Here is a 70574-nt window from a genome sequence, read left to right as displayed (position 1 = left end):
CTGACCCTACCTGACCATACCTGACCCGATCTGACCATACCTGACCCAATCTGACCCTACCTGACCATACCTGACCCAATCTGACCCTACCTGACCATACCTGACCCGATCTGACCATATCTGACCCAATCTGACCATACCTGACCCAATCTGACCATACCTGACCCAATCTGACCTGACTCTTTTGACTGGTGTGTCTACTTTTGTGTCATGTCTCTTGCAGTGTCAACTGAACTGACAGATGCCTGGAGATGAGAGATGGAGAGAGGGGGAGTGCTCTATTTCTGGAGCCAAGATTCACAGTGTGTCCCTGGGGAGAACACCTCCATGGGCTTCCCTCCTTAGAAGGCAGTATTAGAAGAACCTCTTAGAAGCAGAGACAGCAGCAGCTACAGTTACCTGGATGTGTCTGGGACAATAAAGAGATATGTCTGTAATCTGTTTGTGTGTGTCCTTGTTTTATTATACTTGTGAGGACCAAAGATCATAATTCAGACTGTCTCCACAGAAAGACAATTCCTTCAACTAATTGTTGATTCTTAGAAAAATTCTTAGAAACAAAGACAAGACATAGCTAGATTTTAATTAGCTTCTACCAGAGTTTAGGACTAAAATGTTATTTTGCCAGATATTATGACACCTGTGATGTTATTCAGCAGATGTCTCTCGACATTCCCAAGACTTCTGGGGGAGTTGATGTGAGGTAAGGCCTTAAGCATGAAAAGTAAAATTTAGGGAAACATTTATAAGTAAATGTTCAGTCAATTATTTACGCAAATTGACATTAATTTATTTTTATCCAGAGCAACCTAGAGTGGTGAATGCATTTTTGTAATGGCCCACTGTAGAAATGGAACACACAGTGCTATGATCTGCCAACTGAGCTACAAGGGATCCGAAGACAACACATTCTCTGACGTGGATGCTGATGAAGATGAGGGAGGCCTGTAACCTGTTGCAGTTTAACCATGATGTTCACTTTCCACAGCTCACGGTGCACAGCTCTCTATTAAAAGTGACCTTCAATCTACAGGATTTCCAGTAGACACATGGGCAAAAGGCATTTTGAAAATGTGTCATTCGCTCTTAACTCCCATTGGTCAGAAACTATCCAGTCATGGATGACTCTATACAATATTATTTTGATGTCACCTATATGAGTACAATTAGTCAAAATGCTATTATTTAGATGACTATTTTTGGTTTGAGTGGTCAGGCACACATCATAAGTTCCACCTCCAGCAAATAAATAGTTGATTGGAACCTGTTTGGCTTCATGGAAAAATCAAGGCCAGCAACAAAAAATCTGTGAAGAGGAATACCTTTTCACTATATGCAGAATATTCCACTTACTTCTGGTCCTCTGGTAGATCTGGAGCACACTTTGTCTGTCTTGAAACATCATTAAGATATTTATACATTTCAATCCGTCTACTACCTAGAAAGTGTGAATACCTTGGGAACAACAGCATGGAGTGACTTGTGGAAAATGAAGAACAGGAAGGACGTCAGAAGAGTACTTTCCGTCATCATTCTCTCTTACAAATACATGACTCAGTTATTCTATTAGTCACAGTAACTTTGAGCTGTTGGGTGGAACAGCCTACCAGAGCCTTTACATCTCCCTGAAGTGTTAGCAGAACCACGTGCTTTCTGCACCGTTACCATGACAACGACAGGCAGCCAGGGACTTGGACAGGCAACCAGGAAGGCTTTGTACAATCAGAGAGGACACAAAGCCCACACGTACACTCTGTCAGCTTCACCCCCCACGCATGGCATAAACCTCTGCATTGCACAGAACTCGAGACATTCTCGTATTGACTACGCAGTGTGTTGCTGTGAGTTTTTTCCCCCCTTACCCAATGTCGTCTTATCCAACTGCTTATTTGGTTCTGTTTCCTCACAATAACTTCCAGTGGATTCGGAAGAGTTTAAAATGTTGCCAAGCCTTGGAATTTAAGGTGCCCGCTTCAAATGCTGTTCTTTCAAACTACTCTTCCAACTAAAAGGTCACGTGGGTAAATGCGTTTGAGGGCACAAGGTCACAAGAGTTTGACGAGACCAAGACATTCCTGGTGACTATACCAATCCCTCCCTGGGAGATGCTGACCAATGGAGCTTCCCGGCCACTCGTCAACTTTGGGCTTGAACCTAGACTGTGGGGTTCAGCTTGATGCTAGGAAAGATTACACCTGCTAGGTGGCACAGAGTTGCATTTTCAGATGTTAGAAAAGGCACTTTAGGCCTTTTTTAGGCCTTTTGAAAGGGCTACTTAATAGTTCCTTTATTATGACGGCATTTCCTAACCAGAGATGAGAAGGAACCCAAACAACAGTATATTTCTCCCATTGCTTTAAATACCCTGGACTGAACAAACAAGTCCAGCCTTCACAGAAGTTTTCATCAGGTTACCAGATATGACATGTGGATCCTACAATGCTCACTGGTTCTCCTGATATAGGTCTCCGATCTTCATACAACAGTCACCTGGGTTGAGTGTCCTATGTCTCCTGTAAGGATGAATGGCTGAGGGGGAAGATAGCATAGACCAATCGGGTCTATCTCAGCTTTAGCCAGGCATACCGGATGCTGTGGGGCTTAGAAACACTGGCACCCAAATCAGTAAACAAGCAGTCAATGGCTGTTTAAATACTCTCTAAAGGAATCCATCCCTTTTCCCTTCCGTGTAGGATTTTACTGATCCAATACATAAAGGGGGTGAAAGTGGGAGAGTTTTGAGCAAGAAAGATTATTATTAATGTCAAAACGATTACCTCAAAAGAGAGAGAGAGAGAGAGAGAGAGAGAGGACGGGAGAAGGGAGGAAGGACACATTGCAAATGTATTTGGAACCCAAGGTGCAAACTATCGTGTATTAGAAGAGAAATAGGATAAGACCGGTAGCAGAATGACTCATCCGGGTGCATCTCAATTGGCCTAAAGAGACTTTTCTCCGACATTTCCTTTTCTCCACCTGCATTGACATGTAAAGGGACAGTTCTTTCAAACAAGAAAATGATACATCTTCCCCTATAAGCAGTATTCATTTAATCATGGTGCATGATACAACAAAGACCATCTTTTGATTTAGTGATCATTGAAGATAACTGTTCAGAATGTTGTTGTCTAGGATAGAGGATCATTAATAAACTGACTTGGAAGGTGGTTAAACAACGTATTCACAAATTCTGGCCCTGTATGTAAGTCGGGAGAGATTAGTTTAGCCAATCTATAAATCAATGGTTCAGTGATTTCTGAGTGGAGAGTTGAAACAGGTAAGCCTGAGTAGGTTTAACCCACACTCAAACATTACCGCAGAACTAAGAAAGTTATTACGCAGTCAGGTTCAAGCCTGACCGGGATGCCAAAACATTGGGCCAGGTTTGCTTGTGTCAGCAGGGGGTTGCAGGCCACAATGTGCTCTAGTTTTGTGTGGCAATTACCCAGCCACCACAGGCACCGGCAATGCTAAGGTCATTAGGTGAGTGAGCTTTCCCTCTGACCCATTAACCTACATGACTTCCTGCTAGGAAAAGCAGTGTGTTAAAAAGCTTGGCGTGAATAATTGTGCAGGCTAGCTACAAACATCAACTGTTAGGAATCTGCTGTGAGTTGCTGCGATGAGACAGGGCCAAAGTGTTAGGGGTAAGATACAATTAAAATGAAAATATTGGGGAAGGGGTAAAAGGAAGTAAAAAGGGGGTAAAACTTAAAGTACGGTACTCAGAGTTCTAATAGAAGATTGTTTGTCAGAGAAATGTTCACTCACAAGAAATGCTCACAAGTTCGTGCCCAGTGATGATCATTATGAATTGTATGTTGTGACAGAGAGACTGTGTCTGACATCTAGTGGGAAAAACTGGAACAGATCTTTATTTTACATTATTGACTAATATAGCTTTTCTCCAAAGTGACTTACAGAATATAATATACCTTTTGATTTCATACATTTACTATAGTAATCGACACATTATTGATATTATTAAGTGTATAACTTTCTCCAGGAAGCTGGGGATGATTGGATAGCCATGAGCTTAACACGTTTATGTTCAGTTTGAGGAGGACACTAATTAGCTGTACAAGAAGGCTCTTGCTTCTCCGGATAAGCAGGTGCTCTTTCTCATGTGGCTGATGTGAGGGACATTCTCAATTATGTGGAGGCTCAGAAAGTTGGCCCAGATGGCATCCCTGGTCATGTCCTCGGAGCATATGCCAACCAGCCGGCAGATGACTTCAGGGACATCTTCAACACGTCTCTGAACCAGGGTTTAGCTCCCATTCGCTTCAAAGAGATCACCACCATCTCAGTAGCTAATTAAACCTTGGTGGCCCGTTACACACCTGCCTTGAGGAAGTCATTCAAGAAGCTTGACTGCACCAACTTCATCATCAAATTGCCGTTGACACTCCGGTTGTAAGCCTGATAAACAAGAACGATTAGTCGGTCTACTGGGATGAGGTTAGCACGCTGGTATTATGATACCAGGACAACAACATTTCCCTCAACTTCAGGAGTTTTAATATTTACATAGCAGGGGACTATTCATGGACTCTCAGCATCACAAAGAGCATCTCTACTCATTAAGGACACTAGAGAAGTTTGGCACGTCACCCTGGGTCCTCTCCAAATACTCCAATCACTGCACCATCAACAGCAAACCAGCCACAGGCTTTGTGTGTGTGCACGCATGCACACGCACAAACACACATGTATTTCATAATTACTCTTGGTCTCTGATATTCTGCACAGTTTTGGTTAGTTTACCAGATAACGCCTTTTGGAAAAATTTTGAGGCATGGTCAGAAAAACATTTGATAAAACACGAGATTACAGGTGCCAGATAATAGACTTTGAGTATGACATTCAGAAGCTCTAGCTACATTTGGACTTAATTCTTATTTCCAACACTCCTCATATCAGCTGTCTGTGTTTTAATGATCAGTCTGCAGTATACCATTAGTTCATCATTCAGTCTTGGTCAAAGACAAGAGAAAGTGAAAGACAGCTTGTTTGAGTGGATCATTTTGTCAGGCGACGCCTTTAAGTCTGTGATGCTTTGTGGTGATAAAACTGTCCTTTCTTCTGCCAGCAAGTGAACTGCATGTTAGTTAACTTCAGATTGCACTTTTCTGCACTTTGCTGCACACCAGCTGTTACTTTCAGACATCAGCAGGTTTTCTTCCAGTATTTCTCTGTACTTTGCTGTTTCTATTTTCCCCTTCATCTTCCCAAGCCATCCAGGCCCTGACACAGAGAAGCATCCTCATTGCATGATGCTGCTGCCACCTTTCACGGTAGGGATGATGCTCCTAAGATGATGTGCAATCATCATCCACTTTGTCTCAGTCTCTCACATATCTTCAAGCAATCTCTACCCCATATTTAATGTGAGTTTGTTTCAACCTTGGCTTTCTTTTGGCCACCTTTGTGAAGCCCCAGTTTATTGTTGCAGTTTGCACAGTTTCTCCCAGCTCAGCCCTGGAAGACTGGAACTCTTTTAGAGCTGCCATAAGCCCACTGGAGCCTCCCTGACTAGTGCTCTTCTAGCCTGGACACTGCGTTTTTGAGATTGATCTGTTCTAAACAGATTTACATTTGTGCCATATTTTCTTTACTTTAAAATAATGGACATTACTTTCTCCTGGGGGATATTCAACACCTTGGAAATGTTTTTCTATCCTACACTTGATTGGTGCTTTTGCAGAACCGTATTAAAGATTTGCTTTAAATGTTTCTTTGTCTTCATGACACAGTTTTTTTTATTGTACAAACCAACTGTGGGACCTCTGTGGGTGCATTTAACTTGAAATCATGTGAAACACCTATATTGCACAAAGGTAGACACCATCAAACTACTCACTAATACAATTGGTTGCACCACAGCGTATTCAGGTGTGTCTTTACAAAGGGGTTAAATATTTAGGTAATACATAATTTTTTGTTTTATAATTGTTATTAATTTGAAACAGTTTGCTGATCTTACCTTATTTTTCACTTCGGCAATGTTGAATTTTTTATTGATCAGTGGCCATAACATGTTGTAACACAATAAAATGTGGAAAAGTACAAATCGGGGTAAATACTTTTGAGAGGTACTGTTTAACTGTATAATCACAAAGGCTGTGTGACAGCCTTTGTGATGTAGGATGTAAAAACTGTCAGACTTAATCTTGCCTACATGTCAAATGCAAACAAAAGTATGGGGACTCATAAACAAAACTGAACATAAAAGGCTATATGAAATAAACAACTCATGAGATGTATTGTCATTTTGTAACATATGGAACATTATTAATGATTAAAGGAAATAACCAAAATAACAATAATTCACAAATTATACTGCAACCGTCAAAATAATTTGCTCCCATTTTTGGTGTGCACGCACACATGCACACGCACAAACACACGTGCATTTCATAATTTCATAATTACACTTGGTCTCATAGTATCTGCACAGTTTTGGTTAGTTTACCAGATAACGCCTTTTGGAAAAATGTTGTGGCATTTGATAAAACACAAGATTACAGGTGCCATATAATAGACTTTGAGTATGACATTCAGAAGCTCCAGCTACATTTGGACTTAATCTTATTTCCAACACTCCTCATATCAGCTGTCTGTGTTTTAATGATCAGTCTGCAGTATACCATTAGTTCATCATTCAGTGACAGCAGTCTTGGTCAAAGACAAGAGAAAGTGAAAGACAGCTTGTTTGAGTGGATCAGTTTTGTCAGGCGGCGCCTTTAAGTCTGTGATGCTTTGTGGTGATAAAACTGTCCTTTCTTCTGCTAGTAAGTGAACTGCATGTTAGTTAACTTTTATTGCAGTACATTGTGCACCCTGCCATGGCAAGGTTAACAGCACTGATTCTTCTCCTATAGTTTTCTCTGTAAGATTAAAGAACACAATGATAGGAATATTTGACCAATACTCCAGATTTTAATTGCACAATGTTGACTTTGTGGTCAATTTTCCAGTACTTTGTTTTTTTTTTTTTTTTTTTGGTAATGGTTAGGTTGAGGGTGCTGATATCTGTGTGATGCTTGTGACATTCCATGAACTTTGAGTTGCAGTTTTGTTTCATCACAAGTGACCTTGTTAAAATGTATGTTCAGGCAGGTGATGATGCATGTCACTCTTCATCGAATACATGCTGTCAACACCCCTAATTGAATAATCAAAAAAGTCCTCGCCTATGAAGACATCCACCAATCTGATCTGATAACCACCTTGTAGAACTATGTGAAGGTCTAGCGGTGTCCCGTCCGAGAGTCCAAAAACGTGTGCAAGTCACATAACGTGTTTGTAGATCAGTATTTGTAGATCAGTCATTTCCCATGTTCTTTTGCCGTTTTGTTCCTGCGTTCGAAGTCATTATAGAGACTCGAGATTGGACGGAGTGCGACCGATCTACAAATCACCTCTCATCATAAAGAGCTACATATTTGTTAATCGTTCACAACGCACCCACGATACATCACTGTTTCGATGATCTCGAACACAGTGTACACGCGATTAAGTCTGCTTCTACAGCCACAAAGTTGGAAACACACGTTTGCTTCGTGGTTGCCTAGGTTCGGGTTAGCGTAAGACGTGTGGTTAATGTTTGGATTAAGGTTAGTTCTGAAATAAAAATGTACTAGACACATTAATGAAAGAGGCGGAGGTTATGACTTTGTGGCAACAGAAACTAGTGACGACTCCCGAACACGGCCATTCGGTTTCCATGTCTTTGTGGTGGGTGACGTAATGGACAACAACTCCCAGCATTCTTTAAGGAGGAAATCGCCTTACTTTACAGTTAGTTTAGCTGTAAACCTATCTTGGTAATTGTAGTTCTAATACTCAGACAATTTCCTTGTATCCTTCATGAGGTGGATTCTGCTCAGCAGAGGGAAGTAGATATGAAAATAGTGGCCAGGTAACTACTCTGTTTGTGTAAATATGCGTTCTAATTTTATAATCGTGTTTCTACACTCGATTAGGATGTGATTCGTACTCAACAGAGCCTACATTTATTCGGTTTCGTGCGCTATTGAATGCAAATGTCACAGCTTTGGTCGTTTTACTGTGTAGACCACCAGTGGCCAGTTTTTACAGCAGAAAATTACCGCACTGTAGCCTAGACGATTAGCTATATGACGTTGAATGTTCTATTGGTTTGGCTTTGCGCAAATATCACGCGCCTCTTTGAAAATCGTTTGCAACATCTGAACGTAAAACGCTTATGAGAGACTACAGTAAACCTCTGCGTATAGGCATGCGACAACGTGATACTGTCGCCAGGAATATCTCTGGCTAGACTAGAAATATCAGATTGCCCCAGTCGTACGAAACGTGGTTGTATTCGCAGTGAAGTAACACTTGAGACACGACATGATATCACATGCGAGTGCACAAGGCAAGTAATAGCTAAATAGTTTATGCTAAGAGAATGAGGGCGACATGTTGTTTGTTGACATCCGGTCGGGCAAAATGTAACAACGGCAGTCTACTCGCGGGAAACTAAGCTACTGTACCTAGTCAAACCAGTACTATCATGTAGGCCTACTTTCGCATTGATGTAAGTTGGGATATATTGTTCGTGTGGTATAAGAATTTACGTAGCCATTGTTATGCGGTATGAAATCTGTAACTTAGTCTATATTATTATGTGGACTGACACATTCCCTGGTTAATGTGTGCCATTTTACTTATCAACTTGAAGGAGTATACAGCTCTTTTTTTCCCCACAAGACACTGGCCTTGAGTTATATCCATCATTAACTTGGGTGGCTTGAGCCCTGAATGTAGATTGGCTGCAAATTGCGGTATTTTTTTTAGCAACAAGGAAGAGGTTGTGAACTTCATGTATTATTTACCATATCAACTGCTGTTGTTGGGCACGACAAATCGCGGCCCATAGCCGCCATATGTCACAAACCCCATAACCGCCATACTTTATACAAACGGTAAGCAGTAAGGCACTTAATAAGGCGTGGTCTGGTATAACACGTCTAGTGGTTGTTCTTACGTACGAGTTGTTGCGGAGAGCCTGGGCACAGCGCTTAGCCTGGGTAGGTTGGCCATATACTGTATCGCAACTCCATGAGATGCCTTATTATTCTTATACACCGATTACCAACGCAATTAGAACAGTGGAAGGTCATGTGATGTCATAGCCGTAGTTTTCAAATGATATTGCCAATATACCAGAGCTTATCACTGTGTCCAGGCACTCTGTCATGCATCGTGCCTATGAACAACTCTTGGCCATATACCACGTCCCCTTCTGGCTTAACTACGTCATTAGTATGACCAAAAATTTTGTGCTTAAGAACTACCCTTACCTGTGATATGTTGGCTTTCTACCATACCCCAGCAGCATGTCTACAATTCTGATTGTATTTGTCACGTTAGCATGAAGTTTGATTAAAATATAAAGTTGATAACGTAAATTCTTAAATGTCATTGAACCAAACATCGTCCACCAACGTGGTAATTTAATAACCTGCATTTATCCGCTGGTTTTGTCTGACATAGGAACCAAGATGTAGGCCAGTTAGCCTCCATTAGTGCCTATGAAAAAGCCTCTTATGAAACAATAAGAAAAATAACAAGTGTAAGAAGTTCAACAAAATGGTGTGATTAAAAAATAATTGGTTTAATTTACCAAATGAGATGTCCCAGCAGAATGATTCTCAAGTTTTGCCTGTCCAACCCAAACCAAAGATTATCACCAGGGAGTTTGGGGTTACCACCATGCATATGGTAACAATTATTCAGGTTATGGGGCCCCTAATGTGAATGACCGGCACTGGTCAGCTCTAAATATTTTAGAGGCCTGACCAATTCCAAGTCAAGACAGCACTATCTCTGACACAATTTACACCTTGTTATCCCTATTCAGACAGCTGTTAGAATGGGAATAGAATGGGATTCAAAATGACCTTGCAGTTAAGCCTGGTAATAAAATGCCTGCGCTCTGGCCAATTTTGTCTGCGCTGCGGATCTTTCCTTTACTCCCCATTTGTGCCGAGTAGTTTGTTCACAATTCAAGTAGTCCATTAAATATGGCTTACACATATTAGTAATGTCGTGCAATTTTAAATAATGTTTTTAAATGGAAATTGGAAGGTATAGGACCAGTTCTAAAAATAAATCTGAATCCATTCTGTTTGCAATCAGTTGTATTCATTTATGAGCATTCTGGTGATACATTTTATTATTTCCCTGTGAGTGCCCCAAGCTTTTCTTCTTTAGCAATGAATCTAAAAATTGTTTAGGTGTTTCAAAAACATGCAATTAGTCAAATTGTAAAGGGATCTCCTTTGCACACCCTTCTTTTGATCAGCCCACGTATCTCCTATAGGCCTGGGCTCTGAATGGGCCATTCCAGGACATTGATCTTCCTTTATAGCATAATGCTGCCTCCACCATGCTTGACAGTAGTTACTGTGTATTTTGGCTGATAAGTAGAGTTGGCTTCATGTCAAATGTTATCTTTTTAAATTAAAGCCAAGAAGTTCTACCTTGATCTCCATCTGACCACCACACATTTTCCCACATGGTTCTGGGAAATGTATACATGCTTGGATGTTCTTTTATTTCTTTTTGTAATGGCTTTTGTATTTTCCACAGCTCAGACATGTGGAGAATACTTGCAGTGGTTGTAATATGCAGAGTGTCCAATTGTTGACAGAAAATACTGTAGCTCCTTTCCAAGTTGTGGTTGACCTGTTGCTAACCTTCCTGATTGGTTTTGTTCTTGCCCTGTCAGTCATTTCTGAAGGATGTCTTGATCTAGGAGAGTCCTGGTGGTGCCATCCTGACTCTACCTTCTAATGATGGTCTTAAGAGTTTTCCATGATATATGTCTTAACATGCTTTTATAACCCTCACCTGACCAGGACTTCTCAATAATAGATCCTACAGATTAGGGATGCGCCAGTGTATCGGCTTGTATTTGCCTGACAATAGTCTATTGGAACTATTCCTTATGATTTCTGACCTCAGTATGCAGCTATAGGGAATGATGGGAATGACATCACAATATCATAAAGGACAGTTTGATACATATTATGAAGCCTAATTGTTTACTACCCAAACTGCGTTTTAATAATACATTCTCTTTGGCTTCTACCAACAGGATTGTGTGAATTAATGGAAATATGTCCAAGAAAAGGGGCAGGTAGGTTGATAAACAGTTTTTGGTTATTTCAGTGTTTTTATGTGTGTTCCCTGGTTTTCTTAAACCTGCGCTTATTTTTACTTTATTCTTATTTTTTACATATTAGTCGGTATCTATTGCAACTTAATTTCTTAGTACATTAATCTTAAGATGGGTAACCTACAGTAAGTAAGAACAGCAGTCATACACAGTCATAGTAAGTTGTCTAAGCAAGCTGTTGTGTAATGTAGAAAATAAAGACCAATGGCATGGAAATAATTATAGATGACCCAAGGCAAGCTAGTATTCAGTTTCACAGCTGTCCAAGAACTGGATCTCCATTGAAAGGTGTAGGTCTCCAGCAAGATATCAACCCCACACATTAAAAAGCACACTGGAATGGTTCAAGTTGAAATGCAGGACTGTTCTGAAGTGGCCAGTGAAGAGTATAGATCTAAATCGCACCCAAAACCCTTGCCAAGGTCTAAAAACAGCAGTTGGTGAAGGGCATCCCTAAAGGATTATAGGGCCAAATTGTCAGTAGAACAGGGCAGTGAATTGATGGCTACAAGAATTATTTGTCTGCAGTGACCTTTGCCAAAGGCTTTGTAACTAAGCACTATCTCTGGGGTGTCAGTAATGTTGTCCATGTATTTTGTCTTTTTACTCTAAATTAAAATAATACAATTTATATTAGCAAATTGTAAGATCAGTTGAGCAATGTTGAAAATCTAATATCTTGTGGAGAGCAAACACTTTTTTTTTTAATTAACATTTATTTTAGTCCGGTGATTTCTTAAACTAGGCATGACTATATATTTTGCTTCACCTGTATTTCCTGCCCCTTAGAAAGCGTAGCAGCGGTGAGCTGAGTGAGAGTTCTGGTTCGTCTCTGTCACCAACTCCAGACCCTAACAACCTGCTGGGCCTGCGGATTGAGCACAACTGGAGGGAGAAAGGCAACCTGACCAAGTGGAAAGGCACTGTGCTGGAGCGCCTTACTGTCAACACCTCCCTTTACATGGTCAAATACGACGGCTTTGACTGTGTCTATGGCATTGAGCTGTTCAAAGACGAGCGAGTGTCCAATCTGCAGGTTTTGACTGAGAAAGTTGGTGGGTTTTCTTTCTATTTATGTGTTTTAGCGTTTATTCAGTCGGGTTTGACCAATAGAGAAGCAATTCCCAATCCTGTAACTACAACTGGGCCTAGAGGGACAGATCAGAGTTTTCATACAGTGGTAATGTTCTCCCAAATAGCAAAACACAGGTGTTGGATGACAACTTGTTTTATTAACCATATCACCTAGATCTAAATGTGTTGTACTGTACCTATACACCTATACAGTTGTGGTGAAAAGTTTGCTTATCCTTTGAGAATTGGGAATATATACTATCTCACAAAAGTGAGTACACCCGTCACATTTCTGCAAATATTTGTTTATATCTTTTCATGTGACAATACTGAAAAAATGACACTTTGCTACAATGTAAAGTAGTGAGCGTACAGCTTGTATAACAGTGTAAATTTGCTGTCCCCTCAAAATAACGCAACACAGCCATTAATGTCTAAACCGCTGGCAACAAAAGTGAGTACAGCCCTAGGTGAAAATGTCCAAATTGGGCCCAAAGTGTCAATATTTTGTGTGGCCACCATTATTTTCCAGCACTGCCTTAACCCTCTGGAGTTCACCAGAGCTTAACAGGTTGCCACTGGAGTCCTCTTCCACTCCTCCATGACGACATCACAGAGCTGGTGGATGTTAGAAACCTTGCACTCCTCCACCTTCCGTTTGAGGATGCCCCACAGATGCTCAATAGGGTGTAGGTCTGGAGACATGCTTGGCCAGTCCATCACCTTTACCCTCAGCTTCATTAGCAAGGCAGTGGTCATCTTTGTACTCCTCACCTGGTTGCCGCCACACACACTTGACACCATCTGAACCAAATAAGTTAATCTTGGTCTCATCAGACCACAGGACATGGTCCCAGTAATCCATGTCCTGTTGTCTGCTTGTCTTCAGCAAACTGTTTGCAGGCTTGTGCATCATCTTTAGAAGAGGCTTCCTTCTGGGACAACAGCCATGCAGATCAATTTGATGCAGTGTGCGGTGTATGGTCTGAGCACTGACAGGCTGACCCCCCACCCTTTCAACTTCTGCAACAATGCTGGCAGCACTCATACGTGTATTACCCAAAGACAACCTCTGGATGTGACGCTGAGCAGGTGCACTCAACTTCTTTGGTTGACCATAGCGAGGCCTGTTCTGAGTGGAACCTGTCCTGTTAAACCGCTGTATGGTCTTGGCCACCGTGCTGCAGCTCAGTTTCAGGGTCTTGGCAATCTTTGTATTGCCAAGGCCATCTTTATGTAGAGCAACAATTCTTTTTTTCCAGATCCTCAGAGAGTTCTTTGCCATGAGGTGCCATGTCGAACTTCCAGTGACCAGTATGAGGGAGTTAACACACCTGCTCCCCATTCACACCTGAGACCTTGTAACACTAACGAGTCACATGACACTGGGGAGGGAAAATGGCTAATTGGGCCCAATTTGGATATTTTCACTTAGGGGTGTACTCACTTTTGTTGCCAGCAGTTTAGACATAAATGGCTGAGTGTTTTGTTATTTTGAGGGGACAGCAAATTTACACTGTTATACAAGCTGTACACTCACTACTTTACATTGTAGCAAAGTGTAATTTCTTCAGTGTTGTCACATGAGAAGATATAATCAAATATTTGCAAAAATGGGAGGGGTGTACTCACCTTTGTGGTATGTATCATTTGTAAAGAAAACATGAGTGAGCAGGCAAAACACATCTTTCATTTCTTATGGGATTCACATTCAACTGTAGGTCATAACAGAATGGCACAATGATAAAACAACATGGCAACAAAGAAAAAAATTAACTGACCCCTGTTCAAAAGTCTGCATAACCTTAGTTCTTAATACTGTGTATTACCCCTTTAGCAAAAATGACAGCGTGCAGTCTTTTGTATGAGTTATCTATGAGGCCAGGTTGTAATGCCTCCAGGTCATGCAAAGTCTTTGGTCGTTTTGCATGAAGCGCATGTTTGAGATCTCCCCAGAGTGGCTTGATGATATTAAGGTCAGGAGACTGTGATGGCCACTCCAGAACATTCACCTTTTTCTGCTGTAACCATTGGAGGGTCAATTTGGCCTTGTGCTTAGGGTCATTGTCGTGCTGGAAAGTACAAGAAAGTCCCAAACACACGCTGAAGAATGCAAATTGTCTGCCAGTAGTTTCTGATAACATGCGCATTCATCTTGCCATCAATTTTGACAAGATTCCCCATGCCTTTAGAGCTCACACCCCCCCAAAACATCAGTGAGCCACCACCATGCTTCACAGTGGGGATGGTATTCTGTTCACTATAGGCCTTGTTGACCCCCCTCCAAACATAGCTCTTATGGTTGTGAGCATAAAGCTCTATTTTGGTCTCGTCACTCTAAATTACAGTGTGCTAGAAGCTGTGAGACATGTCAAGGTGTTGTCGGGCATATTCTAACCAGGATTTTTTGTGGCATTGGTGCAGTAAAGGCTTCTTTCTGACAACCCACCATGCCACACATTTTGTTCTAATATCTTTGTATTGTGCTCCTTGAAACAACCACACCGTCTTTTTCCAGAGTAGCCTGTATTTCTCCTGATGTTACCTGTGGGTTTTCCTTTGTATCCCGAACAATTCTTCTGGCGGGTTTGGCTGAAATCTTTCATGGTCTACCTGACCTTGGCTTGGTATCAAGAGATCCCACCTCTTAATAAGTTATTGAACAGTACTGATTGGCATTTGCAAGGCTTCAGATATCTTTTTATATCCTTTTCCATCTTTATAAAGTTCCTTTACCTTGTTACGCAGGTCTTTTTACAGTTCTTCTCTGCTCCCCATGGCTCAGTATCTAGCCTGCTCAGTGCATCCACGTGAGAGCTAACAAACTCATTGAATATTTATACACAGCCACAGGTGTGGGAAATTCACCTTTTAATTGCCATTTTCACCTGTGTGTGTCACTGTGTGTGTCTTTAACAAGGCCAAACATTCAAGGGTATGTAAAGTTTTGACCAGGGCCATTTGGTGATTTCTGTAATCATTATGATTTAAAAAGAAGCCAAACAACTATGTGATAATAAATAGCTTCATATGATCACTATCCCTACATTTGTATTTTTCTTTTTGCATGATCAGTCATATTTTCAAAATCTCACAATTTCTGCCAGGGTATGTAAACTTATGAGCACAACTCTATCCAAATAAATCAGATATTGTAGTTTTCACACTGAAACATGTTATTTCATTTGTTCTGGCATGTTATGGGAAAATCTGGGGTTGGGACATAGATTTCTTGCAGTTTATACACTCACCTAAAGGATTATTAGGAACACCTGTTCAATTTCCCATTAATGCAATTATCTAATGAACCAATCACATGGCAGTTGCTTCAATGCATTTAGGGGTGTGGTCCTGGTCAAGACAATCTCCTGAACTCCAAACTGAATGTCAGAATGGGAAAGAAAGGTGATTTAAGCAATTTTGAGCGTGGCATGGTTGTTGGTGCCAGACAGGCCGGTCTGAGTATTTCACAATCTGCTCAGTTACTGGGATTTTCACGCACAACCATTTCTAGGGTTTACAAAGAATGGTATGGAAAAGGGAAAAACATCCAGTATGCGGCAGTCCTGTGGGCGAAAATGCCTTGTTGATGATAGAGGTCAGAGGAGAATGGGCCGACTGATTTAAGCTGATAGAGGTATGCAGCAAAGCATTTGTGAAGCCACAACATGCACAACCTTGAGGCGGATGGGCTACAACAGCAGAAGACCCCACCGGGTACCACTCATCTCCACAACAAATAGGAAAAAGAGGCTACAATTTGCACAAGCTCACCAAAATTGGACAGTTGAAGACCGGAAAAATGTTGCCTGGTCTGATGAGTCTCGATTTCTGTTGAGACATTCAGATGGTAGAGTCAGAATTTGGCGTAAACAGAATGAGAACATGGATCCATCATGCCTTGTTACCACTGTGCAGGCTGGTGGTGGCGATGTAATGGTGTGGAGGATGTTTTCTTTGCTCACTTTAGGCCCCTTAGTGCCAATTGGGCATCGTTTAAATGCCACGGCCTACCTGAGCATTGTTTCTGACCATGTCCATCCCTTTATGACCACCATGTACCCATCCTCTGATGGCTACTTCCATCAGGATAATGCACCATGTCACAAAGCTCGAATCATTTCAAATTGGTTTCTTGAACATGACAATGAGTTCACTGTACTGAAATGGCCCCCACAGTCACCAGGTCTCAACCCAACAGAGCATCTTTGGGATGTGGTGGAACGGGAGCTTCGTGCCCTGGATGTGCATCCCACAAATCTCCATCAACTGCAAGATGCTATCCTATCAATATGGGCCAACATTTCTAAAGAATGCTTTCAGCACCTTGTTGAATCAATGCCACGTATAATTAAGGCAGTTCTGAAGGCAAAAGGGGGTCAAACACAGTATTAGTATGGTGTTCCTAATAATCCTTTAGGTGAGTGTAAATGTATTAGATATTGATATTGAAATACTCAATCCCCCTAAAAACCTAGTATCAAATCATGACTAGCTCTTTGTATTATTGCTCTATTCATTTCTTCCTTTTAAGGGTTTAACTTCCATTTCAAATAAGGTTTGTTTAGGCTCACCCAACCTTAGCATTTTGATACTTGTGTAAAACTCATCAAGATGCAATTAGGTCTGGAAATATTTGGACAGTGACACAATTTTAATAATTTTGGCTCTGTATGCCACCACAATGGATTTGAAATAAAAGAACCAAGATGCATTTGAAGTGCAGACTCTCAGCTTTAACTCAAGGGGCTGAACAATAATATATGAAACATTTATGAATTGCAACCATTTTCATACACAGTCCCCTTATTTCAGGGGTTGAAATGTAATTGGACAAATAACAGAATCATAAATAAAATGTTCACTGGGTTTCCTCCTTTGTGATGCTGTGCCAGGCCTTTACTGCAGATGTCTTCCATTGTTGTTTGTTCGTGGGTCTTTCTGCCTTACGTTTTGTCTTCAGCAAATGAAATGCTGCTCAATGGGGTTGAGATCAGGTGATTGATCGGCGATTGCAGAATATTCCACTTCTTTGCCTTAAACAACTCCTGGGTTGCTTTCGCAGTATGTTTTGGGTCATTGTCCATCTAGAAAGTGAAGAGCTGCCCAGTCAACTTCGCTAAACTTCCTTCAATCTCCTTTGCAGGAAGTTTATGATGAAAAGATGAAAAAAGCCACTCTAATGTTTTGCCACTAAGTTTTATGGGGATTATAATGCAACGACTATTTCAGTCTATATCCGTTGATTCTTGAAGAAAATTACATTTAATTGTCTCATCAGCATAGTTCACCTGTCATACCCCATCAAAAACAAAAGTTAGATTTTTCTCCATTCTTTGTCGAAAAGTCACGTTCTTATTTATTTTTGCATCCAAGTCCAGATTTGCCCCTTAAAGCAACCGTTGGAGCTGGTGGGACTAGCCTGGTCTTGGAGTAGCTCCCGTTGTTTCGTTTAAATCCGAACCCAACAGTGTGCTCGGCCAGTCGTATCTGTGCTTCTCTGAGATTCAAATTCCTCTGCTTTACCCCCCGTAGTAAACAACAAGATAAAGGTGCCTCACGATGCCCCAGAACTGGTGGGAAAGGCTGTGGAGCACCTGTTTGAGAAGGAGGATGGTGAGAAGAACGAGTGGAGGGGCATGGTCCTCTCTCGCGCCCCCGTCATGACCAACTGGTACTACATCACCTATGAGAAGGACCCCGTGCTGTACATGTACCAACTATGGGATGACTATAAGGACGGAGACCTCCGCATCCTCCCTGAAGCAGGTTAGGCCTTACATTTGCTTTGGGGTTTTGGTTTGTTTTGATTGGATTCGGTGCTAACTGAGAATTGTTTCACTGGTCTGTACAGAAACATTTTTAACTAGAACATTTTCAGACCAACAGATGCTCACGTACTACCTGTTATGATCTAATTTATTGTAGGAAGGTTTGCGGCAGTTGTTGTGATTGTTAAGGGTACAGTCAGAGCTATACTGTAGATACATACAGTATATTGTACATACTGTTTATTATCTTGTTAAGAACACTTAGAACTGTATACAGCGCTGACATTTGAATAAGGACATAGGGAGTGAAGACCAGAGTACTATGCCCACCAGGGGACATGTTTGCTCTACAAAAATGCTCGGAAATGTTGACATGGTTAAATAAAGGGAAGGAAGTAGGTTATCTGCTGTGGAGGCTTCCCTTTTGGGGATTTGGTCTGGCATGTAAAGAAAAATTATGTTAACATTATTACAGTATATGCAAATTGCCTTTCTCATCCTTCTCTTTTTTGGTCCTCTTTTCGTATTTCCCAGAGAACAAACACTTGTTGCCCGCAGACAGGAAGCCAGGCGAGGAGACCGAGAGCCTTGTGGGTAAGCAGGTGGAGTATGTCACAGACAAGGGCGTGAAGAGGACGGGTCTGGTTATCTACCAGGTTCCTGCCAAACCCTCTGTCTACTACATCAAATATGACGACGACTTCCACATTCACGTCTACGACCTGGTCAAAACCACCTAAACAGTGTTGGACCTGGTCAAAACCACCTAGAAATGACTCTCTAATCCCCTTGTCTCCAGCCCTCACACCTGTACACTCACCTTGAGGTCGACTCATTTCAACTCAGTCAATTCAGGAAGTGAGTTAGAATTCAATATTCACCAAAGAGTTGAATGTTGAGATACATTTAATTCCTTAGTGGAAGTTTCAATACATCTCCAGAGTTGACTGGATTGAAATTGAACTCTCTGCAACCCTGACACGTACCTGTCTTTATTGTGGATGTGTTCCCTGCCCTGTGTCTCGTCCAGTTGGAGAGGTTAGAAGTTCTCCCAAGCGTGAACTCAACTAGGCTTTTGTAAACAGTGCAAAGCTTGCATGTATTTTCTTTTGTTTTAAGAAACGAGATTAAGCAGCATTTTTTTATTTTGCTTATCTCTATTATACTTATTTTAAAATATATAATTAGCCCCTGTTTTTATTTATATTTTCTGATTTAAAACAAGGATGCAAACTTTGTACCGGGGAAAAAGCTAGTATCTCTTATCCAATGTATTCTCAACTGCTGGTTAATGTCTTGATTACTAGACAACAGAATCAGTGTTGGGTGGCTAAGGAGTACTAATTGTAAATCCGCTCTGGATCAAGAGTGTTTGGTAAATGACTAAAATGTAGCCTAATGTAAGGAAGTAGACAATATACATGAAAATGACCTATGTTGATGTTAAAATGTGTTGCTTGAATAAGTGCAATAAAGAATGTTTTAATAGAAACTAAACAATTGCCAAGATTTGACTGCTCATGTTTCGAAATCACCCACACCAGCTCAAGTCCCATTTTATTTGAGCTAACAGTGTCATGAAAAGTCCTGTGTATCTGAGACACATTTAACTGATTGGCTGTTGCTGTAGAACGTGTTGGATTATTAGCAGTGTGTAGTCATGGTTGAATACATTTTGTCTGTGACATTTTTCGACTACCATGACACTAACTCCTTACTGTTGTATATACTTGTCTTGTGCGAGTCATTCTGGAAAATGCTGCAAGTATGTTCTGGTAGGATTCCCTGTCAGTAGGTGAATAGTGCTTGATTTAGCAATTGCAGCAATTTCAGGCTTGTCGTTTGTTTTCTTAGTATGGGTAAAACTTGCCCCTCCCCTGTTAGTAAAACAGCATCATATATTCAAAATGTCAGTATAAATGGTTTCTCGATTACACCTGCCACGCCCAATATTTAAATAAACATTTACAGAAATGTTCTATAATATGATTCTAGCAGATTGATTGAAATAACCAAATCAAACCAAAAGCTTTCACACATTAAACACATCGAAGTACGTTTTGAACACTTAAAAATAAATAAGTTGTGCTTTGTCTTAGCACAAATGGCATCTAGTGGTTTTGGTCAATTACTGTACAGTTGGAGTGATTGACTAATTGTGTTGTCATTAGAAGAAATACAATCTCTAAAGAGATTTTCTGTTGAAGAAAAACATTTGCGCTGGGGTGGCCAGGTCCACTTAGCATCTGCACCTGCTTCTTTAAATAAGGAATTAAGTGTAAATGCTAATGTAACTTTCCTGTTTTTATCTTAGCTTTTGTTCTTTGTTCACATTGGAAAATAACAGGTGTAAAAATGGGACTAATGTGAAAGCTTTTGGATAGCTGTGGTCTTCTACCACACTCAGAAGGTTGCAGTTGGAATTGATTTTTAAAACTAGCATTGCTTAGAAAAATTGGAAAAAAGATGAAGACCTTGCATTCATGTTCTCTCAAAATGGCACTTAATTTAGCTCTGAAATTATCGATCCATTTGGAGACTAGTCGTTGTCCTCCCCTGTTGTGTTGAGCTCTGTCATTCTCAGTGTTTGCTAGCTATTAAAACCGCTATATCTGTCATTATGCCCGTCTGTCAGTCGTGGCATTCAAAAGCTCTCTGAGAAATCATTTGAATTTGTGACTTTATTGCCTCCCTCTCCATCATTGTTACAGTGCTTTATTGTGTCGTTTGCAAGCTTACAGGACTGTCAAGACCTTCAGAGGAAATATATTTACAATGTTACTTCACTGCTTCTACCAAAGTTGATGATTTAGGACGCTTATAAGTGTTGAATTCTCCATTTTGTCTTTTTGTGTAACAACACTATCATGCATAATAAAAGAGATATTTTTTGCACAGGCTGTGTATGTTTTTTTCTGGTAGGTCGCTCCCATATTCCTTCTCATACTGTAAATAGTCCAGTGGATAAGAACAGTTTTCAAACTTGGTAATTTATTACTAAAAATACTATAAGGAATATGCTGAAGGTTTGAAGAAGTCAGTCAAGCAGATAAACAATTGTTTTCAATTCCTTGCATTATATATCCTGTTTGAGGAAAATATAGCAGAATAATTCCAAACAACGTCTAATTTTACGTGTAATGGCATTGACATGTTCTGATCATAACATACACTTTAAGACCTACATCTAGGTAATATTGATGTAATATTGTTTAGATTAATGTTATACTTTCTTTTTACAGAAATGGTGAATGAATGGATGAAGGATGTGTATGAAAGGATGTTTAGCAAATAAGTCTCCATTTATCAGTTTGTGAAATGGTGGTATGATCATACTTATTTACAGTTGTAACATTTAATATTTTGTTACTACATATTAAAATTTATTCATATAATTTTTTTCTGCTTTTGTAGAAAAGCATTGTTTTATATTTAATATTTTGTAATATTCTTACTATGTACCTGAGCTTGTGCCCTTAAAATTGAGGACGCCTCAACAATTCATTACTATTTTTGCCAGAAAGGTGAGTTGCTGACCTTTCTAGAACTATGCAGCATTACTGTTATTTCAAGTGCATTTTATGAAAAAGAACATGGGTATTTCTATTCCTGCGATAAAAAAATGTATGAAAAAGAGGCAGTAAAAGTATATAATGTCTAATCTGTGTGAGTCCTCATGCACATGCCAGTCTGATTAAGACCTATGTATGTTCCAAATGTACTATCAAACCAACCTTGAGATAGATAAGGCAATCGTCCAGTTTCACTGCTCCGCCCTAATGATGCAAATTAAACCACAGACTACTATAGATTAGACCAGGGGAATGACTGGCAAGGACCACATGTTCTGGCAGAAGCTGAGTACCTACACCACCCTTTACTTGGTGCAATATATAGAATGAGTTTGACTGTTTAAATTAAAAATATATATATTCAAAAAATCAACAAGGATATTGACAGAGTCCTTAAAAAGCATGAAAATCTAAATCTGTGGAATTCATGCAGTGTCTAGATCATCAGGATGATAAGGAACATGATACTATTTTACTGATACATTCTGGATAGTCAGGTTGAGCATCACCCACATAGGACCATACAGGTATATGTAATCAGACAGAAGTTAAATGATCTGTTGCTAACTTGAATTAATCATTGACACTTCCAATATATAAAAGGGTAAAATATGGTCAGCATTGTTCCCATTCAGGGTTATCACCCACAATGCAATGCAAAAAGTAGTCACAAGTGAAATACCATTGGCTGTAATGTCTCGAAGATCAACAACATCTCATGACAATTAACAAAAACCAGATAATCACTTTCCCTTGTAAAATGTTCAAAGCTTGAAAGTGGAGGGTTGTCTGCTTTTTATTTGAAATGCATTTTGAAATGCATTTTTGGAAAGGTTAAGCAATTCCGAAGGTGTGATCATATGACCAAAGTGTCCTTTGTAAGTTGAACATTAATTGCATCAATTAAGTGACAATTATGTCCCGAAGTTGATAGGTTTAGTGTTTCCCTCGCCACTCTCTGGAATTTCCCTTTGGAATTGTGTCAACAACATGTGACAACAGAGTGCACTCCAAGCAAATGTGAAGGGGTCAAGGTTAGGGATTCTACGTCTGTTCTCTCCTGTGTCAATCCTGCCTTTGTCCTATAGGTGGCAGAGAAATACAAAAGCCTGGCTGCCCAGAGGGCTCTGAATGTGACAGGAGACATGTCCCTGACCTCAGACCCAGAGAGAGTGCTGAGGATGTGTGTCAAATACCTGGGTAGGGAGGACTAAATAACTTAGATACGTTTAGTTCTGTCTATATTTAGCATGTTTAAGATTGATCTAGATTCAGGGCTATCGTCTGCCTGTCTTTTGGTAGTGCAAGAGTTCTTGACATCTGGATGAAGGTGTGACATTTGGATGTCTTGACATCTGGATGCTCTGGATCATGTTGGATCTACCCCACTCGCCGCGTGGAACAAAGAAGGGGACCGGGTAAGGAAACAGATGCAGGTGTGCTTTGTTTTTTTGTATTTTTGGGGGGGTGCATTCAAGCAATGTTCAATAAAAGAAATTGTTTCATATAAGAATAAACAGAGTGCATATCTAGGTGAGACAATGTGATGCTATATGTCGACTTTTTAATATGTGCTGTTCAAGTTCAAGGGCTATGATTATATTGTCTTCTCTGTTGGGTGAGTACATAACATACAATGTTATACAAAATTAAATCTAAAGGATGAAATTTAAGTAGGAGTTTTTGACACTGACCAGCAAAGCAATGTTTGCCTTATTATTGTTGTGAGCTACCATGACTTATCATAAATACATTTCATTGAAAGCTTATGTATTAACAGTCTGAAATTCATGAAAAAACATACAACCCAATTTCCCAAAAGGTTGTGACGCCTGATGTCATTTCAAACATAAAGAAAAACAGAATGCAATGATGTGCAAATCATTTACACTCAATGTTCAATATTTGTACATCTGTAAATGCACCATAAATGCTGAACAATATATATAGGGTTTGGAGAAACATATGCTGCCATCCAGATTGCATCTTTTTCAGGGAAGGCCTTGCTCCTTTCAGCAAGACAATACCAAACAACACTCTGCATGTATTACAAACAGCATGGCTCCATAGTAAAAGAGTTTGGTGATAAACTGGCCTGCCTGCAGTCCAAACCTGTCACCCATTGAAAACATTTGGCGCATGATAAAATGAAAAAGACGACAAAGAGACCTCAAACTATTGAGCAGCTGAAATCCAATATCAAGCAAGAATGGGAAAACATTTCACTTTTAAAACTGCAGCAATTGGTCTCCTCAGATCCCAAACAGAGTGTTGTTAACGGAGGAGGTGCTGTAACACAGTGGTAAACACGCCCCTGTCCCAACGTTTTTGAAACATGTTGCTGGTATCAAATTGAAAATGGGCATGTATCCCCCCCCCCACCCCCCCCAAAAAACTGTACTATTTCTCAGTTTCAACATTTGATATGTTGTCTTTGTACTATTTTCAACTAAATATACGGATAAATGATTTGCACATCATTGCATTCTGTTATTAGCATTTTACACAACGTCCCAACTTTGTGGAAATGGTGTTGTACAATACCTAAAGCATTTGGATTGTTTCACGAAGTACCCCTTAGTATATACTATTTGAATTCAATACATTTCTTTACAAATAGGAATTAAAACTTGCCTAATCCCGAGAAACTCACAGAAGTGAAATAATACATATTTGTACTGGCCCATCAAGGAGTTTTAAGATACCATGAATCAAACACAGACTTGATTTTGAATATCAGGTAAGATCTGGTGTATTTATTCATAAAATAACCAAAGAAAATGTTTACACTGTTAAAACAAAGTGCTTAAATACATCCAAACTAGTGCTGTCTGAGCTGCCACCATCATAAAGGAGACAGAACTTTTACTTTGTTGGTCTATTGAACCATATTATGCTTGAATGTATATCCTGTTTTTGATGGTCTGTCGCATGTCCACGATTTGTTCAAGAACTGTCTCTAAAAAGGTCCCTTCAACCCTCAGAAAGAAAAATTTACTTAGTTAAATCAATGCTGATATGTAAAAAGAAATCGATGCTTTAATATTATGTGTGAATTCATATTTGTATATTAAAATGGTGTCTATGCCTGTACCAAATTGCCTGCTCCCACATAGTTTTAATCTTTGATGTGCAGGCTTGAACAGGGATGTACAGCCTAAACTACCCTACAGGCAGCCATACCCACGTTCAGAGCTTTTGGCACACAACTTATTTGATCATCAGCCACTGGGTGATTATGAAATGACAACGTTAGCACAGGAAATTGTGGAGGCGACATTGATTCTTTGTAACGATTATGAGAAAGTTGGATGTCTTGTTTTCGATGCTGCTGTCATTTTCCCATTCTGTCACTTTGTATTCATCCATAGTTCTCTGTGCGTTTGTGTTAGCAAAATCTTTTATAGTGTGTCGGTTGTACAGTTACGAAACGGCCTGTAAAATCTGGTCTCGTAGACTGGAAGTATGGGCTTAGTATATGTTACGCAGCAGGTCACTAGGCGGTAGAGGTGAGTGTTTTTACACCTATATAGCCTGGCGGTTTGCTAAGGCTTTGTGATTGAGGGCGCGAAGTAAAGTCCCAAACTCTGTCTCCAGTTGTTTTAAGTTTGTGCCCGTGGAGAGACAAACAAAAGGTTTTACCCCATTCCCCTGCAACTGGGTTGATATAAGGCATTCATGTGTTGCATTGCATAGTACGCCCCGTTTTGCTGTTTTTAAAAGTTATGCAAAAGATCAAAGTCATGTTTATAATTCTCTAACTGTTTGAGCTACATCAGGTTATATCACACCAAAGATGTTTGGGAAACACGCTGGTCCTTGACGTTTTTGGTTGTGACTTTCACTGCTGGTGTCACATACAGATTCATTCAGAGTAGTAGGCAGCTGTTTTCTTAAACCGGTCTTGTCACAGGTATTGCCATAAATACTCTCTTTAGACTTAGTACAGTCTCTGTAACATGAGGATGGAGACACTTGTCAGGATGGTTTTGCTTATGCTGTAAAACTGTGTAAAATATACCCACTTTTATGGAATATGGAAGCTCATTACTGCCTTAAAGGTATGTGTATTTATAAGATACACACTGCTCAAACATTTTGAACTAACTGTTCAGCAAAGTAATCATTGTTTTACCATTCTTTTTTTTACACACAACAACAGTAAAGGCCCATCTCACTAGAATCTTAAGGTTTTTAGCTTATGTACATAAGCCAACTATCACATTTTTCAATCATTATGGTGTCTTCATCAAAACATCCCCATGATACAACTCATCATTTAAGGGAAAGATAAGGGCATAGCCTTCTATGTGTTAATTACTCTACCGGAAATCGTGTAAACTGAAAGTTTATGGTAGGTTTTGACCCCATTTAGTGCAACTAGACTCTTATATCTGTGCACAGTACAGGAAGCAAACTCCAAGAGTTGGATGATGAATATATATTGCACTTTCTCATGTGTTTGTAATGCATTTCATTTTTATGCCTGTGAATGCTCCCTGACCTCTACCAATGTCCAGCACACATTGTGCCCAATCAGACTTACCTGGAGGGAGGAGGTGTGTGGTTAGATAGGAAGCATATGTCCCCAAGGCTAAACTATCAAGGTGTAGGGTGACAATATTGGGTAATGTCTTATTATGTGTGTTCACTTGAGGGCTGCTTCAATGGACCATTTTGAGAAAATGTGCATTGATTTCAGATAAACCCTCCTTAAGCCCCTTCCAGTTGGTAGATGCAGAAACATGAAAGGCTTTGTGTTCTAGCCACGGGTTTTTGAAACTCTGTCCCTTAACTTACAATATTCTGTCTATAGAGAACAAAGTATACAATATGACTTAAGACATTAAATGTGTCCACTGTGTGTGTATGTGTGTATATGTGTGTGTGTTTGTGTGTGTGTGTGTGTGTGTGTATGTGTGTGTATATGTGTGTGTGTTTGTGTGTGTATATGTGTGTGTGTTTGTGTGTGTGCTGACAAACTGAGCTGCTGACTGTTTAGAGCAATTTAAATAAATGGTATTGAACAGAGAACGGTCTGGGAATTTCTTTTCAGGGCTAATAGACTGAATGAAGGGAAATGCTATAAAGATTTCAGCAATTTTCAAAATCACTAAATCTTGAATATCTCCATTTGTCTACACAACCATATAAATATGGACAATAATCTGTTAAACAGTAATGTTTCCCCTAGGGTTTCAAAAAATAGTTTTAGTCTATGAGTACTCATAGAGTAATATAATGTAGGGCCGATATTGAAGACCAAGATTCGGTCTAGTCCTGGACTACTAAAAAATCAAGTAGATTTCTGAGATCTATTTAGCGTCATTTTTAGTCAGGACATGGTTTAATCTGTGTTCGGTGAAATCACCACATGCAGTTGTAGTAATATATCAAGGGGAAAAGGGCCCATCCGTTTCAGTAGGAGGAAATCTGATAAAAGCTGTAGTTTAATGGGGGTAATATACTGTTATAATAATATGCCCCACAGAAAATGTTAGCCTCTCTCTTTCAGTATAGAAAATACAACAAAAAAAACGATCAAAGTTTCACCATGTGTAAAATATTTTCAGACTGTAATGTTGTGACCATTTGTAGGCTGCATGTTTTGTAATTGACAAATGTTTTAATGTTTAATTAAATGTATTGCTATTTAAGCTTACAAGTCAGTACAGTTTTATTTGCATTCTGCCAATACACCATAAAGCAACCCATAACACACACACACACACACACACACACACGCACATCCAGGTGGCGTCATCGTAGCGTGAAGCAGATGGTAGGGAAGTGCCCTGTGCTGAGAGGCAGACTGGGACTTGTTGTCATATCATTGCTCAGCATCACAACAAAATCACTAGTCTTCCACACAACACCAGGACCAATTGTTTATTTCTCTATCCATCCTTCCATCAGATGTCCCCAATCCCTTGCTTCACCTGAAATAGAATGATGACAAAGATGAGACTTTTAGCGAAAACAATCCCATTCTACTTTTTATACGTTTTACAAATGTATTCACCTTACACGTGTATTTCTGCTGTGCACATACACATTTTTCCAGTATGCACCTTACATGTAAATACTACTCTCTACCACACACATACTCAACATGTAAATACAACCCTCTACCACACATACTCAACATGTAAATACAACCCTCTACCACACACATAGTCAACATATAAATCTTACACTCTACCACACACATACTCAACATGTAAATACTACACTCTACCACACACATACTCAACATGTAAATACTACACTCTACCACACACATACTCAACATGTAAATACTACACTCTACCACACACATACTCAACATGTAAATACTACACTCTACCACACACATAGTCAACATATAAATCTTACACTCTACCACACACATACTCAACATGTAAATACAACACTCTTCCACACATACTCAACATGTAAATACTACTCTCTACCACACACATACTCAACATGTACATACTACACTCAACCACACACATACTCAACATGTACATACTACACTCAACCACACACATACTCAACATGTAAATACTACACTCTACCACACACATACTCAACATGTAAATACTACACTCTACCACACACATTCTTAACATGTAAATACTACACTCTACCACACACATACTCAACATTTAAATACTACATTCTACCACACACATACTCAACATGTAAATGCCACACTCTACCACACACATACTCAACATGTAAATACTACACTCTACCATACATACTCAACATGTAAATACAACATTTTACCACACACATACTCAACATGTAAATACAACACTCTACCACACATACTCAACATGTAAATACCACACTCTACTAAATAAATATTCAACATGTTAATATCACACACTACTAAAAACATACTCATCATGTTAATATCACACACTACTAAAACATACTCATCATGTTAATACCACACACTACTAAAACATACTCATCATGTTAATACCACACACTACTAAAACATACTCATCATGTTAATACCACACACTACTAAAAACATACTCATCATGTTAATACCACACACTACTAAAAAGGTGCTGATAATATAAATACAACATCCAACTTTACTTTCTACTACACATACTCATACTCTTTTGGAAGAGTTTTGGAACTAGCACATAGTGACAACGGATATAGAGGCCAGGTTAATTTGCACTGTCCATCTCTCCCCCTATTGTAACTCTCTTACTCATTTTTCTTGTCCTCCTTTCTCTCTTCCTCACCCTCTCAGTCTCTCACTCTCTATCTCACTTTTTCTCTCAGCATTCCGTCTTGCCTTTGTTGTTCTAATGCCAACCGTTCAGTCGTTCTCAAAGAGGCAGAGGAGAGGAGTGGAGGAGCGGAGAGCAGGATGAGGGGAGCTACAGGAGCATGGGGGAGGGGAACACGGCACTCATAATAACCCCTATTTGCTGAACGGCTGCTGCTGCATTGAGTGTCCTCTTTTCTAGCCAAATTCTAAAGAAATGTAGATGGCCTTCATTTTTTTTATTCCCAATTAAATAACACAATAATTTTCTCTATGAAAATGGTGTTTTTATAATGTTTACATTGTTACTATATGGTACTGTCAACTGTACTAATAACAGTCAAAAAATAAACTTCAATGCACTTTCACAGCAGATTACTATTATTTTTATTGCATTTGCTTTGGTTTTCTTTTACCAAAACTAAACTAATTGCTCACACACATGCTCACATACACGTACACAGCTATAATCATTGTCCTCCATCCCTGGTGTGTTTCATGGGCAGAGCTGGTAGCTATGCAACAGGACTGGGAGCAACTGGGAGAGGGGGATGGGGTGGGGGGGGGTGGGGGGGCAGTTTAGCAAGAGAAGGGACGACTGGGGGGAGGGGGCCTTGGACAGATAGGATGACAGTCGTCGTTGGCAACCATAGTTGGTACAGAGGCTGGCTGATCACGAGCAGAGAAAACCCTCTCTTAGGAGAACAGATTGATTAGAGGAGATTTGCCATCATGTGTGGAAAAGTAAATTCCTCTTTGCATATTTCTAATTGCCAAGATGTGCTTTGCCTTGATTCTCTGTTGAAAACAAAGCATTCAGCGTGAAAATGCATTACATGACTCATGAACATATCAAAGTATCATCAAAAATATATCCACAATTGATTTTAAGGAACCTTTACACCTCAAAGGTAAAAGCAATTGTAATGAAGAAATCAGTTCCAGATGAATAAATGGTCAGGTATAGATGTTCAGAGGCAATTGCATACAAATGATCCAATTACACGGTGTGATGCAGTTGTTAAGAACACTAGAAAACACAATGAAAATATTGAGGGCCAGTTTGAAATAAAACAACATTTGTATTGATTGACCCACATATATGCGAGTAGACATTGTGGACGTGGGAGCTGTCCAGTTGATCGGTGCTGAATGACGCCCTACTCTGTCGCTCTCAGCATTAGACTCGCATTTCCCTACTCTGGCCCAGAAAAAACCTGCCACCTGTTGCACGAAAGTTTCCAATATAATCCTGATAAAAAAAATCTCGATATTTGACAAAAATGAAGATAAACTAGGTAAATAGGCTACTAGAAGTTAGTGGTTGCAAAGCATTTTTCAATTTCTTCGTAAAAAATGGATCGGGTGAGTGAATATTTTTCGAGGCTCAAGCTATACCGCGGCAGTTGAATGACAATGCATTTCAAAATAATTTCTGTAAACATTGAGTCTACTATTAGCTTGTGAATGACTGGGAAAGTATCGACAGAATTGTCAAATTTACCGTTTTTCATCTATCCAACAGGTCCGTTCAACCGTAATTGTGTAAACATTATTGAGTTCCTTTCTGGGCTATAATGAATGCTTCGACGAACTGTTCTTACCAACAATAAGACAAATATTTTTACCTGGCTAACGTGAAAAAGAGAAAGTCTTACTCACCACGTAGCTTAGCCAACGGATCAACAGGTGACTCCTTAGTACCGTTACTATTGGGCTGTGTGCGCGTCTTGTGCCCTCTGTATCTCTCTCCGGCTGCCATTGAAAGACACGTCAATCTCAGCAGTAAACCCTCCCCATCTAAGGTCCACGTAATGGTTTTTATGATGTTACTAGGTAGCTCAGAGAGAGAGATGAAATTCTGTCTGTTTATATACTGTCCAAACACCAGAAAAGGGATTGGATCAATGCAGATGACGACTACAGGAAGAGACCAATTGAGATTCGAATTTTTTTTCTTTTTCTTCTAGTGTTGTTATAGAAAATCAAGGGTGCGGTCCTAACAAAGTATGACAGGAAAAAACATTGACGATGTAAAACACAAATAGGGCTTCAAATATGTTTTTATGCGAATTTAGGACAGAAGGCATTTTCAAAATGGAATACATTCTAGTATTTTGAGAAAAGGTAGGCCACTTATTCAAAACATTGCCCTAGAAAACAGGTGAAAGCCTATAAACGGCAAAAACACAATATGGATAATCGTATAAATATGTGCATTCTTTTTCTACCTCATTTAAATGACTGAAATATGATATCATATGCAAAGGATAGAAAGTTTTCACATCTCAAATAGACTGTCAAACATTTAATTACCTGCTTAGTATGTGCATTTAGCATAGTGCTAATTTTACTCCACTCTCACATGTACTTATTAGGAAAACCCCAAAAATCTATTTGGAAATCCAAAAGTGGTTCTACTGTTAAATTCAATAATTATTTTCAGATTATTCACTCCTCTTTCCTGCTAGGTTCCAAAGGGTCAACTGAAATGTTCTCATCTGTAGGCTTCAAATGATGTCTATAGTGTGCTGCTACCATTTATATAAATAAAAGCAATTACCCAGCAGCATTGTCAGCAAAGGTCGCTCATAATTACGAAGAGTTCCGCCCGCACCAAACCATGCCAACATACTGTGGCTGTAAAAATATCTAGTACAAACTGGTTTAAATGTAAAATTGTCTTCTTTCAATGTATCATTTGGACGCCCTGTTTCTAAATATGGTGTCTTAGGTGCTAGTCTCTGAGGACTGAGGATGCTGTGTGGTTTGGAGCAGTTAGAGACATACAGTCCATTAAGGCATACTATTGAATGCCCAGCCAATAAGCACAGTATTATAACCCAGGAATAGAATAGGGCATTAAGAATGTTGTATTGCAAACATCCCACAAAACAGTCTTTTTCTCAGAAGAAATCCTCTAAGCCTACAGGTGGTTGGGGGTAGGTGTGGGATGAGAATCCATTTGCAAACGAGCCCTATAAACCCAGTCTTGCTTCATTCTGTCTAGTAAATGTCAGAAAGGGGGCCCAGGGAGCCAACACAAAGCCCTAGTGGTGACCAGCACTACACATGGGTTTAACAGGGATCCTAAAGACCTCTCCTCTGGGCCGTCTCCTGATAGACTCATCGGGAGGCAGGATTATGCACATGAAGGCGTCCAGCTCTCTTCTCAAGGCTTACTGGTATAGTCACTAAGCTGAAGAGGTTCAGAGGTGTAATGCTGTGCCTGTCCTGGTTTCATCTATATCACAATAGAATGCCCATGTAATTTCAATGGGATTATGCCAGGTCTGAAGGAAAGGCTTCAACAGCAGACAGCAGGAACAGGCCATTATCTATCTGCAGAAACCCACTGCTTTGATCCAGTATTGTTAATCTGTGTGTCTGTGGTTCAGTGGTCAGTAGGTCCCAAAAACCAAAGCCTGTCTGCTAAACTCCCTGTGCTTTTATCTAATTAGACTGGATTGGCGAAAGAACGGATTTGTAAAAGAGCAGCCATAAACAGGGTGGAGGCTGTTTAAAGGTTGTTTTCAGAGTCTCTCAACCCTCTAATTGACCAGCGATGAGGAAACTGAACCTGGTTGCCCTCTCCTTTCAGTTCAATGGTCAAGAAGGAGACATGTTAAGTTAGCTATTCAATTCTATTAGAACAGAGGTGTGCAGTGGGCCCAATGGAGCAACATTTCCTGAACACTTTCTTTTTAAACCTCCTATTTAGGCTGGATGTGTAATATGTTGTTTATTTGAGCATAGAGTCTCTAGGAGAATACTGTGGAAGATTGTCATAGGGACAATCCATAACATTTTTACTGTAAAACCACTACCCCCACATAAATAATAGATTAATTAATTAAAAGCATAAATAAATGTTAAATCACAACCAGAAAGTTGAGAATCCCATAACGACCGTACTCCAGTTCACTCTGCCTGTCTCATTACACTACATTACATCTTCAGAGAATCATCAGCTAGGAGAAGTCACATCTTCAACATGTTTTCTGCTATATTTAAGCAGTATTGTAAGGGGGTTGTGGAAGATATATCCAAGGCACGACATTGCGGGGCCTAGATACAGCCCTTAGCCGTGATATACTGGCCATATATCACAACTTCTTGAGGTGCCTTACTGACATTATAAACTGGTTACCAACGCAAAAACAACACTGAAAATGTTTTGACATACCTGTGTGTTCTCATTTACCGCAGCTTTTAGCCAATCAGCGTTCAGGGTTTGAACAGCCTATTTTATGAATTAGTCGCCCTGAAACAGCGACCATCCTGGGCTTTTCACACGAGTGAATACATTGGTATTCAAATCTTCCTTTCAGTCAGCCCACAACTCAGGGGTGGAAAACATGGCTTGTTCTGATTAATCCTGTTTCAGTTTAACAGGTTAGCATGCACAGCCCCCAGACCTCAACCCAACACTGGGCTGTTTGTCCAATCAGCATGATGCCATTGTGCCAGTATGGACCATTATCCCTCTGGAATATTTATGACAACAGGAAATTAGGCAGTTTGGGAGGCAAAGGATACCAGACAGGACTGATCAACTAGCCACTGAGTGTACATAAAACATGAACATATTTGAATGCTTTTATCTGTGTTACGATTTATAGTTAGCCTACTGCAGATGTGGACAATGAACCACTTAATCCTATTGTCACTGTCGATTTAGGGCAGGACAGACAGTTAACTGGTGGACAACATTGACCTGTGGTATAGTATGAGGTCAGGATAGACAGTTGATTGGTAGACTACACTGACCTGTGGTACAGTATGAGGTCAGGATAGACAGTTGATTGGTAGACTACATTGACCTGTGGTATAGTAAGAGGTCAGGATAGACAGACAGATAACTTGTAGAATACATTTCTGGTAAAGAAAATACCAAAGCTATTTGATAGGGGAGGCACATGCAAGCAGAAGAGGAAATGTGGCTAGAGTGGAAGGAACTATATAGTAAAACCTGCACCAAAGACTAAACACACCACTCTCCCTGTCCCAATTACAAACGAAACAGACAATCCCCAGACCAATATCGTCAAACTATAGCTTAGCCTTCAAGAGGCCAAGGTAAAGTACTTTCTCCATATATCTAAACTCCTCAGTAGGAGGGGAACAGGTCCTAAAGGCATTTGTACATAACAAAATAGAAACAACACACTTTTTAATTAAACACTACTGGGTTGGAACAAAAGCTCGCACATTAGATATCCAGAAATGGTTCCGTCCTTGCCTGCTCTTGGGGTGAAGATGGACAGGGGTGTAGTGGATGATTGTTGATTTTGAGTGTAATGGCGCCATCTAGTGTTTCCTTTCCACTAGGACAGCTTTCCAAGAGCCTTTTAATCAAGGATTTCATGTTACACTAATCATCATATGCAGGAATCAATGCCCTTTAGCATTTGCAATCCCATGCACAGACAAAGCAGACAACACAAACATACACTCAAATTAACTGATATATAATCATTTTTATTCAGTTTCTCTTAGTACAGAAATATGTATCTTCATAACATTCTTTAGGCATTTCAAGTTGGCAGCAGTCTGTTTTGTTCCAAAGTTACAAAAGAATGAATAGCTACAAACACTTAGCTAAGACTGGAGATAGTATAATGTACGTGTCAGCTTTTCAATTTTACACTCTCAAAATAAACATGTGTGTTGGTACTTTCAAACAGCTCAAATAAATAGCACTCATTCAAAGACGACACATCAGGTCATTCAAACTGATATCCAACTGAAGAAAAAGAATCATTCAGAAATGTACCTACAAGTGTATTTTTAATTAAATAAAACAAGATATTTCTCACATTTTCTTAGAAAAAAAGAGAAGTGCCCTGGACTTAATATCTTTATACCACAGACACAATGCCACCAGTACTGCCTTAGATACCATAAATGTCTTTACTCTTCTCTTTCAGTTACTGCTACACACAGGAACACATTTTTAAATCTGGTGCATGAGATTTAATTGTTACTTTCATTTTTTCTTGTATCTGGTATGGGTCAATGCAAAAGATTTTGTATCATTATTTAGTTTCCAAGTTCTATATGCTCATTTATCAGACTGAGCTTCATTACCTTTTCTTGAACTCAAGACCCCAAAAATAGTGATTATAGAGTACTGATACATTTTTTGGATGAAAGAAAAAAAGCCAATAGGAGTCACAGAAAACTGTAAGTGACTTTATGCAGCTAGTTTGTTTGCAGTCACTGTGGAAATAACATGTACTGATTGGTTTTCCAACTTAAAAAATTTATGATTTTTGCCATTATTACCATATTTCAAATTAAAACAGTTTTTCTTTTTACCAGGTGAATAAATTATAATGTATACAACAAATAAAAAACAAAAATCAAGTAACCTCCTAGCTTCTCTCAAAAGTTGGGGTAAACCATTATTTGTTTACAAATAGGTGCAGAATATCTCACCCTGACATTCATGACATGTAAAACATTTTCATACCTTTAAAAGATAAAACAAATGTGACATACTCAGATTTTAGACATAAATGATCCCTTTAAGGCAGGCACAAAGACAAAAGCTTCAGGCTCTTCACAAAGAGTCTGACCTGCAACATGAACTCAAACAGAAAATAAAAGGGAATCAGCTAAATGACACTGGCAATATCACGTGATAATTTGTTAAAAAAAAGAAAGATAAGGATACCAATAAATAAAACATTCAAAAAAAGGACAAACTTTGTATTTGGCAGGTATGCACATAGTAAGTCTGTAAACAAAACAGTCACTGGGGGAAAAGGGAAGTCCCAGAATAATCCTCTTCCTCGTCTTCCTGTGAAAGCACCAATGGTACTGTATGGGGCATGGCCTTGCGCTGTCAGAATGGTGGTTTTGGCCGGTGTGAGGCAGTGGACTTAATCCAGTCTAAAAAACGACTCCCACCTATCTGCATGACAACCTGACTAAGGGTATTTAAAAGGACCCCTAACCCAGAGGTACGGGAGTTGTTTTTAAGAATGGATTCCAATCCATATTGTTTTCAGTACAGTACTGGCCCCAGGCTGATTACCCGCACCATTCCCAAGGTGAACAGCAGAATCCCTCTGGCTACCGGATTCTGGTGAAAAGGTTCAAAACGGATACAGACTCCTGCAGAGGAAGAGAGCAGGGTCAGTTATCTAAAACACACATATCCGCTGGACCAGCAGGGCTGAGGGAGCCAGCTTTGGCATGCTGACTGCAGGAAAGTCCACCAGGGCTGTTGGCCTGAGAATATAGCAGTACTTCCCATTAGGGCTGTAGCAATGGATTCTTTTAATCATCGATTATTTTATGCGCAACCAGCTCACCTATTCAAATAACATATAATAACATGTTTTACGGCCTGAAGAAAAATACAAACAACATTTGAAGAGCTGGCCCAATGTTTCATGAGCTGAAATGAGAGCTCCTAGACAGTTTCATATGTGCATATCTGTTATTAAGCGCTTTAGGTTGAGTGTTTTGGGTGGAAAAGATGAATAAATGCTTGTACCTAAACACTTCACAGAAATCACAGAAACCTAGAAATCCTAACTAGCCAGGCTCCTCAGTGTTTGGAACGGGCAACCCAGTTAGCGCTCTTCCGTGATATTATACTCTATAGGCCTGACTACCCACTCATCTCTCCTACTGCAAAAGATCCACGTGGATCACAGTGCTGACCTGCTAGTGATTTACAAGGACTATCATTCCCGCGCAAACCCTGAAATAGTGACAGAGGAAAGCCTTAGAAACACGAAGTGTGCAGATACCTTGGTGGACCTCATCTTGCTGAAGACATTCCAGAAGCGCAGTGTCTCGTCTCCGGCCCCTGTGACGATGGCCTCTCCGTCAGGAGACATGGCCAGGTACAGCACCCTGTAGGAGTGGCCTGTGAGTTTGGCCACCTGAGTGAGCGAAGGGTACTTCCACACCAAGATCTGGTTCTGGGAGTAACCGTGCGTACTCACCTGAAAGCCAAACATCTTCAGTTACAGGAGTCCGTGCTTTTCTTTGAAATTGAGAAAATGTCCTCCCCGTGGTCATAAACCCTCCCCAAAGCTACGTACCAGCTCGTTGGTGTGTTTGGACCAGGCCAGGTTGCAGACCTGGGAGCCCGTGTCGGTGCACTGCAGGGGCTGGCCCGTCAGGGTGTTCCAGAAGCGGATGCAGCGGTCGGCCGTCCCCCCTCCGGACGCCAGCAGGCCGTGCTGATGAGGGGACCAGGCAATGGCCTTCACTGCCGCCAGGTGTTCCGTGTACTGCTGGACCGGGAGGACGCTGGAATGGTTCCAAACAAGCAGCTATGGGAGGGAGGGGAAGCGTGTTACGTTTCAGGAGAGGGGGGGGTGTCCACGTCCTGTGTGTGCTCAGGGCTTGTGTACCTTGTTGTCGTTTCCCCCCGAGGCCAGCAGCTGGTGGTCTGTGCTCCACTTGAGGCCACAGACTTCCTGCCGGTGTCCCTGGAGACGCCGTTCTGACTGGAGGGGAGGGGCCCGGATGTCCCTCTGCAAGATGACCCTATCACGACTGCCCGACGACAGCTGGTCCGCATTCCACGCCAACGCGCCTGGAATTTGCAAAAGCCAATTGAATCATACATCAGCGCACAAACGCACTCATTTCTACTCATTTCTCTGACAGTGCAGGAATGTCTGTAATGAAACCTTAGTGACAGACTGCCTCCTTACAGCGCGTTACTGTGCCTGGAGGGTCTGAGGCTTCTCCAACTCACCCACTCTGGCTGTGTGGCCCTCCAGGACAGACAGCTTCTTCCCTGCCGCAGCATCCCAGATCTGTACATAGCCCTTATGAGTCCCCACTGCTACTAGGTTACCCTGAAAACAACACACAAACAGACAGACAATATACAGGGGTCAGAGACCGAGGAACACTATATGTTTCCTACCTGAGACACTGCTGTCCACAGCTTGGCTAACAGATTCCCCATGCAATGTTAATGGGGCATTAGCGTGGTCGCCATAACGCTGCAGTCACAATCATGTCACAATACTGAAACCTCCATTTCCCAATTTCTAATTATAGAAATACAATCCACAGAATGGGCTTGGTATCTGGGTCATCCCATCAAATCTTGAACATGACAGACAGACATGGTGGATGGAGACAACATAATGATGTCAACAACAATGTTTTATAACAAGTCTGGTAGCACATGTCAAAAGGCCTAGTCGCTAAACTGCCTTCAACACATACAGGGAAATCAGGCTAATAGCAGAGAAAACCATACCATGCAGTGCCAAAGGGCCCATAAGGCCTTAAGTGTTTTTCCCCACTCCCCTGTCAAATGCTGGATGATCAAGGATTGAAGATATCAAACTAACATGCAAGTTCAGATGTGTCCATCATGGTTTGGTGGGAACAGACTACAGACAGTCTAATAGGCTATGCTAATATATTTTCTGGACTAAGACAATGCTTGTTTATAAATGTTAGCTTATCAAAAATGTTTTCTTACCGGATTGTTCTGGCCTTTCTATTCAAAACCAAATTGTTTGTGAGAACGACAATGACGTCGCCTCATTCAAAGTGCTGCTTGCGGGTGTTTATGCAAATTGTACAATTCAAGGACATTAACAAACACTTTGACAATATTAGAATACGTGCAGGCTTGACTGCCTTGTGTCTATAAAAGAAGTTAAAGCATTGCAGAACGTTTCACTGGAGGACAAAATAGGGTGGCTTTTGATGTTGGATTGTGTGCTTGCTGTCATGGTTCTACAGAACACCCTTTTAAAACAGAATGTGTTATCAACGCATTTTCCCTGAACAAACAAAATTCAAATACATATAAAGTCACCACATGGCCATCGAAAGAAACTAACTTAAACCAGTATTGTACTCATCATTGTCTCCATACGTGACCCTGAAAAGGGGTGTACCTGAGACCAGACTCACCCTTTCTGACCAGCCCACTGACGTGACGGAGTCCCCCTCCACTGACAGGTCACACAGACGCGTCACCTGCACACCAAAACACACAACCAACGGATGTTTATTTCAAACCCCTAGCACATGAAATAGCCTACAACCTCCCTTTAAAATGAAGGGAAATGTTTCAAATCATTGTATTCCGTTGGCACGGCACACTTCCCGTGCCGTGGGGATGAATAGTAGGGCATGTTGTGCCTGGGAGACTCACGGACTTCACTTCATTAAAACGCACAAACACACAGTGGCACTCGCTTGAGCGCCCATTAACTATTTTAAGCAATTGGTTAAGGACCAATTCACCTCAACCACACCACCGCCCGGCCCATTACAACGGCACAGTACCCTACCCTGACAAGAGGAACAGCGGATGCTGTTCACGTCTCAGCTGCTTATGGACTACAGCTCTGCTTTCAACACCGCCGAGTAGTAAGAAAGCAGTGAAAACGGGGGCAGGTGATAACGGCACTACCGCCCTGAACACCCTGGTCCCCCACGGTGGGGGTTCCCAGCCCGGATCTGCCCTCCCTAACACTCCGAGTCGACCGCCAGTCACGGCGGACGATGTCCCACCTGGCTGGTGCAGGCACTCCACAAGTAGACGCAGGTTCCCAGGCCCACACTGAGGACGTTGAGGGAGGACCAGTCCACCAGGTTGAGGTAGAAGTCGTCCTGCAGCTCGGGAGCGTCAAGCACCTTGAAGGGGATCTTGGAGATCTTCCGCGTGGGTTTCCTGGGCGACCGTAAGAGCTTTTGACTGGAGGGAGACGGGGAGGACGGATGAGTCATTTAACAGAACACGGGACTCTTCCGGAGGAAATATGCTTAGAACGGCTAGAGAACCGGATCATCTCAACTCTATTAGAAAAAAGGTGGTGCTTGCCTGTTGCTGCTAACGGGAGACAGGGAGTATGGAGAGACCGTGTTGCCATCCTCAGGGAGAGACCGCTTGGCACTGACGGAATACTGTAGACACACAGGGGGGCGGATTCAGCGTCACAACACAACATGATGGACAAGGTCAACTGAAACTGTCCAACACCAGCTCACAGGTCCTGGAGGTTTAAACAACAGTATTACATAAGTGTAGTAGGTACCGTAAAGAGGCTCCTTTTGGCTGGGGTGGAGGGCTGTAGACGGCGATCCTCTGACTGGGGGTCCTGAACCTTTTCTATTCCCGCCCCGAGCAGCTCATTCTTCAGCAGGGCAGAGTATGCCAGGCCGTCCGCTAGGGGTGGAGGACGGCAGAGATGAGCAGGAGAATGTGCAACAGACTCACTGACTGTGTCCTCCAATCAGAATCAATACAACAGGCTCCAATCAGAATCAATGCAACAGGCTCCAATCAGAATCAATACAAAAGGCTCCAATCAGAATCAATACAACAGGCTCCAATCAGAATCAATACAACAGGCTCCAATCAGAATCAATACAACAGAATGAGAATCAAAAGGAGGGAACCGGGTTACCTTTGCTGGTGTCTGTGGTACCATCCTTTGTCTTCCTGTTCTGATTGTGGGACTTCTCGTTCTCCTACACGACAAAGGGTTTTTGTGTGGAAAACCAGAAATGATACAATCAACAGATTTAAAACATAGGCAGGGATTTTTGCAGACAGTAGTGTTTTTTGCAGACCAAAAAACACTACTGACATGGTATTTCGACATTACCCTAAAATGCATTGAATAAAAGCAACTTAAGTTATTACATTTATTAGAATATTAATTGATTTGCCTAAGATTATCCTAAGACATGAAATGGCAATATGGAAATGGTACATTTGTGCTCAAAAGTTGGTATACCCTTGCAGAAATTGTGACATTTTGGCATTGATTTTGAAAATTTGACTGATCATGCAAAAAAGGATAGTGATCAACAAGGCCTATAGTGAAATGAATACCATCCTCACTGAGAAGCATGGTGGTGGCTCACTGATGTTGTGGGGGTGTGTGAGCTCTAAAGGCACAGGGAATCTTGTGAAAATGTATGGCAAGATGAATGGAGCATGTTATCAGAAAATACTGGCAGACAATTTGCATTCTTCGTTACGAAAGCGGCGCATGGGATGCTCTTGGACTATCAGCACGACAATGACCCTAAGCACAAAGCCAAGTTGACCCTCCAGTGGTTACAGCAGAAAAAGGTGAAGGTTCTGGAGTGGCCATCACAGTCTCCTGACCTTAATACCATCGAGCCACTCTGGGGAGATCTCAAACGTGCGGTTCATGCAAGATAACCAAACTTGACCTGGAGGCATTTTGCCAAGACGAATGGGCAGTTATACCACCTGCAAGAATTCGGGGCCTCATAGACAACTATTACAAAAGACAGCACGCTGTCATTGATGCTAAATGGAGCAATACACAGTATTAAGAACTAAGGGTATGCAGACTTTTGATCAGGGGTCAGTTAATTTTTATTTTTTTGCCACATTTTGTTTTATGATGGTGCCATTCTGTTATGACCCACAGTTAAATGTGAATCCCCTAAGAAAGGTGTTTTGCCTGCTCATGATACATATATTACCAATTCTCCAAGGGTATGCAAACTTTTGAGCCCAACAGTATGTCTCCTTCTGTATGTGTGTATGTCTGTGTACTCTTGAGGCTATTTTTATTTCCCAATCAAGTGACTATTTATTTAGCAAACGTGTGCACTATTAAAACACAGCTAACCAAACAAGCATATTGCTAGTGCATACTGAAGTTGAAATGACTTCGAATATTCAGTGCCCTTGTTTGGCTTAGTGCTAACAGTGCGATTGAGAGAGTGAAAACCAAAAACATGAAATATATAAAAGCAAAAGAGAGAAACAGAATTTAGACATTAACACATTTTGACAACATGGCTTGTCATAGGGATTCAAAATGATGAATAAGCTAAAAATAAATCACTGGTAAACCACAAATAAAAAAATAAGTGCTCACATTAAAAATAAATATGATGGTTTTAAACATTTTCTCCATATATTGATTTAGTTTAAGTAAAACCTAAGCTTTTAAAATGAATGGTTCATTAGTGAGATTCCTGTACATTTGGAAGCACTGGAGAAATGACTCCAGGTTTGAAGACCCAGACCGTAGTGTGTGAACACATTGATCCCCCTTAGGCACGACAACCTGGAATGTCTAAAACCAAAGATAAAGTTAATGGACAATATTTTCATTGCATGGAACTCACATTGATGCGGTGGAAGTTGACACTCCAGTTGGCACCGGCGCGAGAGGGGATGAAGCGGTCGCCATGTTTACTTGGAGAAGACAGGGGGGAGTTGGTGGGTGTCAGGGCTCGAACTGCATCTATGGCCTTCTGGACAGGGGGAGGGGGTAGGGTCAGATTAGGAATCACCAAAAGAGAACACATGATTTAACAAACCAGCTGAGGAAACCACAATCACTGGCCGTTAACAGGTCATGAGATCTGTAGAACAAAAATAAAATAAGACTGTCTGAACATTAAATGGGGAGATGTTCAGGTTCCCAGAATGATGCGCATTCAGGACTACAGTGGACTGATATAAATGACTAGGTTGGCCATGGCGTGGAGGCATTACGTTTGTCCGTTAAGTTGCCAGTATTAGACTACTGTCAGGCTGATCTGCAGATCTATAAAGGCTTTGTTCAGTAACTGTGTGTGGTGATTCATACACTATAGCAGTACAGATACACTAACTTGGTCCTGCACATTTAAAGACATTTAAAGCAGAATGTATTTGCACTCTTACCTAATATCAAAATTGTTGAGATTTGGGATAAATGACCGTATGCTGAATCCCACCAATGGATCTAAAACCCTTGTATCCCCCCAATGGATCTAAAACCCACTCCTGAATCCCACCAATTGATCTAAAACCCTTGTATCCCCCACAATGGATCTAAAACCCACTCCTGAATCCCACCAATGGATCACAAACCCTTGTACACCCCCCAATGGATCTATAACTCACTCTTCAAATCCCTGAACATTCTACTGTCAGCTGTGTGCCAACCAACTGAGACATAAATACATTTAGAGAGCTACTTATTCAATTCAAAGATGTCTTGTAAACTGTCAACGAGTGAACACCACATAAAAGCTAAATTCAGAACGACATTGTTCAGCATGTCTATTATTCAAGTAAATACAGAATAATAGACAGTACAGACAATAGCTTTTAAAAAGTCTACCCACTTACTATAGGGCTGGCATTCTCATTCTGGATGTTGATCTGCCTGAGCAGCCGACATTCATAGTCCTGGTCCATAGCTGCGTAAAGACAGAGGAAATTAACCCACACAGATTTTCATTAACAAGCATCGTGTCTTTCTCCTGAGTTGAAAAGTGGTCAAACTCACGGCCTTGTTATACTGGGCCTGGAGTTTTGGTCATGGCATACTGACAGGGCTTTGTGGTTAGCAGAGATTATTTATTCATAGAACAAAGGGACCTCTCAATCGTCAAACTTTATATATTTTTTAAAGGGCTACAGTAATCCAGACAGCATGACTTTGGGGTCATATTTCATACCGACATCTCTGTTAGGAGATAATTTCATATTAAGATATTAATCATTCCCTGTGTCATCACCGCTGTGTGGTATCTAGCCATATTGAAACATTAACAGCATGGGACCAGCTGGTCTACACATTTTATACCATCATTTATCATTGCAGCCAATGTCATTTTAGCTTAAAGCCCCACATAATCTCCAGTCAATTGTGTAAAGAAATCCAGTGATAACCTGCATATAGCATCTTTGCAATATTCTCCTCATGTCAATGTCAACACACAGCTATTTCCTTTATTCCAACCATAAATGTGTAACTTGCCCTTTACAAAACATTAAGGAAACATCTGTATGGACTAGTGGAAATAGACATCAGGAAAAGAGCTTTAATAAAAAATACAAATAAATGTTTAGATGATGCTGCATCATTGTAACATTAGATCTAATGAAAACAAAAAAAAGTTACAGTGTGGAAACAAAAGTAGATGACAACGACACGGAATCTTGTCTCGGGTTTGTGTATTATCAGAGAGCAGTTGGCACTGACAGCATACCGATGTTATCTGTAAACTAAGGCCCAGGTAGGGTTTATGTAATACAAGTTAAATTGACAGAAGGCCTCAGAACTGGTAAACCTCCCTCATACTTTTAGCTATGCCTGTCACTTTCATGAATCTCGTAACGTTCAAGTACAGTAATTAGCCGAGTGCTAGCCTCTTACCACCATTAGATCTCTACAGTACTGTTAACGAGACTGCTCGATAAACACCAATAGATGGCGTTGCAATGTAATCAGTTATCATATCTCTAATCAAGCAGCTAGTTTGTTACAGGTACTGTAACTTTAACTTAATCGACAAAGTAATATAGTACAGTAGACTAGTACAAAAACAGACAAAGGTGGTAGGTAAAACAGCCAGGATTATACTAGCTAGCCATTCAGTCCAAGAAGACAAGACAAAGTCACTTTCAAACACTGTCAGATAAAGCCAATTAGTCGACGATAGTGTGGCCGATAGCAGATACAGTAACGTAGCTGGTACAGTAGAAATCATTAGCACAGTTGAGCCTTTTTGCATTAATGTTTCTGCAATTATTTGCAATGCAGTAGCTAACGTTAGCTAGCAAGCTATTGTTTATCGCTAAACGTTAGAACTTGTTTTTCAAAACATGACTTTTCAGATTGACCTACCCTGCAGCGTCAAAATATCTCGGTTATGCACCGAGACGGATACTGATTGTTTGGTGACAACGTTATTTCTGTCAAAAACAGATTTCCTTTCTTCTCCAGCCCAGACGAAGACAAATGTTTTGACCAACAAACGCTCGATTGGGATTCGCAAAGGAACCTGGGACATGCGCAGCGACGTCACAGTTTTTGAATCACACATTTTGCGTTGTCAAGGGAACAGGAGCAGACAGTCGTACGAGTGGGAGAAAAGATAGTTAAAAGGCAACCAATTTAATTAGAATTTATAATAGTCCATTCGTAATTGAAGAGGAAATAAGTCATTTCAGACATTTAACCCTGGTGTAATTTAGTAGGTATTTTATTCAGGGCACCTTATAATTTGAGGATTAATCTTAAAATAGCTAAGGCAAGTACATGCCTCGGTAATGGTAATCACACTTTGCTCAATTAAGTAATCAGTGAAATAAGAAAGTAAATTTGCAAGCATTAGTTCATGAAAGACAACTGTGTAAGTTGTTACGCTTAGGGGGCGCTATGGAATGATTTTAGATTCTGCAAATTCAGTTTTTGGGAAGATTGGCAGGGAATATTCTGGCCTATTTTAAGGAGTAAGCTGGTCCCACCATTAGGGTGCCAGGACAGACAACCTGTTTGACTGGGCTTTAGTCAGAGCTACCCTCCCGTAGGGATTTGACAACTAAGCGATTTCAAGGGTGGCATAGATTAGTGGTCGGTGGTTTTCATCCATGAGTCAACAAAGTAAAAACATTCTTGCATTTGAGCAAAGTACTTAGCGAAATGTAGTTGTTCCTATAAGCTTTTCTGTCAAATGACAATAAAAACAGTCAGAGCAAAGTGCTTTGACAGGGATGTAGATGGGCAGGGCAGTTCTATGGAATCCTTTTTTTTAAACACAAAAATACTATGAGTCAATTGGTCTTCCAACACAACTGGACTCCAGAATCTTTGTCTCCTCATACAGTCTGTCAGGGGTATTTTGTATTTATATTATTTCTACATTTTGCAGTGAGCTGACCAACATAATCTAGGTTCATACGCTAACGAGTGGCTGCAAACTCCACTGTCCTGGTGTACTGTTTGTACATTATGTATAAAAAAATTAATTTATGTAATAAAAAATATCAAATAAATCCCTTGGAATAAACATATTCACAAACTCAAAGGTGATTAAAGGTGATCTGACTTTAATAATAGTAATTTAAAAAGTACAAGTAATAGCATCACATACTTGGTAGTATGGACAGATGAGAAAAGTAAATTGTGTTACCTGAAGTAAAAGCATAATAAGGCAGTAGGTTAATCACATGGAACTGTGCCAAAGTAACACAGCAGAAACATTCAACATACAGTAAATACCAGATTTTATCAAAACATTCTCATTGTTGGAAAGAAATACTGCACATCCATTACTGCAATGTCTTTGAACGCAGTGTTGCAGTGTTGAGAAAATGCTGATATGGAGAAAAGGAACATGAATTGTTCCCAGTTTAGCGCCACAGCTTCTCCATTCCGACTCAAACTGATAGTTGATTATATTGTAGATTTAAATAGAAACTCAAAATGGTCCTCAAAAGTTAGGTTCCACACTTTACTAAATAGGAAACTACAATGGACATGATTATTCACCCCTTTTGGATTTTTTCACATTTTGTTGCATTACAAACTATGATTAAGAAGGATTTGTGATCTCCACAAAATAATCTGTATTGTCAAGTAGAAGAAAATGTCTATATATAATTTATTTTCTTTATAATAAGAAATAAAACAAATAACTTGATTAAATAAATATTCTCCCCAGATTAAATACATTCTTAACAAATTTGGCTACAATCAGAGCTCTAAGTCTTAATGGTTTTGGTTGAAATTCAATACTTGACTGAAGTATCTTACGGATGCTGTACATATGGGAGACAGAAAAAGTGTAATATTTTAGAAAAATGTAAACCGCCATAATTTCATACAAAGTGGGAGACAGGATTCCAAGGATTTGCCCTACATGTGATTTGCCCTACAGAAAAGGGATGTTTATGCCAAATTGTGCTCCAGAACTCAAATGGGGTGAATACTTATATAATAACCACATACATAATAACTATATTTTATTCCTTTTTTTATATAACTCACAGTCACTTTCTATTTGACAATTAAATATTTTGTGTAGATGGGTGAATATTCATCATACCCACTGTTAGTTAGAAGGTAGACAAGTGCAATTGTAAAAAAAGAAACAGGATTTGACAGATATAGACTCACCACAACCAAAATCAAACGTCCCTATAAACAAAGATGTGCAAAACTATCATAAAGAATAATAACAGTAATACGATCCAACTTCTGTGAAATAGTGGTCATCATAAAAGGTATTGCCAATCTGACTAACACATGACATTCAAGTCTCTCGCTGAAAATGTGCTGCTCTACTGTGTTCTGCAAAGTGCTATAGGGACATTAAAAGGGAAATGAGCAGTGGGTTGGATAATGGCACAGCCGACATAATTTCAGTTTCTTCCACTGGGAAAGAAGTCTCAAGACGTCCAAAACCTCTTTGCACATTGTACATTCACTGACAGCTCACAGTCATCACACTGTACTAAGAATATTGCATCTCAAACTACAAAACCATAGTAAAAAATAAAATAAATGACAACATATCTACATATGTATAGAAAATGAGATTCATACATTCCGCTATCTCGTTGAATGAAATAACTGAATAAACAGCATTTGACAGAAGGCTGAAGGGTAAAGGTTTGAAGTACAGTAGGCTGCAGTCTATAATAACAATGACACCTCTGAAGACCAGCCTCTGGGACATGTTATTTGTGCCCAGACAACAGAGAGTGAAGCAGATTACAGTACATGGATAAGGGAGGCCTTATCATAACAACATACAATTTACATAGAAACAGAAAATTAAGCTTAGGATTCAAATTGGTAAGTATTTTCCATTTTACCTCTCTGAATCGTGGAATGGTGGGCACAGTATGGATGAGTGGTTCAATGTTTGATGGGTCTACAGTACATATTAATTGTCTTTCTGCACAGGCTGTAGGCCACTGGTGACCTGGAAACGAGTCTCATCTTCGATGCCATACTGCTCCAGAGGGTCCTAAAGAGAGAATGTAGCTCAGGTTGTGCAGGGCTATTTTCTAAAGACTTTGGTTAGAAGAGACACTACAAATATAACTGAATAGCCCCTGTTCTGTCTGTCGTACCTTTCCGGTCAGCCGGTGGATCTCTGTGCGATAGAATATCAGGTTCTTTCTCATGAACTCGTAACTGCAGGACGGATGACAGACGGAGGTGTTACACTTCATTAGAGACCTATTTGGGAAACACTAAGACCATTTAATGCTAATAGCACAGCATAGATTTTACTGGGGCATGGTAATGGAATTACTTTGGTAATGTCAGTCAGTATAAAATTTAAAAAAGTTTCTAAGACTGGATACATCTATCCGTGCATTTCAAGTTAGGATATATAGAATACTTGATACTAAAAGAATGTTCAGCATTAGGGGCACTGAACAGTACGGAATACTAAAAGAAGCAGAATATTCCAAAAGTGCTCCTGAATGCAGTATAATAGGACTGAGTAAAAGGTACTATGTCAGAACAAACTTAGTTTACTCCTTGTCATTATACATTTTATCGGGTTGTTTTTGTTTCCGCTGCTAAGCACTAGTGCAACAGTTTTGTTTTGGTCAAACGGTCTAGGTTATTCTGTACTTCACCCATTTACCTGTGGTACTGTTGCTGATAGGTAGGGAAAGAGTGTTAGTATGTGATTTGGATTGGAGGTTTTGGGTACCTATAATTTAAAATATTATTCAGTTAATACCCTATTGACGAAACAATCGATCAGTCGACTAAATGGGGTCAGTGCTTTCACTTTACTGACCCAATTTGGAATCTACACAGAGTGGGTTATGTAGAAGGTGATTAAATGAAAAGCAGAATGGATCCTTCTTAGAGCTCCCCACAAAGGTTTTTTTTTTTTTTTACTCACTGATACAACTCAGGACTAACCATACAATACCTGGCTTTGATGATCGAGTCAACCCACTCCTGACACTGCTCCTGGGAGTCACACTCAAACAAGTACTTCCGCTCTGCTTCATCTAGGAAAGCTGAAAGAAAATTGGTTCTTTTGAACAGCGATCTCCAAATAAGGGTGAATGGTTACTAAAGCTTAAGTGGACTTTACTACAGTGCCCAACAAGTATAGAAAACCAATGTAGATTTCCAGGGCCTTGGTCTAAAAAAGGTAATCTAATCTCAGTAGTTTTCTGCATTTAGCTTAATTCACTCAGGACTGGCTCAAAATAAAATTCTGACATTGTATTTTAAACAGCAAACATTATCATCATCTACAAGGTTTTCAAAACATAAGGATTTAGCTTTCATATCAGCAAGAATTTAAACAAATGTGATTCCCACTTTCCACAGATCCATAAACTGTTGTTGAACTACTGATGAACTACACTTCCTCCTCAGTTAGCTTGAACACAACGAGCAAAGGTGGTCATCAGTGTCTTCCATCCTTCCTCTGTACACAAGTGCAGGAATATGGATATGGGTGAAACTTTTCATGTTATTATTTCTTGGTAATATGAAAGCCATGTTCTTCACATTTCCAAAACGGTACCACAAGTGATGCAAGCTAGCATGTGGCTGGAGCATTGGGGCTCTTGAACAAAAATCCCTTGGTAAAGATGTTATTGTGAAAAGATGATAAAGTTGTCACAGATGTCACTCAAACCAATGTGAAGCTTCCACTCTTTTTTTCACGTTTTCCATGTCTTTCCTAGTTCATGTTCCTATCTAATCAAGGACATATTTAACTTAAGACACCAGGTGGGTGCGATTAATATACAAGTAGAACAGGACATTTGCAGGATCCAGACTTTAAAAGTTGGAACAAACCTTTTTGGTCTTAGAGGAATAACAAAGGGGGATTAGCATAAATCTACAAGTGCTTCATAGCCGAACAAACTCAACTATGAATGGAGTATATGTCCGTTTTGGACTTACCAATAGAGAAGACTAGGCTGTCCTCCCTTTCCACACGACACTGCTCCAGCAACAAGGCACCCTGAGGCTGTTAAGGAGAGAAAACACCCACTGTCACTTTCTCCACTCTTCCCCAATCCCTGGTTGTATATTAAAAGTAATGAGATGGTGGCCACTCTCTTACCTCCTCCTCATCAGTTCGAAAGTAGAACAGGAAATTAACCACCAGCTTCACTAACTTCTTTTTTACAACTGACAAAAGATGAGAGGAAATGGATTAACAAAATGTCTTCAACATCACAACAAAAATTTTACATTAAACAGCAGTAATTTAGGACAATTGTCCATCAACTGCACTGGATATATGAAGGCTAGTGACAATGATGATCCATCCAAGACAGCACAGTAGTTACAGCTTATCTCTACTATTATTGCAATAGACCTACTGTACCATCTCCTTTCTTCGGTCCTCGCATCCCAAGTTCTGCCGCCCTCTCAGATGGTTGGCGACTTAACGAGATTAGTTCCTTCTCATTGAAACGCATCCTGAGGCAATTCACAAATGCGGCAAAGGTTTGACAGTTCAACTCTTCTAAAATGAAGTCATTTACTTTAAACCTAGCATAACTTGCTATAGTGAAATACCAGTGATGATGATATCCATTGGTACACGTCAAAATGGTTTGTTTCAGATAGTTCCTCCAGTCGCCTCTCAGCTGTCAGACGTGCACTTTCAACTATTCGATGCTAATCAAAGATATGCAAATGTCACAATTGCACCCTTCTCAAACTAGCCAAGCTTCTTGAAATGTGTTGTACTGCAGTTGGTCATCTCAGCGGTCAAACAAACATGATAAGTTCGACGTTTCCATTCTAGCCTAGCCAGCTACCTAATTTGACGCTTCCGTAGTACTGTTTGCCTGACGACTCGAACGCACTGAAAATCTGCTTGCTGTAATCGTTTGCTATATATTTCTGTCTGAAACCATTCAAAATGAGGGGTGTACAGATCCAAGTCATACATTCAATCAGGATAACAAAGACAATTAGATTTTTTTAAATGTTGCTTTACCAGATATATTTTATGAGAGATAGTATAGTTGTATTTACGTCCATTGGTATCTGTAAGTTGTCAGTGAACCATTCTGTGCTTTATGTATATGTATGAGATCTCAGTTCTCCACTTGTAACACATTTGTGCTTGGTTGGGACATAGATAATAGAATGCTGCTTTCAATATACATATGTTTCGACGATAGAGGTCAGTTTCTCATTTACTTTGCCATCTCCATGAAAGTACTGTATTTAGTGACTTACACACACTGGCTTTGAACGTAGCGTTTGGCTGCAGCGAGGAGTTTGGGTAGCCAGGCAATAGTATGATGGCGCTTTGTACGTCGTTGGTATAAAAAAGATCACGCTAACATGCAGGAAGTGGATGCCATCCGCTGACAAAGACCCACCGAAGAAGCCCAAGGGAGTTCTTGGATTTAAGAAAGGGAATTCGTTCATTCTAATTCTGCCAACCTAATTAGTTTAAATGTAGACAAAATGTAATATTTGTAGTTGTTTTGATTTTAGTTTCTATAAATAATGTGAAACGGAACACGTCTACGAAACGGAAGTTGGCCTTTGGGCATGCGCAATAGTGTTTACGTTGTGAACAGCGTGATCCAAACGTTGAAATACCCGGGTGAGTGTACAAATGTGTGTTTAGTCTGCTAATAGTGTCGAAGACTACATTCATTTGACTAGGTGCAACTAGCTAACGATACATTTACAGTAAAACAATATTAAAAGTGTTAATGATTGTAGTTGAGGCAGTTGCCTCAACACCGCTTAAACGGGCAGGCTAAATTAGCTAGTAGCATAGCTAGCGAATTAGCAATATTAGTAAATCCACCCTGCGCATTAAAACCCAGTGTGATGTTAGTAATACTATTAGATCGCTAGTTACTAGATGGTTATCCTGTACTCGGGCTTTAATATTGTTATTACATGCATTGTTTTAACGTAAAAATAGCAAGTTGATCCCCAGTTCCTAACACGGGTAATGCGTCCTGCTCTACGTAATGTAATGGGATGTTTTGTTTTTTACATGTAGGCCTTAATACCTTTTATTAGCATAAATTAAACATTTCATGTCCTGAGAGATTGTTTGACTGGCTGCGTTTACGTGAATAGCTGTAATGAATGTAATCACCGACAAAACGCACCTAAAAGTTTCACCTAGTGATTATTCACCCCCCCCCAAAAAAAGAATCCTGTAATTTTACGTCCTTGTTTACTGTAAATACGTGTCAACATTAAAACAGATCTACTTTGTAATTGTTACTGCGTTAACGAAGACACAATTTAGTTAGAATAAAAATGTACATTTTTGCGTAACAAAAACTGTTTATGTAGCTTCTTTGTATCCACTCACAATTTACTTTGAGTTATTCTGTTTTCTTTAAAGGCACTGTTAGTCTAAAACAAGGTTAGTTGTGCAAATATAAACCCATTGAAGGATGCATTCAGGTATTTTTTATCATAGTTGTTGTGGTTGTGCTCTTACGTCAAAACACATTTCCAAAAACATTTATACTACTTCATTTGTGGCAATATGTGACCCGTGTAATCAAAACTACACTTTCAAACTGAATTGTATGTTGATAATGTGCATAAAGGCTAACCAATATATTTCACATCCAACCCAAATGATGGGTTTAAAAAAGTAAAACTTTTTTTTAATTGGCTTTCTACAAAGTAACAAATTATCATAAAACAAAACTTGTTTTCATTATATAGTTTTTTTTTTCCCAGAGTGAAGACCTCTACTTTCACTATCTGACCAGTTGTCCAGCAGAGGGAGGTGAGTGTTTTGGGTGTGAGTGAATCCATAGCCCCACAAAGATGGATTTCCAACACAGAGCTGGGGGCAAGACGGGGAGCGGTGGGGTAGCTTCGTCCTCTGAGAGTAACCGGGACCGGCGAGAGCGTCTCCGCCAGCTTGCTCTGGAGACCATCGACATCAATAAGGACCCCTATTTCATGAAGAACCACCTGGGCTCTTATGAGTGTAAACTGTGTCTGACACTCCACAACAATGAGGTAAGGAAATGATCAAATGTTTCTCTTCTTTGTATGGTGTTGGAATGTAATTTATTAACAGTAGTTTTCTCTTTATAGGGCAGCTACCTCGCCCATACGCAGGGAAAAAAGCATCAAACAAATTTGTAAGTACAAGCAATATCTGCAGTTGAATTAGAGACTTGTTGTTGTATTTGGTGTTGCACACTCAATTATTTTGTTAAATGCAGAGCGAGAAGGGCAGCCAAAGAAGCAAAAGAAGCTCCCGCCCAACCAGCCCCTGAAAAGGTGAAGGTTGAGGTCAAGAAATTTGTAAAGATTGGTCGACCGGGGTACAAAGGTAAGGATGTAATGTTATTCATCAACGGGATCTTTGGATGTGTTTACAAAGGCAGATGTTTCTTTTCCTGCTTATTGGTCTTTTGATTAATTTGATAAGATCAGGAAAAGATGTGATGTTCAGAGATCTGATGAGATTGGGGAAAATGACCAATTAGTGGAAAGATATCAGAATTTGATTCAATGAATCTAGAAGTATCTACTGTGACGTGTTTTGACTTTTGTTTCTCTCTATATAGTGACAAAACAGAGAGATCCAGAGAGCGGGCAACAGTCTTTACTTTTCCAGGTGACAATTAATGAGACCAACTCAGATCAACTGAGTGAAAACTATTTCTACTCCTGGAGTATTGGGACCCACTTACTACTTTGACTGTCTTCTTTCTGCCCTGTTAGATTGACTACCCTGAGATAGCTGAAGGGATAGGGCCCAGGCATCGCTTCATGTCAGCATACGAGCAGCGCATTGAGCCCCCAGACCGCCGTTGGCAGTACCTTCTACTGGCAGCAGAGCCCTATGAGACCATTGCCTTCAAGGTAAGCCTTCCTTTTAAGGAAGTACAGAGAACTGTCAAACTGCATAGCAGGATATCAAGCTACTACACAGTCCTAGCTACAAGACAGTACTTAACTGGCTCTGGTTTGGATGATATCTGCCAGAGCTCAATCCCAGTCCAATTTAACCCCTGCTAAGTATTAGGTAGAAAAATGCATCTGCTTTTATTTGTGTGTGTGGGTGTAGCCCTACTACATATAATTTCTCTGTGCCTTGTTTAGGATTTCTGTGAATAACAACCTTTTTGTATCTTCTATGTTTCTTCAGGTGCCAAGCAGAGAAATTGATAAAGGTGAGAGTCGCTTCTGGACGCACTGGAACAAAGATACAAAACAGGTAAGAGTACCCCGGCAGTCCCCTGTCACTGTTCATGTCTGGGTCGTCCTTTGGAGGACTCTGAGGTGTTACTGGAACTCAACTAAAATCACCTCTTTCCTCTCTGTCTTCAGTTTTTCCTCCAGTTCCACTTCAAAATGGAGAAAGCCCTCGCCCCACCCAGCGGACCTGCACCCCCCATGGGTGTAAAGCGCCCCCCTCCCCTGATGAGTGGGATGGGGCCTCGACCGCCCAACGATCCCATGCCTCCGCCGCCTCCAGGCGGGATGCATATGCCCCCCCTGCCCCCCGGTGCCCCCGGCCCTCCCCAGATGCACCATCCAATGCAACACGGTGGCCCTGGGATGGGCATGCCACCCCTGATGAGACCATCGCTCCCCTCTGAGGGCAATGGAGGGATGCCCCATCAGAACAGCTGATCTCCGATCAGCTCCTCATGTTAGATTGTTTGGTTGCTAAATGCCCTTTCATTGGACTTTGTGTTTCAATGTCCTGTGTACAGTTTCACAACTTTGTATACTTTGCTACAGATGTAGAGCAGGGTCCATGTTCACCAGATTCTGAACACTTTTGTCAAGGCAATATGTTTCTCAGTGATATAATGTGCGCATTATGTCATACCATCAAAAATAGTATTCTTGGTGGTATGCTAGTGTGGATATTGGTAGATATCCTGTGTTTTGGACATTCTGTGAAAGCACCAGTATGAATAGGATGATCCGCTATGAAAGATGTTTGTGATGATCCACGGGGTCTTTTAAAATATTTTTTTTATATAATTAAAATGGTGTTAAAATTAGTTGGATCTTGACTTTTTTTCTGTCAGCTTGGCTAAAAAAACATTTGCTCAGCTACATAAGAAGTTTGTACAATAATTCTAATAGTTACTGAAATAATTTAATTAGTACTGATATCTCAGTGGTAAACAATTCCATATTTAACAAAGTTATAGTTAATAAATATAGTTAACGAATGTTAGGTTATACATGTATGTATAACTGTTCTGCTGGTATAAATTAATGAGTTTTTCTCACTTCACTGTATATGCTAAGTAACGCCGGAGTAAAAGTCACAAAGTTACTGTGAACTAATACAAAATACACTGCTCAAAATAAAATGAATTGAAGTCCAGTTAGAAAGCATAAACGATTGTGAATCAGTGTTACCTGTTATGGTGATCATGAAAGTGACAACAGGTGCACCGCACAGGCAACAGCAAGACAACCCCCAAAAAGGGAATGGATTTATATGTGGTGGCCACAGAAAATTGCTCTTTCATTATTCTTCATGACTGATTCTTCTTTAGTTTTGCGTTTTGCTAGTGTCCTTGTCACTACTGGCAGCATGAGGCGGTACCTGCAGCCCATTCAGGTTGCACGGATAGTCCAGCTCCTCCAGAATGGCACATCAATATGTGCCGTTGCAAGGTTTGCTGTGTCTCCCAGTACAGTGTCAAGTGTAGAGGAGATACGAGGAGATGGACCGTTACACAAGGAGAGCTGGACAGGGATTTAGAATAGCATCAATCCAGCAGCAGGACCACTGTCTGCTCCTTTGTGCAAGGTGGAACTGCCAGAGCCCTATAAATGACCTCCAGTGGGGTACTGGTGTGCATGTATCTGACCAAACTGTTAGAAACAGACTCCATGAGGGGGAGCATGAGGGACCGACATCCTTTAGTGGGACCTGTGCTCACAGCCCCGCACCATGCAACTTGAGAGCCCCGCACCAGGCATTCACCAGAGAACACCTGAACTGTCAGGTCTGCCATTGTTGCCTCGTTCTCTTCACAGATAAGAGCAGGTTCATCCTGAACACATGTAACAGACTTGAAAGAGTCTGGAGACAGCATGGTGAACGTTATGCTGCCTGCAACATCATCCAGCATGACCGGTTTGGTGGTGTGTCAGTGATGGTCTGGGGGGGCATATCCTTGTAGGGTTGCACAGACCTCCATGTGCTAGCCAAAGGTACCCTCACTGCTGTTAGGTGCAGGGATGAAATCCGCAGACCCATTGCCAGACCTTAAGCTAATGCAGTGGGCCCTAGTTTCCTCCTGGTGCAGGACAATACCCGGGACAATGTGTAGACAGGAGGATGACGAAGGCATTAATGCTATTGACTGGCCGTCACATTTCTCAGACCTGAATTGAGGACCTCTGGGACTTTATGCATCGGTGCATCCAACACCGTCAAGTAGCACCACAGACTGTCCAGGAGCTCACTGATGCCCTGATCCAAGTCTGGGGGAGATCCCCCAGGACACCATCCGCCCTCTCATCAGGAGTATGCCCAGACGTTGTCAGTTGTGCATACAGGCACGTGGGGGTCAGACACACTACTGGATCACATGAGCTGTCGTGATAAAATTCAATCGGTTGGTGATTTGGTTTTCCATTGACCGCTGTTATGTCATTTTGTTCTCAATGAATTACACAATGTAAAATAAAAATGTTGATCTTTAATAATTTAGTTAATCAAGAGCCGAAATATGATGTTAGTGTTCCCTTATTTTGTTTGAGCAGTGTACATTACTAATGAGGGTATTTAAGTAGATAAGAACATATAGTTCTCTGTTCACTACAAAAAATATTATAATTAATCGAACACGAGATGATACTTAAAAAAGGTACATTTAAAGGGTTTGTGATGCCAACATTTTGGTAGCACAATTGGTGGCTGACTAAATACTTTTTTGCCCTACTGTATATATATATACACTCACCTAAAGAATTATTAGGAACACCATACTAATACTGTGTTTGACCCCCTTTTGCCTTCAGAACTGCCTTAATTTTACGTGGCATTGATTCAACAAGGTGCTGAAAGCATTCTTTAGAAATGTTGGCCCATATTGATAGGATAGCATCTTGCAGTTGATGGAGATTTGTGGGATGCACATCCAGGGCACGAAGCTCCCATTCCACCACATCCCAAAGATGCTCTATTGGGTTGAGATCTGGTGACTGTGGGGGCCATTTCATTACAGTGAAGTCATTGTCATGTTCAAGAAACCAATTTGAAATGATTCGAGCTTTGTGACATGGTGCATTATCCTGCTGGAAGTAGCCATCAGAGGATGGGTACATGGTGGTCATAAAGGGATGGACATGGTCAGAAACAATGCTCAGGTAGGCCGTGGCATTTAAACGATGCCCAATTGACCCTAAGGGGCCTAAAGTGTGCCAAGAAAACATCCCCCACACCATTACACCACCACCACCAGCCTGCACAGTGGTTTAGAAGGCATGATGGATCCATGTTCTCATTCTGTTTACGCCAAATTCTGACTCTACCATCTGAATGTCTCAACAGAAATCGAGACTCATCAGACCAGGCAACATTCTTCCAGTCTTCAACTGTCCAATTTTGGTGAGCTCGTGCAAATTGTAGCCTCTTTTTTTTATTTGTAGTGGAGATGAGTGGTACCCGGTGGGGTCTTCTGCTGTTGTAGCCCAACCGCCTCAAGGTTGTGCGTGTTGTGGCTTCACAAATGCTTTGCTGCATACCTTGGTTGTAACAAGTGGTTATTTCAGTCAAAGTTGCTCTTATATCAGCTTGAATCAGTCGGCCCATTCTCATCTGACCTCTAGCATCAACAAGGCATTTTTGCCCACAGGAATGCCGCATACTGGATGTTTTTCCCTTTTCACAGCATTCTTTGTAAACCCTAGAAATGGTTGTGTGTGAAAATCCCAGTAACTGAGCAGATTGTGAAATACTCAGACCGGCCCGTCTGGCACCAACAACCATGCCACGCTCAAAATTGCTTAAATCACCTTTCTTTCCCATTCTGACATTCAGTTTGGAGTTCAGGAGATTGTCTTGACCAGGACCACACCCCTAAATGCATTGAAGCAACTGCCATGTGATTGGTTGATTAGATAATTGCATTAATGAGAAATTGAACAGGTGTTCCTAATAATCCTTTAGATGAGTGTATATATGTAATATAAATATTGTCAGTATTTAAATTACTCAAATTGTTTTTGTTAAAGATTTTCCCGAACAAAAGTTTGCTCAAGTAATAACTTTTTACAATGTGCTAAACTTGCAACATAATTTTTTCACCACAGAGATATTTGAATCTATTTAACATCTGGAAGCAACATAATGAAACGTTCATGGGGTAGATGAGTGACCATTTTAATTTTCAATCCATCGAGTGGATGAAGTGTGTAAGCTGTATTGGGACATACCCATTGTTAACACAAGCCCCCAGTTAGAATGTTATTTTACAATAAGACCCCAAAAATTACTCAAAAGACATATTGCAAATCTTTGCAGTACTTACATGTTTATAAAGGAATTGAACAATATTCTGAACAAATAAATGGGAACTAAATCCTATTTGTCTTGCTGGAAATTGTGAATGCTGCCAATTAACCAACAATAATGCACTATTTACTAGTTTTAAATTTTTTTAAGAGAAAACAGTGTTCACTAAGAGGCCACACAACATGACCTAATTTTGCTATTACTTGAGAACTTGAACACCTTTACCAAATCACTCAACAGATGGCATGCCATTTGCCTTTCTAGGTTTTGATGGCTTTTAATTTCTTAGTGTTTTGTATGTTCTTTGGTTTGGTTTCATCTTCTGACACTTTCTCTCCATCTTCATCTTTTTTCTCATCGTCTTGGTCTGCTGCTATCTTGGCCTGTTTTCCCTTTTTCTTCCCATTCATTTCTTTATCCCTCTTCTTGGTCCTCTGCTTCTTCGCTCTCTCTCTGCCTTTGAGAAGTTTCTCTGGTGTGGCCCTGTTTCTCAGGCCCTTTAGGGACCTCTCTCGGACACCCTTCTTCAGTTGAATCGTTTTCATTTTCTTATCTTCGTCATCGTCATCTTCATCGTCGTCATCATCAAAATCGGGTATCCACCAGAAAAGCACCTCATACAGAGAAGCCTCAGGCTGCAGGAAACATGAAATGGTTATAAGGGAATATACCTGTAATAATCTTGATCTATAGAACATATTGGTTTGGAATCAGGTATATTATTATGATGCGAATACTTTATACTCATAGTATTTAGTATGTATTTCGTTTGCCAACAATCACTTCACCCATCAGACTGAAATGCTTGCTGTTTAAATTAGAGACACAGATCTCTCTGCCCGCAATGCATTCAGAGGTAATAGTAACATAGAAGTCCCATTTCCCAATTATAGTATGCCATTCTTGTCTTTCCAGCATAAGTAGCAATGGGCATGTCAATTTAGCAGAAAAGGCTTCTCGTACTACAGTACCACCTCTAGGCCAAACAAAACCACAAGAGTTTTTGAACATTTCCCAGCAGCTTGTTGCTGCTCCACCATTTGTCCTATTTGCATAGAATTGCATGGGATGGTGTAGACCAGTGACATTTAAAATTCTGCCAAGGTTCACCTTTCTACACCTTACCATCTAACGGAAAATTTAATTATGTAAACTACCAATTTATTAAACTGTAATATTAGATAATTTAATTTAGATAAGTTTTGTATTTCATGAAAATACCTAGTTATTCAAAGGATCATATGAATATAACCTGTTTTTGTTCAATGAAAATGTACAACAATGAGGTGACACACTGGCTAAAAAACGCTAGTCATCCATCAACATGGGAAAGGCCAGAGAACACAAAATTAAATGAAACAAAAGATTGTTGACCTTCACAAATCACCCAATGGTTATGAAAAGATAGTTAACTTCTGAAAATACTCATCACCACTATTAGGGCAATAATGAAAAAAGTTAAACCACTAGAACTGCAAAGACTCTTCACTAATTCTCCAAAACTATGATTAGATGCCACCTCTATGCTAACAAGTTTTTTGGAATGGTTGCCAGAAGAAAGCCTCTGCTGTCACCAGACCACAAACATAAGCGCCTGTTGGGTACTCAATTTCATTCAACCTTTTTTGGAAACAGGTTCAATGGGCTGATGGGACAAAAATCGTGCTTTTTGGCAACAAAAAGAATAAAAAGAATCATGTGAAAAAAAAACGATTACCCACTTGGAAATATGGTGGTGGATCAGTGATATTGTGGGGATATTGTGGGAACTTTGTTAAGGGTCCTGCAAAATATAGGTGCATGGTTTGAGCTCAGATGCAAGAGCAATTAGCACCGCTCTCAGACAAGACAAGTCCGAATTAGCGATAATTTCTTTCATTTAATTCGTTCTCAGCAGCAAACGTCATGTAGAAGTTAGGTTTCGTGCAAACATAAGAAAGTCATACTCCCCTGTTGATGCCACCCTCCTTGACTTTGACTAGTTGCAATGGTCATGATTATTCTTGAGCGATTCAACAAGGCCAATCGCTAAAGGCTAAGCGCTAGATGTGGATGTGTAACAAAATACAGAATGAGCACAGCATAAGGTGACTTAGTGAACACATGTAAGACAAAAGTGATTGCAGGGCCTTCAATATATTGCATTTTGCCCCCACCTTTAGGTTACATAGCTACATGGATTCCATCAAGTACAAGGATATTTTAGGTCAAGGTTGTTGGACTTTCCGCCAGGACATCAATCCAAAGAATATGGTTAACTGACTATAGGTTCAAGCATTTTGCAATGGCCATACTCCCCCTGACCTGACCATCCCATTGAAAACCACTGGGCTGAGCTGAAGAGTCCAATAGTGAGGATCAAGGATCTGGAGAATTTCTGTACAGAGGAATGGCCTCAAATCCATATTTATGTGTTTGCAAACATTATAAGAGACAACTCAGAGCTGTTAACCGGCAAAGGGAGGGTGCACATAGTATTAAATGCAGGGTTACCAATAATTGTGGCATAAATGTTTTTGAATATAATAATTATTGCCAATATGTTTTTCTTGTAGAAAAATTTTCACTTAATTAAAGGTTAGATTCATATGAGTTTTTGGATGTAAGATCTAGCTGATGAAAAACAATAAAATATTCACAGCCTTTTTTGTTCATATTTACCTCGGGTTCCAATAACTGGAAGGTATGTGTAACATAAATACTGCACAACTCTGGCCATGGTCATACTAGCGTGTATATGTTTAAACAGCCTAATAAATCTTCACATGTACTCTTCATAACCACTAAGTAATAAGGAAGTATGCTTTCAGTATGACATAAAGCTACTTAAAGACATCCATTAATATGGAAACTGCATCAAACCATGAGTGACAGTGGTAGCTGCTCTACAAAATGAAGATTACAACCTGCACACTGCAGGCATGGATGACTGGCTCTTTACACTATATCACCTGTAGACCATAACTTAATTAGGAATGAGGTATCTAAACCTGGGGAGACTGGAGAGTTCTTGGTATATCGGAGCCATTACCTCCTGGGGTTGGACGTCGCGTCTCAGTGCTGAACGCCTTACAGTCAGCGCTTCATAATAACCTTCTTCCTCCACAGCATTTCGGCCTTTTAGGGTTTCTAAAGGAGCACAAGATGCTCATATTAGGCACGAGTGTGTTGTTTTCGTGTTGTTTTCCCAGTATTAATGGTCATTGTGGTTTACCTGGCCAACATTTTCTATGCAGTGTTAGTAGTGAAGATTTGTCTGGTGTACTTGCCGTGTAGTTTCTGGAAGCCAGAGTTGAGCACCAGCAGGGTGATGGCGATGAACAGACAACGGTTCAGCGTGACCCCTTCCCAGGGTGTCTCTCTCTGGCTCAGGTTCTGGAGGGACATGGCTTTTCGTACAAATAGGGAGGAACACAGGGAAATGTAATGTAAAGGTTAGAAGAGCATACATCAGGTTACATTGGTAGGTTAGTCCAAGAGAGGGAGAGAGAGAGGGGGAGAGAGAGGGGGAGAGAGAGAGGGAGAGAGAGGGGGAGAGAGAGAGGGGGAGAGAGAGAGGGGGAGAGAGAGGGGGGGAGAGAGAGGGGGGGGGATAGGGGGAGAGAGAGAGGGGGAGAGAGAGAGGGGGAGAGAGAGTGGGGGAGAGAGAGAGGGGGAGAGAGGGGGGGGGGAGAGAGGGGGAGAGAGTGGGGGAGAGAGAGGGGGAGAGAGGGCAGAAAGACGGAGGTGGGCTCATTACTTTTTGCAAGGATAATGGATTCTCTGGGCATCATTTTGGGGCCTGGCATTACTGGAGGTTCCTGTTGAGAAGGGATGGCACTTTCCTGGATGGTCCTCCTCGTCTCCTGGGCGTACATTTCTGCAGAGAAACAGTTCACATTTCAACACATATTTGCATTTGTGAGGTAGAAGCATTGGGATCTTTCCACCTGTCACCTGTATTGGGAGCAGACCAGGACAGTTGGTACTGTAAACTTTGTCCTATGGCTTCTGGAATGGAGAGGAGCGAGAGGAGGATCAAGAGAGAACTGAGAGTAGTAGCAGAGAGAGAGAGAGAGAGAAACTAACCTCCCTTGCTCTAAATTAGCTTTGCTTGCAATTTCATTAAAGCTGCCCCAGTAGGTCTGGGAAGGGAATTTACTCTGTCGTAGGACAAGATATCATATTTCATAGATGTGGTGACTATGTAGGGAAATGCTCCTCCTGCATCACTACATCCCATGTTAGTAGAAAGCCGTATTCTGGAACAGACCCTAACCATTCTGTTACAGTTCAGATGAGGACCTCTTGACTCCAAGCTAGATTCAGCAACACTTTAAGTATCACACGTGACGAGATAAAGTAATGGTATGGATTATGAAGGCCATTGTGAGGCTTGTTAGTGACACATTTTTCCAGTAGTCAGTCCAGTAGTACTTGGAATATGGACTATATTTACTATTATCTGTGGTCTGACACAGGCACTAAAAACTGGGTCTGACTCATGCTTTTCATTGTGGTCGGTAAGCTTTAGTTGAACCAGTGGTCTAGTGTCTTTGTATATTTCGTACCTGGCCCTGGTCTGCGGACCTGTCTGACAGGCCTCTGAGGTGGAGGATCTGGTATGCCTAACTCCTCCTCAAACGTATCAAAACTCTCTTCCATCTCTCCCCTGAGGGAGATATAAAGGACATGGGAGAAAGAATGGGGAGAGGCATGAGAAACGACTGTCCCATTGCCAACATTTATACGTTTTCTTCTGTGAACTCTTCTGAATGGATTAGAAGCCAGACTCAAGTTGTTAAATGCGTGCGGTTAGAACACAGTCATACCTATGGATTAGTTGGTATTTGTAAAAAAAAAAAAAGACAGATTGGTATAGGATTACAAAGGATATCAAGTTACATTAAATTACATTTCAGCTATTATATAAGTTGCATTACAATACAAATAATAATTGAATGTGTAAACATAATGCATGCTCCATTGGTTTTTAATAAGCATATAATGACCCTATTAAAGCAAAAACAACTAAATAGCATTACATGTATTCTAGCAACCTATTTAGCACTAGAATAACTTAAGGCACAGTCTACTAACTTAAATTATTACATTCTAAACCACTGAAGCTGTAGTTCAGGACATGACATTTCTGACTGAACCTTGAACTTACCTCACAACAGTCGTACAATAGGAATGAGCCCAAACGGAGACAAAAACATTCTAAGACACTTCTATTTCCGGCTGTGATAGCGTTCACCCCAATCACAAGGACGTTTCTAACACTTGACCTCATACAGTGTCTTACCTTGTTCGACACTAGAGGTCCGAAGGGAAAAAAAAACAAGGACCTTTGTCGCCAAGCAGTTGTACCAGAGCGGGGGGCCGTTCTATGGAGGGTGACAGCCAAGCACAGGTGCAGCCTGGAGAATGAAAAAACTAAAGGCACTGAGTGTCAGTCAGAGGGGCTTGAACAAGGCTGGGTAGAATACACGCCAGCTGCCAAATACAGAGAGGGATGGGGCAGAGCAGGGGTTTGGAAAAATCAGGAATAGCCTCTCTTGATGCTTTGTGGCTGAACAAATGCAACGTGTAAATTGTTGGTCCCATGATTCGTTAGATTAGACAAGATGGTCCATATGCACAATTTGTGCAAGATTTATTTTGCTCCCCGTTAGTGAGCATTTCTCCTTAGCCACGATAATCCATCCCCTGGACGTGTGTGACATATGAAGGTGCTGGCTGTAATTACATGGTCATTTCCCTGATGGGGACACTGAAAGGCCATTCTACCTTACTGCAACACCACAGATGTCACCAGCTCGGGGGTGGGGGGGGCGTAATTGGCACGCTGGTCTCAGGAATGTCCCCCAGAGCCGTTGACAGGAAATGGTGATGGTTCATTTCACCTCCTGCCAAAGGTAGGGACAACGAATGCGGTTGCCTTTTCACTGATGGCTGTCTTAATGCACAAACATACTGCGATGAGATGCTGAGGCCCAGGGTCGGCTGCTACCAGGATCTCACATTTCAGCATGGTAATGTAAACCGATCGGCCATAACATTACGACCACCTGCCTGATATTGTGTAGGTCCACCTTTTGCAGCAAAAACAGCCTTGACCCGTCAAGGCACGGACTCCACTAGACCTTTGAAGGTGTGCTGTGGTATCTGGCACCAAGACGTTAGCAGCTGATCCTTTAAGTCCTGTAAGTTGCGAGGTGGGGCCTCCATGGATTGGACCTGTTTGTCCAGCACATCCCACAGATGCTCGATTGGATTGAGATCTGGGGAATTTGGAGGCCAAATCATCATCTTGGACTCATTGTTTGGTTCCTCAAACCATTCCTGAACCATGGCAGGGTGCATTATCCTGCTGAAAGAGACCAAGCCATCAGGGAATACCGTTGCCATGAAAGGGTGCACATGGTCTGCAACAACGCTCAGGTAGGTGGTACGTGTCAAAGTAACATACACATGAGTGGCAGGACCCAAGGTTTCCCAGCAGAACATTGCCCAAAGTATCACACTGCCTCCGCCGCCTTGCCTTCTTCCCATAATGCATCCTGGTGCCATGTGTTCTCCAGGTAAGCGACGCACACGCACCCGGCCATCCATGTGTTGTAAAAGAAAACGTGATTCATCAGACCAGGCCACCTTTTCCATTGCTCCATTGCACTTTCAGCAGTGGACAGGGGTCAACATTAGCACCCTGAATGGTCTGCAGCTACTCAGCCCCATACACAACAAACTGTGATGCACAAACTGTTCTGACACCTTTCTATTAGTACCAGCATTTACATTTTTAGCAATTTGAGCTACAGAAGCTTGTCTGTTGGATCGGACCACACAGGCCACCCTTCGATCCCCGCGTGCATCAATGAGCCTTGGCCGCCCATTTGTCAAAGTCACTCAGATCCTTATGCTTGCCCATTTTTCCTGCTTCTAACACATCAACTTTGAGGACAGAATGTTCACTTGCTGCCTAATATATCCCGCCCACTGACAGGTACCATGATAACGAGATTTTCAGTGTTATTCACTTCACCTGTGAGTGGTCATAATGTTATGGCTGATCGGTGTTAAGTCCACCATGTCACAGAATGTGTTCTCAGCTTCCTCTAAGCTGAAGTTCTTCCATATCCTGCCTACTCACCGGACATGTCACCCACTGAGCAAGTTTGGGATTCTCTGGATCAGCGTGCAACAGTACGTTTCGGTTCCTGCCAATATCCAGCCACTGAAGAAGGACATTCCATGACCACAATCAACAGCCTGATCAAACAGCCTGAGCAAACGTGATGTGTCCTGCTGCATGAGGCAAATAGTCCCAGAAGATACTGACTAATTATCTGAACCACGCCCCTACTTTTTTCTCTAACGGTATCTATGACCAACAGATGCATTTCGATATATTCCGTCCTAATCATTTACATGAACTGCAATCTCCTGTGGTCACAGTTACATCAAGCAGCTGATCAAATTATGCATTATTTTATATATGTGTTTTAGAAATCATTTGAACTGTAACTCTGTATTTTTGCATTTTTGTTGAAATGGTTGCATGTTGTGTTTGTATTTTGTTTAGCGTATGTTGCAGGGCTGCTTCTTATGCTGGCTTTTGTTCCAGACCATGGATGTATGCATCCACCAGGTGATGTTACCCATGGCTACTTCGAATTCGACTGATATTTTTTGATTGATAATTAACACAAGCCTGTGTTTCTTTTCCAATAAGCTACAGCTGTACTGTGCTAGTCATTGTTTCAATACATGTGAGGATTTCATTACAGCATTGGCCACTAGGGGGCTGTACAAGGCAAGTGGGAGAGGCCTCGTTGGACCATGCCCCGGGCTGATACAGGGGTTAAAGGTAGAGTGGAAGCGACTACCCAAAACCCATCTTGGTCCATCCTTCAGATCCACCTTGGGTTCGGGTCTGATATTTAAACGTTGCCAGCTCTGGCCTGACTCCTGTTTGAATGTCATAATTTTGTTTTAATCTACCTCTCACTGACCCGAATGGACCTGAACACAAATAAGCCTGGAGGGCCAAAACACATAGTTTTTGGTTTTCCGTAGTAATTATTTGCACTCAGGTAATTATTAATTTCTCAGGTATGAATCGCCATTATTAAAAAGTTAGGGTGGAAATTAGAAGTGTTTTGGCAATCAAGGACTGGAGTTGAAAAGCTGTGGCCTAAAGAATAATTAACTGTAGTAATGTACATTAATATACATTTTTAGATGACCAAGTCTATGTATAAACACACATTCCTTAACTACGGATTTTTATTAACATAACTGTTTTTCGTCACTCCAAGTGGGTCTGAGTTGTCCTTGAGTCCATATGGATTTGATCCAAATGTTCCGGTCCAGGTCCCCATTTAAAACATACACCTGTGTCTACGGGTCTTACTGTCCTTACTTTGGGTCCTGGACTGAATTGTTGTGTGTCTCTAAGTCATATCAAATACTGTGCCAACTCAAACAGGGGGATGACAAAATGCTAAACGCTAGGACTGGGGACAGAGTGGGCAGCAGAAGGCCTAGTGAATAGTGGAGGCCCAATACCTAAAAGGTTGCTGATTCAAATCTCTGAGCCGACAAGGTGGCTTTGTTGTGCTTTGAGCGAGGCACTTTACCCTAATCGCTGCAAGTTAGCTGGATAAGGGCCGTTTGCTAAATTACCAAAATACAGGTGTTGGTGGGGGGTTGGGATGGAAGAGGGAGGCTTTGGGGGGTGCAGGGAGGCTTTGGGGGGTGCAGGGAGCACACAGCTGGTATGCAGGATTAGCTAGTGAGAAGGAGAGCTGAGTCATGACGTTGTTGTGTGTCCTTCCTAATACTGAATGCAGTCTGCATGGTGCCCCCTAGTGGTCATCTGCTGTCCGTGTCACCCATGGGTACAGGAGACATCTGATCCAGGGCTTAAATGACACCCTGTTCTCTAGATAAAGCATGACTTTGAAACATGCTCTCGTCCCCTTGTCACTGCTGTGGGGAGTCAAACTCGACCAAGTGGGTCCCAAAAACTTGGGAGGCTGTTTCAAGGTCTACGGAAGCCCCGTGTGGACTTAGGATGATGGGTAAAATGGGCTAACAAAGCCTCCGGACTCACTGTGCCCCAAATTCTCTCACAGGGGAGTGCTGTGGTCGGAGTTGGTGCCCTGGCCTCATTTGTCCTTACGTAAGGAGGAAACAGAGCTGAAGATAGAGTGACAGCGTCCACCACCCTGTGGGACCAGAGTCTCCTTAGGCCCTGCATCACTATGAGACATTATGAAGCGGAAAATCCCATTAGCTCTTATTGCCTGGTTGGCAGTTAGCGGGTATGATGTATGCCCAGAGTAAATGAGCGTGATTCAACTGTTAATTATATTTTCAAACAATCTGACAATGATGAACGTGGCCATAGAATGGCTGCAACCTCAATTTGCAATGTGACAGAGGGACATATTTGTTTCATTTACGGTCTGTGCCAATACTGGATATAGTTTGTACTTCGGATTTTCAAGAGGAAATCAAACATTAAAGAGAGAGCGAGCTAAAGGAAGCCTGGGGGGAAAAGGGAGAAAAAACAGGTTATGGGTTATATTTCCATCTGGTGTTCCACAGACAGTAATAATATCAACAAACTACCTGTTGATAAGGAACTGCTTCTTTGTGTTAGGTTTAGAAGAAGATTTAGGGTAAGGGTAGATTTTAGGGAAGTAGTTCCCTACTTTGGTCCTCCAGTACCCCCAACAGTACATCTTTTTATTGCAGCCCCAGCTGGGCACATCTGATTTAACTAGTCTACTAATTTTCAGGCTCTCGTTGTCGTTGAGTTCAATTGGGCGGGCTTGTCCGTGGCTACAACAAACATGTGAGCTGTTGGTGGTACTTTAGAACCAAAGTTGGGAACCATTGGGTTAGAGCAAGGGTTAGGGTTGTTAGTTAGTTCAAATTGTACAGTAGATCAAGATTCAGTAGATCAATCAATCAATCAAATGGATTTATTTATAAAGCCTTTTTTACATCAGCAGTTTCCACAAAGTGCTTTTACAAAACATCCAGCCTGAAACCACAAGGAGCAAGCAGCAACAGTGTTGTAGCACAGTGGCTAGGAAAATCTCCCTAAAAGGGGGTGAAATTTAGGAAGAAACCTAGAGAGGAACCAGGCTCGAAGAGGTTACCAGTCCTCTTTTGGCTGTGACGGGTGAACATTTTAAGAATACAAGTTGTAATGATGAATACATGTATGTGGGCTGTGTCCAGAGTCTATTCAAGTGTGGCAGTGTGGTAGCTGGAATCATCAGGTATCATAATGATCTACAACACAACCGAGTGGCCTTTGGACAGGGACAGCAACGAGTCTTGCAAGCCTGGTACTCCGGAGGTGTGGGCCAAGACCTAATTTATCATAAATGTAAACGGAGCAGGAGACAAGTAATATTTAGAGAGCGCATTCCTTTGATTTACAGTGGAGAAGGAGAACTGACCCTACTCCCCTGGCACAATAATATAGCAGTGTAGGACCATGGGGCTGAGACGGGGAGGGGGTCCAGTGACACTGTGGCCCTATCCAGGGAAACATCTACAGACCCACTTTTGGGACTCTGAAAGTAAAGTGTTAGGTTTATTCACATACATGCTCTCTCATTCTTCAAGCCCATTTCAGTAAGATCTAGTGATTTAAAACCTAGGAAATATGTGTACTACTTCAACTTTTGTGGAATACAGAACCGGTATTAACTGGAAATGGATTATGATGATGTGAAAATGCAGGAGAGGAACAGCGGTCATAAAACCTGATGAGTCGGCAGGCAAATTCGCTAACAAAAGTGGAGGATGAATCACAGCTTCGGGATTTTTCCTGCAAGGCCTCCGAGAGAGAGGGTAGGACCCACCATGCAGGTATCTTCTGAACGCTGTCTGTCTCAGTGGTAGTCCCTGGAGACTGTGTGTCTGTCTCAGTGGTAGTCCCTGGAGACTGTGTGTCTGTCTCAGTGGTAGTCCCTGGAGACTGTGTGTCTGTCTCAGTGGTAGTCCCTGGAGACTGTGTGTCTGTCTCAGTGGTAGTCCCTGGAGACTGTGTGTCTGTCTCAGTGGTAGTCCCTGGAGACTGTGTGTCTGTCTCAGTGGTAGTCCCTGGAGACTGTGTGTCTGTCTCAGTGGTAGTCCCTGGAGACTGTGTGCGATGAGGATACAGAGTGAGAGAACACTCAGAGGGGGGCCCTGAACTGAAATTTGAACCTTCAAATGTTAGAGGTTTGTTGAGAACTTTCCAACCAGAGTACCAGAGTGAAATCTTAGAGTATGTTTCTGTGGGATTGGGGTGGGGGGGTGTGTTAGAAGTGGGTGGATGGATCAAATGTTAAGAAATATTGTGCTGACCCCTATACAACTGCTACACTTGTCTTGCTTCTTTTTTCTTCCAACCTTCAGTATGGACCCTTCAATGTGTCTGTGGGGAAATGGATAAATTCATACTCGTGCCTTGGGAGGATGAGTGTTCAGGCAAGTGTTTAGATGTCTCATCCACATGGTAGTTGGTCCATCATTCTCCCAATGGAGGAGGGGATAGCATAGTAAGGACATCTTATAATAAAGGGCAAGATTGAATTCAGGAGCTGGGCTTGCAAGGAGCCTGGAATGAGACTCTGTCCCACAGTTGGGCTGTCATTCATAGTCATAGAATATTAACGACTGTACTGTTCTCTGATTATATTAGTGTCAGACTGCACTGCTTTCCATCAGGTTCAGGCATTGCATTGCTGCTCATTGATTTTATAAATGTAGTTTAGAATCTTGTGGAATCCTGGGAGGCTTGGCATGTTCTCTTTTGTTTACTGATAGTAGCAGGTTTTGGAGTCAGGAAGAGGGTTGAGTCAGCAGTGGATTAAGATGTAAATTATTGGAGTACATGTGGAGGTGAATAGAGTAGGTGGGTAGGTGGGACATGAATGTAGCCAAGAGATAAACAAGAGTTAGAGTTGAATATGTTTTAGCTTTTTATTTAACCCTTTGTCACAATTTCGAAAAGATGGTTAGGGTGAATTGAGGCATTGCACATATTCACCTTACATTAAAAAGGTGTTTCCTAACAGAACCGAGGACCTTGCTAGCTTGTGCTGGCTCTGCACACCTTTCTTAGGTCCGGCCCACTCTCTTTCACAAGCCAGCCATAGGGCTTATACATTTCGAGACAATGGTTTGGGAAGACAACTGCAACTCATACCCATTTAGAAAACATTTGTGGCTATTGCATTTATTACAAATGTCTTTGGTAAACCATTAATTAAAAAGCTCTGTAAACACATTTGTATGACAGTGCACCATATGGAAAGCATTCTCTCATGCAGGAACCTCATCCTCCATATACATGTGAACTGATGAGCCAAAACATTATGACCACTCAAAGGTAATGTGAATAATTGACCATCTCCTAACAAGGGCACATGTCA

General features: G+C 41.0%; 5 protein-coding genes across 11 annotated transcripts; 2 read left to right on the top strand and 3 right to left on the bottom strand.

The window, feature by feature from the left end:
- Positions 1-7821: 7821 nt before the first annotated feature.
- LOC105020654 (spindlin-1) lies at positions 7822-19206 on the top strand. Of its 3 annotated transcripts, none has more exons than XM_010887845.4 (5): positions 7822-7924; positions 11132-11173; positions 12002-12267; positions 17822-18055; positions 18592-19206. In XM_010887845.4, the coding sequence occupies exons 2-5, from the start codon at positions 11154-11156 to the stop codon at positions 18795-18797; spliced, it is 726 nt and encodes a 241-aa protein (XP_010886147.1). In that variant the 5' UTR covers positions 7822-7924; positions 11132-11153; the 3' UTR covers positions 18798-19206. The 3 variants fall into 3 exon arrangements, with proteins under 3 accessions (XP_010886147.1, XP_010886157.1, XP_010886165.1); XM_010887855.5 differs by lacking the exon at positions 7822-7924 and adding an exon at positions 8204-8404; XM_010887863.5 differs by lacking the exon at positions 7822-7924 and adding an exon at positions 8462-8566.
- Positions 19207-35573: 16367 nt separating this feature from the next.
- On the bottom strand, positions 35574-44696 carry LOC105020641 (fizzy-related protein homolog). Of its 2 annotated transcripts, none has more exons than XM_010887832.4 (13): positions 44532-44696; positions 43028-43098; positions 42034-42159; positions 40323-40386; positions 39951-40081; positions 39737-39819; positions 39427-39610; positions 38821-38886; positions 37637-37739; positions 37287-37471; positions 36972-37205; positions 36675-36872; positions 35574-36030 (listed from the first exon to the last, which is right to left on the bottom strand). In XM_010887832.4, the coding sequence occupies exons 2-13, from the start codon at positions 43094-43096 to the stop codon at positions 35989-35991; spliced, it is 1485 nt and encodes a 494-aa protein (XP_010886134.1). In that variant the 5' UTR covers positions 43097-43098; positions 44532-44696; the 3' UTR covers positions 35574-35988. The 2 variants fall into 2 exon arrangements, with proteins under 2 accessions (XP_010886134.1, XP_010886126.1); XM_010887824.4 differs by having other exon boundaries at positions 42034-42162; positions 44532-44694.
- Positions 44697-45714: 1018 nt separating this feature from the next.
- On the bottom strand, positions 45715-51008 carry plekhj1 (pleckstrin homology domain containing, family J member 1). 3 transcript variants are annotated; one of them, XM_020045583.2, is made up of 7 exons: positions 50883-51008; positions 50017-50111; positions 49750-49817; positions 49587-49653; positions 48592-48682; positions 47768-47831; positions 45715-47661 (listed from the first exon to the last, which is right to left on the bottom strand). In XM_020045583.2, exons 2-7 carry the CDS (start codon positions 50108-50110, stop codon positions 47578-47580), a joined length of 468 nt encoding a protein of 155 aa, XP_019901142.2. In that variant the 5' UTR covers position 50111; positions 50883-51008; the 3' UTR covers positions 45715-47577. The 3 variants fall into 3 exon arrangements, with proteins under 3 accessions (XP_019901142.2, XP_010886094.2, XP_034147404.1); XM_010887792.3 differs by lacking the exon at positions 50883-51008 and adding an exon at positions 50211-50515; XM_034291513.1 differs by lacking the exon at positions 50883-51008 and having other exon boundaries at positions 50017-50514.
- sf3a2 (splicing factor 3a, subunit 2) lies at positions 50115-54667 on the top strand. Of its 2 annotated transcripts, none has more exons than XM_010887814.4 (8): positions 50115-50138; positions 52371-52658; positions 52737-52783; positions 52868-52977; positions 53216-53265; positions 53373-53513; positions 53800-53868; positions 53982-54667. In XM_010887814.4, exons 2-8 carry the CDS (start codon positions 52461-52463, stop codon positions 54285-54287), a joined length of 921 nt encoding a protein of 306 aa, XP_010886116.1. In that variant the 5' UTR covers positions 50115-50138; positions 52371-52460; the 3' UTR covers positions 54288-54667. The 2 variants fall into 2 exon arrangements, with proteins under 2 accessions (XP_010886116.1, XP_010886108.1); XM_010887806.4 differs by lacking the exon at positions 50115-50138 and adding an exon at positions 51054-51258.
- Positions 54668-57922: 3255 nt separating this feature from the next.
- Positions 57923-65409, bottom strand: LOC105020613. Its single transcript, XM_010887779.3, has 8 exons — positions 65282-65409; positions 63299-63548; positions 62697-62797; positions 62083-62136; positions 61886-62005; positions 61416-61535; positions 61178-61275; positions 57923-58781 (listed from the first exon to the last, which is right to left on the bottom strand). The coding sequence occupies exons 3-8, from the start codon at positions 62788-62790 to the stop codon at positions 58407-58409; spliced, it is 861 nt and encodes a 286-aa protein (XP_010886081.2). The 5' UTR covers positions 62791-62797; positions 63299-63548; positions 65282-65409; the 3' UTR covers positions 57923-58406.
- Positions 65410-70574: the final 5165 nt, after the last annotated feature.

The sequence above is a fragment of the Esox lucius genome, chromosome 3 (assembly GCF_011004845.1).
Source record: "Esox lucius isolate fEsoLuc1 chromosome 3, fEsoLuc1.pri, whole genome shotgun sequence".
NCBI classification, from domain to species: Eukaryota; Metazoa; Chordata; class Actinopteri; order Esociformes; family Esocidae; genus Esox; species Esox lucius.
Note: the sequence above shows the minus strand (reverse complement) of the source record. Positions and strands in the feature narration are given on the sequence as shown.

Bases quoted from the DNA above. Each gene is read 5' to 3' on its own strand.
- LOC105020641 (XM_010887824.4), bottom strand. From the start codon at position 43,096: ATGGACCAGGACTATGAATGTCGGCTGCTCAGGCAGATCAACATCCAG. The intron at 37,472-37,636 runs GTGAGTTGGAGA...TGCAAATTCCAG, and splicing joins GGGCCACACAGCCAGAGTGG to GCGCGTTGGCGTGGAATGCG. The intron at 37,206-37,286 runs GTACACAAGCCC...TCCCTCCCATAG, and splicing joins CGGGGGGAAACGACAACAAG to CTGCTTGTTTGGAACCATTC.
- LOC105020613 (XM_010887779.3), bottom strand. From the start codon at position 62,790: ATGGAAGAGAGTTTTGATACGTTTGAGGAGGAGTTAGGCATACCAGAT. The intron at 61,536-61,885 runs GTAATGAGCCCA...TTGTACGAAAAG, and splicing joins ATCCATTATCCTTGCAAAAA to CCATGTCCCTCCAGAACCTG. The intron at 61,276-61,415 runs GCAAGTACACCA...GTGCTCCTTTAG, and splicing joins TGGCTTCCAGAAACTACACG to AAACCCTAAAAGGCCGAAAT.
- LOC105020654 (XM_010887845.4), top strand. From the start codon at position 11,154: ATGTCCAAGAAAAGGGGCAG. The intron at 11,174-12,001 runs GTAGGTTGATAA...CCTGCCCCTTAG, and splicing joins ATGTCCAAGAAAAGGGGCAG to AAAGCGTAGCAGCGGTGAGC. The intron at 18,056-18,591 runs GTTAGGCCTTAC...CGTATTTCCCAG, and splicing joins CCGCATCCTCCCTGAAGCAG to AGAACAAACACTTGTTGCCC.
- sf3a2 (XM_010887814.4), top strand. From the start codon at position 52,461: ATGGATTTCCAACACAGAGCTGGGGGCAAGACGGGGAGCGGTGGGGTA. The intron at 53,266-53,372 runs GTGACAATTAAT...CTGCCCTGTTAG, and splicing joins AACAGTCTTTACTTTTCCAG to ATTGACTACCCTGAGATAGC. The intron at 53,514-53,799 runs GTAAGCCTTCCT...ATGTTTCTTCAG, and splicing joins ATGAGACCATTGCCTTCAAG to GTGCCAAGCAGAGAAATTGA.
- plekhj1 (XM_020045583.2), bottom strand. From the start codon at position 50,110: ATGCGTTTCAATGAGAAGGAACTAATCTCGTTAAGTCGCCAACCATCT. The intron at 49,654-49,749 runs GTAAGAGAGTGG...TCTCCTTAACAG, and splicing joins TTCGAACTGATGAGGAGGAG to CCTCAGGGTGCCTTGTTGCT. The intron at 48,683-49,586 runs GTAAGTCCAAAA...ATTTTCTTTCAG, and splicing joins CAGCCTAGTCTTCTCTATTG to CTTTCCTAGATGAAGCAGAG.